The sequence below is a fragment of the Emydura macquarii genome, unplaced genomic scaffold, assembly GCF_026122565.2.
Source record: "Emydura macquarii macquarii isolate MOO-44397 ecotype Brisbane River unplaced genomic scaffold, CSIRO-AGI_Emac_v2 contig_320, whole genome shotgun sequence".
Lineage (NCBI taxonomy): Eukaryota > Metazoa > Chordata > Testudines > Chelidae > Emydura > Emydura macquarii.
In genome coordinates this window covers 8928384-9000472 of record NW_027130457.1, presented here as the reverse complement: position 1 = coordinate 9000472, position 72089 = coordinate 8928384, and positions in this window count along the sequence as shown.

The window sequence follows — 72089 nt, the reverse complement described above, 5'->3', positions numbered from 1 at the left end:
ATGGAAGAGAAGGCAGCATATATATGGCCCACTTTGCCTAGGTTCATCCCCACTGGGTGGAAGAGAGAGAAACTTTTTCCCAGCTTACACTACAGGGCTTCTGATTCTGGGCCCTTAAAGAAACAGTGGCCTCGATTATTCCCCATCAGCTAACTCCCTGGGACCACCTCCTCTCTTCTGATCCAGTTTCAGTCACTTCCTAGGCTCTCTTTTGTTCCAATTGTCTTGTAACAGGGTCTTCTCTTCCCCTCTGGACTTAAAGGGCCAGCATATCTAATTACAGGTAGACATGTCATGGCAAGAGAGTTAACATCAGTATTTCAAGTATATTTAAGGATTTATTTTCACTCATATAGTGATGGGGTTTTAGGTTGTTGTTTTTTTTTAACAACAAGATAACTAATGTGTGATAGTTATATCACTAAAAATCCTACGTGGGCACAAGGCACTTGTAGTGTTTACCACAAGATAGCTAGGCAAGGTCAGCACTATATCCCCACACATGGTTGATGTTGCCTAGTTTACCTTGTAGAAAATCTAAAGTGCCTTTATCCCTTTGTTTTCACAGGAGGCTAGCTAATGTGCATTAGTTATCCCATGGTAAAAACACACCTTCTTATTATATCATAAGAGCATGCCTCAAGTATTTGTAGCCTAAGTAGTCAAACTTTAAAATCAAGGACCCCTATTTTTACCCTTAAATAGTATGCTTTACTGTGGCCACATATATGCTGTTAAATACTAGTATTTCTCACTTGTTCTAGTGTTGTATAAGGTGAAATAAAAAATGCAGCACAGATATGCAGTCAAGGCAAAAATGTGAGCAATTGAACACAACAGAATCTTAAAGTAATTAGTGAAGCTGAAAGATAATCAGGATGACCCTCTCTGACATGGCAAGTACTTGCTTAGAAGGAGCCAGGACACATATAGGCTATAATAGGTGTCATCTTACATTTTATCACATTGTACATGATAAGGTTCTGTAATTTGAATACTATGTCCAGCAACATTTCCAAAGAAGGTATCTAAGCACTGTAATAAGTTAGAGTGTAATAACTAATATTTGCTAGGCATATCAGGAAAAGGGTACCAAGAAGGCTATTTGTCATTTGATAGGATATCCTATGGGCTGAAGAAGGAACAGTTTTGTGATGTCTTAAGTGGTCATTCACAGTCCTTCAGCAGTTTGTTGCCATCTCTGGTGAACTGGTATTTACTGAAGTAAAGGAGCAGCAATGAGAGTTATTGCATAAGAAATTACATTCTTTTATGCTAAATTTACTGCAGAATTTTAGAGTTTTAAGGGCTTTCTAAAAATGAGTTAGCCCCTGATCTACACTTACCTGGAGATTTGGCGGCAGTCGACGGGAGTTACGCAAACTACGCAGGGTAGCTTGCGTAACTCCGTTGACTGCTGTGCTTCCCTTCTGCACGCTGTCTTCACTGCACTGCGCCAACGGGAACTGTGTTCCTGTCAACGCAGCACTATGCTACTTGAGGGGGTGGTTTTACTCAGTCGACTTGCTGATCGAATGAGCGGGTCTACACTGACCACTCAGTCGATCCAGAAAGAGAGATCTGGTAGCGGTAACTTTGCCGCCATCAGCATAGACATACCCTTTACTGCTAAAATGAAGGTCCTTTCATTAGACTTCTCCGTATTAAATATGGTTAACAATTGTCTCTTACCCATTTAAGTTCTCTTATTCAAATTCTTCATCCCTAATTCTCCCCTGGAATTTAAGCAACGTTGTATCTGCCCACTCCAATTCACTAAAATTGCTCTCATTAGGTTCACAAACAACTGGATGCTGGTCAAGTCTAAGGATGTCCTCTTCATTCCCATCCTCCCTGATCTTTATGCAGCCTTCAACAAACTAAGTAATTATCCATCTCCTCTCTGGGCTTTCATGGTTTTCTACTCCATTTTATTTCCCTCTCACCATACAGGTCACTTCTTCTCTGTCCCCTAGATGGATCATCCCACTCTTACTCTCCTTTGGGATCCGTTCATATTTTCCCCCTCTTCCTCTATATCTTATTCCTGGGTAACTTTATTTCTTATCATGGCTTCAGTACTCTCATCACTGACATCTTCCAAATCAATCTCTTCCTCACTGATTTCTCCACTTCCATTCAATCTTACATCTGTAACTGTCTCTCTGACATCTCTTTCTGGACATCCTGCAACCAACTAAAACTACACATGGTAAAAAATCCACTCCATTAACTCCTCACCTCTTTTTACCTTCTCTATCACTATTCTTCTCTATCATATTGATCCTTTCTCTGACCATGTCCATATCCTGGCTGTACCTAAATCCTGGTGGTTCTTCCTCTGTAGTATCTCCAAAATCTGTCTCATCCTCTCCATCCAACTGGCAAAACTTTGGGCTATACCCTTATCATCTTTCACCTTGACTTCTACAGCCTACAGTTCTCTGGACTACCTAACCCCTGTAGAGTATATCAGATATCCTTGGCTTCAGTTGTGACCCCTTATACATGCACGTATCACACTCCTTCAATCTCTGCACTGATTCCTGATTTTTGTTTTGATCAAATTCAGACTCCTCACTATCATATCACCCCTACCTATGTTCAGACCAAATATTCTGAGTTAGGTGTGCAACTGTGTGCGGACATATACACATGCCCAACTTGTATGTGCAAATATCTGACGTGCAAAAACAAATCAGTAATTTGTGCATACATATAACAAGCTATATATCTAAGTGGGTGTGTGCACAGTTGGCACCTAATTACTTTTTCCCCACAAGAAGCTCACCACCTTTTCTCACGTAATCTTCCATGCCTGGAACTTCTTCCTTGACCTTGTATGAAATTTGACCTCAACTTCCCTTAAAATCACTCCTCAAAACTCACACCTGTGTGTTTGCTATATATCACTGATTCTGCCCTCTTTCCCAACATTGCCCCAAAATTATAATATATATTAATTAAAGCATAAAAAAGAACTATGATGATATGTAACTAAGCCTAAGCATATCTCATGATCTAGCCCTTCTAAGCTATAATTATTGCCATGCCTTGAGTTGTGTCTAATTTGGATTGAAACTTCCCAGGGACAGGGATGCCATTTAAAAAAAAAAAAATCTGTCAAGTGCCTTGCACATCTGTGGAGCTATATAAATAATAATGGAAAACCTTACCAGTTAGGACAACTTTGCCCACCCTATGGTTCTGATGCTTCTACCATTGAAGAAAGTGGAAGTTTTGCCATTGATTCAGTTGGAGAAGGATCAGGCCCTAAATCAGTTAAACACAACAGCAGGCATTGAAAGCTGCTAAGCAGTCTGGCAGATTACCTTTCCTTTGTAAAGAAGACGGGCAGCACTACATGCATTTTGGTGAAGGTTATTATTTGAAAGCTTGTGGTTAAGGCGGTAATTTAATTAGTGAGGTTGGGAAATGAGAAACTTTACACACTACATATTGATGCTTCTCCTCAGGAGATCCTAGTGCTCATTGTTTCTGGCATGCAAGGTAATGTGTCTGTACATTTAATCTGACACAAACAGCAGGGCTGAATAAGCAGCCCCAGAAAGCAATCAAACTGTGAAAGAGGGACAGCCAAACATCTTTAACAGAGCTCACAAAATAAAGCCAGTCTGTCTGTCAGGGAGTGTGAAGGCTTACAGTAGAGGCAGTCTGCGCTAGGCCCAGCCGCTCCCACAGTGGTCAGACATTGCAGTAGATGATGTGGACAAAATATTCACTCTTTGTCACCTGGCTAAGGCCACTGAGCATCAATGGATGTTCCCCCAATGAAAATTTCCCCTAAAGCTAGTGAGGGCCCAATCCTGTTGCTATGGAAAACAAAGGGAAAAAAACCTCCCAGACTGATGTTGTCTTACACATCCTACAGAAAAATGAGTTTAGCTAACTTCAGACTTACTGTTGTGTGAAAATTCTTCAACAGGAAAAAACCCATGTCCTAGCTAGTAACTGTTGCTTTCTAGGGGAGACTACAGGCCGAAGGAGTCAATTCTACAGCACTACAAGTGCCCAGAAATTATGGATGCTAAAACAAAATAAGACTCACTCAGCATGAAGTGCAAATACGGCTGAGGAATCTTTTTCAGGAAGCTTCAAAATAACACAATTAAAATAGCAGTAATTAAACTTTTGTTTTGAAAAGCAGATTTTTCCAGTCAGCAATGGCACTGTTATAATAATATTGGAGGAACTGCATTGTCATATACTGGATTACCAACAATTGCATCACTACCCCCGGAAAGTACTATGAAAGGGTTTTAGAGACAGTTTAGTTGAATGTGATATTTTTAAGCAAACAGGTGCTCTAGCTTTTGGATAGGCAAAAGCTGAAGTTATTGGTGAAGTAATGAATGTTTTGTTTTCAAAGAAAAAAGGCAACAACTTGCAATTTGAATACTCTTTACACCTGTTGTGGCATTGTGCCTGTAGTGATAGCCTTTGGCTCTCCTGATGCAGAATGATTTACTGGACAGATAAAATGCAGCTGTAACATCTGAACAGGATACAATTAGGTGTGGTTTAATCTTCACTGAAAACAAGGTCAGCACTGATTTCTGATTTACTAACTTGAGAGGGAGAGTAAAGAGCATTCTTTTGTACTTCTTGCTCAGAGTCAGGCAAAATAAGGGCCAATACGTGATTTGGCTCCTAGAACTATTCTGCCTTAATAAATGAGATACAAATACTAGAATTTTATTTTTTTCCCTCTGTGTACACCATGTGCACTGGTTATATCTGAAAACTAAGTTCCAAAAATTTCTTGACAGGAAGGTGTGATACTCTTCTCTTGGAACCCAGAACTGTAAGTTGCTGTGTTACCTCTCTGCCTTAGTAAAAGAGATTTTTGCTGGAGTTTAGACTATCACTATCACTATCACACCAGCCTACCTGCCTCATCAACAGACTCCTCGAGACTCATAACCTTGCTTTGTTATCTGCAATCAGTGAACCCCAGTTCCCAAGTTTCCCCGGGACATCTCTTTGTAGTGTCCAGTCCTTCCCACTGGGCACCCATAAAAATTATTAAATCACTGCCTTCAAACAGACAGAGCACACACCAATCTGTTAGTTTTGTGGAGCTCCCACACTTTAATATACAGCACTGACATGGTTTATAGTAAAACTAAAGAAGTTTATTAATAAAGAACAGAGATCTAAGTGATTCTAAACAAGAGTAATAGACAAATATGGTTATGAACAAAACAAAAATACTCTTTCTAGTGCTGAAAACTTAATTTTAAAGCTATATATTTCCCCTAAAACAGTTTTTCACTTACATCAAGCTATCAGCAACTCCAGCCATTCAGGCAGAGGGTGCCATTCCCTTCATCACCCAAGTGATGGATAACTAAGGGACTCTCTACCCTTCTTTTTATAGTCCAGTAAACCTTTGAGATGTATTCTTGTGAAGTGTATCTCCGGATAAAGTTATTCTCCTCTGATGTTTGTCTCTTCCTGCTGATTCCCATCCTCCCGTTGACTCATATGTAAAAGTAACTTTTATCATCTCTGGCAATGCCTTGCTCAATTTACATGGGCAAACAGGTATAACAACATTCCTTTGTCTAGTACAAACTTATTTATCAAGTCTGTCTCCAAAAACATGTTCTAGGAACACATTTCCAGCACACATACACACACACACACACACAACTTTGTACATACTTCACACAATGATATTTATGATCAGCATGTCACCAGTTTTTATGATTCCTTATCTGATACACTTTTATAGTGCAATAATGTTGTATACAATCAGTTGATTCAATTGCCTATTCTTTGGGGTTTAAACCACCTGTTCTTCCCATGAGGTGTCCTGAATCTGATTGTCACTAGTAGTCTGATCTAGCTGTGACTAACTTTATGTTTCCCTGTCCATACTGTAGGAAATACTGATGCATAAAGCTTAACAAACACATAGTACAAGAATGCTGCCAACTCTTAAAAGAAGACATGCTTAGGATCTAAGATTTATAAAATGATAGCTGACTGAATATGGGTTCAGAAGGATGAATATGAGGGTGGTTCAGAAGGAGTAATACAAGGGTAAACATCTACATTATCTACCAAATATTGCTATGGTAACTGATTAAGTGACAGTATAGTAACTGCAAACTTTCAGATTTGTTGTGACTAGGTTAATTTTCTGTTCTGCACTTGGTGTGTTCCTGCTTTTACATTAAATGTGAAGTTAACATATGCCTACCTCACTTTTTAACAAGAAACCTTTGCTGGTGATGTCCAGTGAGTTTTGCATATTGTTACTTACTACTATTATTATAGCCATAGTTCTGTTATTCTGCAACCCAAGCTACCATTGTTGGAGCCAGGGGTTGCCCAAGAATAGGCGGCAGTTCTGGCCAGACCCTGATTTTCCAGCTCTAGTCACTATAGTGGCAATTGGGAGGAGGTGGCATCACCTTCCTAGCATCTCTTGGCAACACATCAGAATTACCCCTAGGGGTCCAGAGACCTCACGCTTGAATGACGTGACATTCTCAACCCCTGACAGGACAGTATAGCAAAGGAGAGGCTGCATCCACAAACTGAACTCTGAGCTACCTTATTGCAGTGTGTAGTACTACTGTTAGCCTATAATGGTACCGTGTTTTTTCTACCTTGAAAACCTGAGTTTGTCTAGCAGAACCATGATGAATTCAGGTTAGGCAGAAACTTCTTTAAACCTTGTCTGCACTAAAGAAGTGAACAGTTTGTAACTGATCCATTGTATTGAATTGATTTATTCACACACGCTTAATCTTGTTAAGAGCATACAGGATTGCCCCTCATCCTCAGTAGCACCCTCCTAAATCATTTCAGCTGCAATATGTGTTGCATACCTATCCCACAGGTTCCAGCTCAGCTCCAAGCAATACATTCTGAAAGATGTTGCAAGGCTACCTGTGCACTGCAGGATATCAGGAGGATGACAGGTTGAACTATTTCAGCTAGTCCGCATCCACACTGACCGTAGAAAGATTGAGGCTGAAATGGTGTTTAGCTTTACTGAAGCATAATCTAAGTAAAAAAATATCTAGCCCACAGTGTAAACCATTTTGGAACATTACTTTGCATGAATAAGAGGAACAATTATTTGAGGAGGAACTGACATTACTTAACTTCAGTGCAGAAAGGGGCTTAGATTGCTCCAAACACAGTTAGAGCCTCAGTGTATAGAGCAGTGCTGGTCAAAATTCAGAATTTCCATTGTGCAGGAAAATCCAAGATTTCAAAATTGTGTTTAATCCCAAATTGGGATGAAAAATCAAGATCTCAGAACTTTTTGCAAACTGCAATATTCTGAAAATAGTTAGTTTTGATAAGGTAAAAATGTTCTGATGAAACAAAATACTTTGTTTCAATTTATAATATATAATAATATAATTTAACAACCAATGATTTCCCAATTAAATTGATATGTCCCCGCAAAATGTTTCTATTTTGTCAAATCAGCATTTTCCTTTTCTCCCTTTCTCTCAAGGACCCTCGTTTTAATTAGTCTGACTGAAATTTGGATTCTGTGAGAGAGCAGTAACTGTTTCATAATAGCTTGCCTTATTTTTATCGTAAAGTGTGACCCAGTGGGAGTGGGATAAGGCAGATGTATGATGCAGTTAAATATATCAGCAACTGTGTAAGAGGCTGCAGATTATTTCTGTGTGCTGCTTTCCTTCAACCCTGTTATGATTTTTGCATTAAACTAAACAATAGAAGTAAAAAGAGGCCTCTGCAAACCAAATTTGATTCTCATGAATGAATTATAAAAAAGCACAAACATAATAAAAGAATGTCATATTATATATCAGATAAGATTTTCAAGCCTGAGTGGCTAAAGTTTAAAGGTATCTAGAGGAGGTCGGCTCTCAACTTCCATTGAATTCCAGTGCAAACCGGACTCCTTACTTCAATCAGCACCTGCTCCATATTTCGGCACTTCGATAGATGGCCTGATTTCCAGAAAAGATGAGCACAATGCCCCACCCACAGAAGTCAAGGTTCCCAAGTTTCAAAGTCTAGCACAGTGTATTTTTGTCACACTATTGCAATTACATTTAGAACTGTAACAAGCAGTGCAAACAGTTCTGGAGTAAAATGAAATCACAGACATTAGTGCTGAGATTTTCAAAGCAGTCTAACGGATTTGGATGCAATGGAAATTAGGCATCCAAATCCCTTGGACAGTTTTGAAAGCCTCAGCCTTGACTTCTGTCTACTCAGGTACTTATAGAACTCCCTGATCCCAACAATATGAGCGATCTGTCACCAGTTTTTCTTCCAGATAAGCAAACTTCTCTTCTGTAAAACCAATTTGTACTTAGTAGAAATTAATTGTGTACATTACAGTTGAATTATAGGCATGGCTAAGGACACAGGCTAAGAACAAATTGAACAGCACTGGAGCAACTATACAGCCTGGCTTCACTCCATTCAAGATTTCAAATACATCAGAAGAGTCACAGTACATGCAAGAGTCACCAGACTTGCATTGTCATGGAACAGATGATGGATGATTTGTATGACCCTTCTTGGGAATATGTAGAATAGCCCATAGACCCTCTCTGGTGACAGTATCAACTCCCCCTCTCCTCTGTTCTGGAGTAGCAAAGGAGGAAGTGAAAGAGGAATTACTTCTATCTTGTTGGGGACGGCGCTAAGGAAGAATCCTTGGCTCAATCTTGCTGTAACTTCAGCCTATGAGTAATGAGGAGGAACAAGGCTGCCATTTCTCTAGTTGTTGAGGCCCACTGGAAGTGGAGTTATGGTCTTCTAGAGTCCCAATCACCATCCCAGCTCTCAGTGCCTACTATGACTGGAAGGGAATAACAAAATGGTCTGTCACTGTTCCTGAGTGGGAACGGGGGGGTGATTACCTGCCAGCTAGGTCCTCTCCTGTTTTAATAAAGAAAGACATCCTCACCCAGGGGGCTACTTTGTTTCTTCAATTTTTAAAGATACACTGCAAAAACAGACAAGAACGGGCGGAGCAAGCTCATCAATGGGGGTCACATTAAAAAAGGGTTTCAACGCATGTGGCGAACAACAGGCAGAGCACTAGGAAATAAGATTCCTCAAGAGAGAGTGATTTACCAAAGGAGCTCAGACAACAAAGGTTAAAGCCAAAGAAATACTAACAGAAATGTCTGAATGGAGAGCATCCTTTGACTCCAAGGGACACTGTGAGTTTAGCTGAATCTTTCCTGTAACTCTAACAAAACTTTATCTACGTTAAGAGGATAAGGAAGCAGCAAAGGTTAGTGAGGGAGTGTAAAAATCAGTGCCACTTCATATCAGAATCCCTCCTGGTTACATGGAATTATAAAACAGCAGCAGACACTAGGCCAAAATTCTGCTATAGATTATGTGCAAACAACTCCCATTGAATTCAATAGAAGCTGTGTCTGCAGAATTGATGGCAGATTTCAACCCACTGTTTCCTTTCCCAGGACTAAGTTGAGTTGCCTTCGGGAATGGATGAAGGGGTCCATGTCCTCCATATTATATACCATCTTCTGTTTCTCAGCTAACAATGAGACACTGCAAAATTCAGGAGAAAATCCTCAAATGGGAGCAATACTGCTATGTGCTCCTGGAAATAACATGAACAGGATTGCCAGTGAGTGACCTTTATTTCATTGAGATTCTGACATTGTAGAACAGTTTACCATGACTTTTATTCATTTCTAGGATATCATGAGAGATCTGTATTGGTTGCCCTAGGCGAAAGGGGAAAAGGGGAAAAAGACATTTGATCTTAGCACTGCCTTGCTAATCCTCACTAATGAGTAGATCCTTTGTGAATTATATGATGAATAATAAAATGAGATGAAATGTAGTGATGAAAAGCAATTTGATTAAATCCCAGGAAAGACTAGCTCATGAGAAATATCGGATTTGTTTTAAGTTTGATCTATTAGAATAACCATATAGAAATTTTAAATCACTGCAAAATTTAGGATTGGAAATGACTAAAGGGCCAGCTAATGAGGTCACACTCTGCTCCTCTTTCTGTTTGTCATCTAAAGTTTTTAAGCAACTATAGAAATTCTTTCAGAAAGACCCGAGGTTATTTATTAAAATTATAGTTAACTGGCATTACTATCTGCAAAATTAAATAAAAAGTTTGCTTTTCACACAATATATGGTGTAATAAAGTATATAGGACAACATTTTCTTACTTGAGTCCTAAATTAGGAATATAATTACTTATAGAGGCATGTTAATTTGCAAGTGTTTTTAATCCAGGGAACTTGGTTTATTTCATACTTCTAAATAATTATGCACAAGGCTGCCCACATATTTCTACTAGTCCTTTTCAGTTCTGATGTGAAATACCATTGCTTTATTAATCCTCTCTCTCTTGAGCAGAGCTAGGTAGTTTTTTCAAACGGGGATTGTGGTTCGGAAATATGAAACAAACACCTAAATAGAAGTGGATTGAAACAGCAGCAGAACACAGATAACCTGGACATATAAATACCACTAAACATATTTTGTGATTTAATCCAGGGTTTGAATTTACATTAGGTCTCTAGAGATATAAAGCTAGTGACTAGATCACTACACTCCCTAGTTCCCCACTCCCTACTCTTTCCTGCCTTCATTTTATTTCAGCCTATTTGAAAACTCTTCATTGTTACATTGTTACCTAGGGTTCTTTCAACCCAGAGCTCTTTGTAACCATACTCTGCTAGGTGATGTCAGGAAATAAATCAATGGAGACACAGTTGTCCGACCGATAGATGGCTGGCAAGAACCGTACAACACAAGAGTGCTCTCACTTAAAGCTGTACTGTACTTGGTCTCAAACACTTATCCATGTTCACAACAGGTTATTAAAATACCCCCAATCCTCAATAATTACTGAAGTTTGGGGAGGCTTTCGAGTGTAACAGCAGCAGCCTTCTGATTGGTCAGTCTTTCAGCTGCTCTTGAGGCCCCCAAACTGTGTCCAAGAAGAGATCCCACAGGAGTCCAAACCTCTCCCCGCCTATTTATCCTTGTTAGTAGACAGTGACACATCAGGAAAAAAAAACTTGTTGGCAGTTTCAAAAGCTAAACAAAAGGTCACCTCAGAGTACTAATTAGTCAGATGAGCTCCTGCAGAATCTGCATGCCTTGAGGCCCTGTCTCTCAGAGGGCATGCATAGATAAGCTGTTTGTCACAGATCCCAGCACGTTCCCCAGAGATTTCATGGGGGCATGGGTGTAGAGTCAGATAAAAGTTGAGAACCAGACTCTCTTCCCATCCTGGCTTAGTCATGCTAAGATTTCACAGGTCTGCAAAAAAGGCCTACCAAAATTGGCTGCTGTTAGTAACAAGTATGATAATCAACATTACACTCTAGGTACTGGTCCATCAAAATCTCCCTGTACAGTTCCCCTCCGTACAGATCACCTTTTATAGAAGGGGGCCTTTACATAACCACGATCACATTCATTCTTGATGCACCAGAGCTGTGATCCAACCAAAGCTCAAGGATTTCAGCAGAGACCAAGCCAATTATCTTCTTGCTGGAATCCTAAACTCAGCACACCAGACCAGACCACTCAGCAACTGATGAGCAGACATTTATGCCTAACTCCTTTTCGAGGAAGGGGTGACAAGTTTGACATGTTCCTTTCCAGGGTAGGAGTGAGATTGGCTGTAGCCACTGGCTCATCTGTCAGGGGACTGGTAGTTGCCAAGTTTTGTGCAATATACAGCATGTCATTAGCTGTAAAAAGAACCGCTATTATTTGGAGCCCCAAAATCACCACCATGGGTTTAAGGCCAAATTAAAGATTCCTGTGCCAGTGGGAGACCATCCCAACAATGTTTCCCACCACTCGTGTTTTAGATCCTGGGCAATTCTTGGAAATACCTGCTTAATTTTGTTAACATTATGATGAACAGTAACCATGACTGTGTGCCCTTCCTGTTTGTCAGTGCAGCTGGTTCTGCAAATCAGGGTGTACAAGCAACATAAGTAAAACAGTCAAATTAATTCCAAGGTGCACAGGTTTTACACCAGAGTACAAGTATGTGTCTCTTTGAACTGATTATATTTAAATTCAGGCACTTGAAATTCAAAATCACATCTCCTAATCATTATAACATGACAAAAACATTTATCCTCATGAAGATCATGATCTACTGTACACAAGTAATTAACAAGAATCATAGGAAACTAGCTTCTAAGACACACACAGTGATCACCGATATACAGTAGAACCTCAGAGTTAAGAACACCTCGGGAATTGAGAACCTTGATTTGAAACTTCACTATACAGAAGAAAAATGCTGCTTTTAACCATTTTAATTTAAATAAAACAAGCACAGAAACAGTTTCCTTATGTTGTCAAATCTTTTTTTTAAACTTTCCTTTTATTTTTTTAGCAGTTTACATTTAACACAGTACTGTACTGTATTTGCTTTTTGTTTGTTTGTTTCTGTGGGTGCCTGACTGCATACTTCTAGTTCCAAATGAGGTGTGTGGTTGACTGGTCAGTTTGTAACTCTGGTGTTTGTAACTCTGAGGTTCTACTGTACACAAGCATAGAGTTATGTGTTAATAGCATAGTGGAATTTTTCTTCAGTGGTTTTTAAACACATCCTGTACTTGCAAGAGATTTTTGTTGCATTCATATCCAATTCCACAATTTTTAAACAGGCTTTCAATTTACTGTTTTTCACCTCTGGTCAACTTCCCCCTCCCCCCCCCCACCCATAGTCTATGTTGGAGGCCCAGTGCAATTTGAGTTGCTTGGCCATGGTTTTGAGGTCTAGCATAGTTTAAATTGCTTGCTTGACCATTCTAGCCTCCACAGCCTGATCTCTTCCAGTTGGCAGAGACACATAGGAATACTGACAAATAGGAATACCTTGCAGATATCTCAGTTTCTGCATATCATGGCACATAATAAGATAAAATACATAACATGTATGCTTGCAGCTGTACACAGATAACAGTGAGGGGAACAACAAGATATCTTTGAACATCTGGGGGTACATTTTTTTCACTGCCAAGGGGCATATTTTCTCACCATCCCTCCTATCACCAGATGTTGTTTTGACGACTCTAATTATCATGGTGAGAATGGAAGGTAGTCAAGGGTGAAAACTTGATGTAGGTAATAGAATATGTAATAGTTAGTAGAGAGGTAATTAGGTGAAAGCTGTGTATAGAAAGGTATAAAAAGTTACCACTTAGATAAAGGGATGCACTTATTCCACTGGAGGTGCTGCCAGTCAGACCAAAGGAGCCACTGACTCCCTGGTTGAGCCCCTGAAGAAAGCCATTCCTGTATACAGTCTTATGAGTGACTGCTTAGATCTCCAGGTTTAGTGAGTATGATATACTGTAGTTAGTTTTAGGCTTTGTATTTAACTAGTATATTTATAGGAAACCTTGAACATTAAACCTTATTGAACTGCAAATCGGGCATACTGTGTCAAACTGGTATCCACACTGATCACTAAGCATCCAGTATCAACAGTCTACATGTATCAACCCATTGTATTTATCTCAATTGCTAGCACTTTTCCCTGATGCTGTTAAGAATTTCTGACCTCTTTCCAATTGCTCCCTATAGATCCCTTCTTACTCATCTCTTGCCAGATTTGTCGACCTCATGTAGATTTATCCAGTTTTTCCAGACTTCATATAATGACTGGACAACTGCTCCCAGTGGGGCCCTAGTGCCAAAATGTTTGCCAGGCTCAGGTCTAATAGGACCTTTTTGAGAGAATGTATGTGGGGGGAGTGGTTATTTACCAATTGCTTCTTTACATAGGTTTGAATCACATATGCACTGACCAAACTGGTTACAGGTGGTTTCAAAATTCACACTTTTATACTTTTTACTCCATGGGGTTCCTGGAGGAGCCATTTCCCCATCATATTGGGCTGCATATTAATAACTATTTTACCAAGACACAATTTTAACCAAGCTATTGTCCAAACATTTTTTATCCCTATTATACATTTCTTGAGAACCCAGGACCTCCAAAATGCTGGCTGAAGGGACCCTATTTCCCTCCTGGTGTCACTCTCTGTAACCTTGCCTCCCCTAGACCTTCTTGTCCAGTGTTTGGGGGAAATGGGATTGTTTCCTCCTAAAATAAACAGGCTTTTCCCCCAGTGCTGTCCACTGGGGATGTCAGTCCACAAATAAACACATTTGGGCTTACTACAATTAATTAACAGCCTGTCAGTTCCCACCCAGTGACAACCATATCCACCTGAGTAGCATTTAATTCTCTCCATTAATTAATTCATTTCCCCATTATCCTACTGTGCACTCATGAGGATGGTGTGGCTGCCGTCGAAGTGGTATGGATTTCATAGTTGCCAGCATAGAACATATGCAACCCAAACCATGATTCATTGTCAGTTTTCACTTATTTCCATGCTAATATTTATTTTATCCAAATCCAAGCTTTTCAATTTTACTGAAGTGGTCATATCTATCTAAGGGACCTAAAAGAGTGATTTGTTCTCCTGGGATGTTAGGATCAGTAGTAATGTCAATGGTATTGTTCACTTTATATTTCACTGTCATTCATAGATAGTCTCACCGCGCTGCAGACACTATGGGTTCCTGATTCACATCACCAAAGAAGCAAGTCTGCAAACCAAATGCCAGCAACACCAGCACACAGGAGTGCATTGTCTTCAAGATCTTCCAGCATTCACATGGTTAACAATCTAAAACACAAAGCTGAACAAACTTTCCCCCTCCCTATGTGAGAGGTATCACTAAAACATTTAAGCAAACTATCAACTTTTACCCAGACCCAGCCATGCCTGAGTCTCTTTGCCCTCCCCTTTTTCCCCCGGGAGGGGACTCTTAAACTTTTAATTGTGCTTTAAGCACCCATGTGGAGCTCAGAAAATTAGTCAGCCCTGGTTTGCTAAGGCTTTCTGATGATGGACACATGACTGTTGTTGATCTTGCCAGCGACTACATGTTTTACTGCAGAGTGGGCAGTTTTCAGTAACACAAGGGACAATTCCACCAGGTATTCCCAATGCTGCATAGCACATGCTAGTGTCAAATTCTTTTCACAGGGAGTAAATCCCTTCTCTACTTCACTTAAAGTTTTGGAGTGATAAACTACAAGGCAGACTCAGCACAACTTTCATCCCCCCCACCCTTTCTGTAATTGCCAGCTGCAGCACAAACACTGTTTCACCCCGTTCCCTCCTTCAACAATTCATGCAGCAGGGCTGCCAGTTCTGAAGATTCATCTGAAAACTCCGCACCATTCTCTGTTGGTCAAGGGAATGCCCCTTGTGTCCCAAAATCACTCCAAAATAATTTACTTGTTGAGAGCACAGCTGGGCTTTCTTTGGACTCATCTTAAACCCAGTTCCTGAATCTTTTGTAACACTTAGTCCAATAACTCCAGATTGTTTTCCCTGGTCTAAGTGCAAACCAGCATGTCAACCACATAAGAAATTACATTGCCTCTTTCAGGCATCCCATTCCACATCTTGACTACGTGGACATGACACGTAATAGGGGCATTGTTCCAGACACTGGCAAAATACAACTGCTTCCCTTGAAAGATAAAAGCAAATTTATAATAGCAAAGAAAGCATTGGCCAAATTCAAACCTGAAAGCCACTGGACCCCACCTGCAGTGGAGACCATCAACTCCTGATACTTCACCACAACTGGGCCATCAGTGGGGTCACCCAAAAATCCACCACAAGCCTCCTTGGCTCAAAGAGCATCAATTGTTTCCTTGAGGCTAGTTTCTGCTTCCTTTGGATATTGATACTGTTTCTGGGGTGGGGGATCATGGCCTGTAACTGGGATTTCTCCATCCATTTTATCACATTCTATTTTATTTTTAGCCCACACCTTCCTGTGTCTCTGCAATTGCTAGGACTTCTAGAGTCCAAGCGGGCCATTCCAGTTCTTCAGATGCCTTAAGGGCTGCTATTCGATAGCTTGCTGAAATTTCCACAGGTTCCCAGGGTGTGTCAGTAGGCATTTCCCATAGGATCCTGTTAGCAAAATCAACCAGCACCCTTAATTCTTTCTAGACATCAATTCCCAGGACTCCTTCTCGTCCCAAATCCATTAAACAAAATTGCCCTTTATTTCTTCTCTTTCCTACCTGTATGATGTTTCTGTAAATACAGTTATAGTGCTCATTGATTCTTTTCTGCCTAGTGCAGTACCCCCCTTTTTAGTACAATACACAACGTTAACAACAAGAAAAACACCACAAAACATAAAACACAAAACAAAATCTTTCTTGCAACAGTAGATTCATGGTGTTGCTCTTCAGCTGGCGCCAGCTTTTCCAAAAGTTCTGAAAAACAAAAAGAACATTTTTCTACCCCCTAAGAAGTGACGGGCCCAGCAGATTATTACTTAAAATGCCCCCTCCTTTCACAAATCTCCTTGCTGATTTGCAGGCAAAACAGAGGAATTACCCCCGTATTTTCCTGTGTTTTTGTTCTATACGAGGCCAGGTTTGTAATATTCTCTACCTTTTAATGGTTAACCTGTCCATCTCCATATCAGGTATAACTTTTTTCCTCTAACCTTCCTTTCCTGGAGGGTTGAACTCTGAGTCTTTTGGTTTCATGCAGTTTGTTTGCTAACCAGAATATGTCCATTATCTGCAGCTCCTTTGTTCTGCTTTGTCACCAAAAAAAAAAAAAAAAAAAAAAAGGATCTAGAATATCTCCCCATTCTCCTGGTTCTGGCTGCCTCTGCTACAGTCACGACTTTGATCTTTAAAATATATTGAACTTTATAAACCATGAAACTACCCAAAGGGTTCAATGCTAACAAAACCAATTCATATTAAACCTACGAAACAAGATTTTACAAATCAGGAGTGTTGATTTAGGTCCTCATAACCTTACATAATCACACAATATATTTACACATACAAATTCTCTTTTTCTTAATATCCCTTGCATTGCTCTAATTATTTTTACACAGCTGTACATGAATTACATTCTCTTTTATATATTTGGAGGCAGTTAAATTCCAATGGAAACCCCTTATGTTCCATTAGTGATTTTAACTAAATCATCCATATTCAAATGATTTCAGTCAGATTGTCTCTCTGCCTGAAGCAATTATTTATAATTGATTATGTCAGACCATTCCTTTGGGAAAAGTTCCCATTTTCCTTCAGAATAGCTGCAAAGAAACCAAAAATTCTCTTCCTATAATACTTTTCACAACTTTCAACTGTTTAATTCCCTCCAACTTCTGTAGTGTTAATTTCTCACTCTGTTTCCTTAAATCACTTACTTATCTCCCAGTGACACCTTCATCTGCTGAAAGATCACCATTCCAAGTATTGTCCCAGTGATCTGAATCCACAGTACCTGCACTTATTATTATTGCCACTATGCCTCTCTGGGCTCCCAGCATGTTTTTTTCAATCTCATCTGTTGCCTGTAGTCTGCTTGTCTGGACCTGATCCTGCTGCTTTCCTTGCAGAACTGTTCCTTCCCATGGACGGAAGTCTGGTTCCACTACCTATTTAGCAAGGAGGGTGGGCTCTTCAACTAGCCCCCACCTCTCCTGGTGCATTTTCTTCATTCCCTTTCTCTCTGGTTTCTCCGGCACGGTCATTCTGTCAAATAAGTCATGATCGTTTTTGACAGAAGGCACAGATATTCTGCTATTATGTACTGTGTTAGGCTCCATCATTTCAGTCCAAATGACCTTAGGTTGCTTGCATCCAATCAACAATTTAGGGCTCTCAGCCCCCGATCCTCTCTTCTGGGAACTCAGGAAGTAAGGGACCCAACTTTACCCCTTCAGGGTCTCTGGCCTAACACCCGTTCCCAGTGAACTCATTTAACATTGTTGATAATCAATTTGAGATGAAAAGTAATCATTCAGACCTCTTTTACAGCTATTATTTCAGGCTACCAGAAGACTCAGTAAGACTACACCTTCTGAAATGTTATATCTTCTCTTTCATAATGGTTTAAAGTTAATTTGGTGCAAAATGAAAGCTTACATTCTTCAGAACTCTTGGTACTGCTATGGAAGTGCTTGTACAATGTATTGGTTCAAGCCTACCTTTCTTTATCTCCCTCTGACCCTTACTTTTATCCACTTATCCTTCTAAGACAAGTGTGAAGGGGAAAAAAACCCCTTGCAACTATTACTTACATCATTTAATTTGAATAAATAGTGGAGACAAAATTCTGTTAAAATGTTGAAGTTAAAATTTTGCAAAATAATCAATTTTTTTTAAATTGGACATTTCACCCTCTTCTTGCATTTGGTGAAGCCCCTAAAGAGATTTGTTGCAATCTGGGATGATATGGACAGTTTTGTCCTAATAGTTGAAAACTATAAAGGACAATAATACTATAAGTGATGATACTGCACATGATGATGTGCTTGACCATGTTATATAAAGTTACTGCACAACAGAATAAGTGGGGTTGTGTTCACAAGATTGGTTGACATTTATTACTAAACAGATGGGTATAATTTTCCTTTAAACTTATGAACAGTTGTAAACCTACTGAACTGTTTAATATACTACATTCTGAAAGGGTTGTTGAAGTGAGTGGGAGTGGCCTCCCTCTGAAACTGACAGGGAGAAACAGGCTGGGCCTGTGGGGACGGAGCCAGAAACTGCCTGTCCACCCGCCTGGAAACGAGGGGGCGGGACAGGAAGTATAAAAGAGAGGCCCAGGAGCTCAGTCTGCTGCCAGCTCCTGGAGGGGAAGGACATCCATCCCTGCCCTCCAGACCTCCTGAAGCCTGGTACCTGCTGCCTCGCCTGGGGCCTCTGAACTGTTTGCCGCCTGTTGGAACTTGGGCTATCGCCTTTAGGCTGCCTTGCCTGAGCCCGGATACTGTTCCCCTGCCCTGGGCTGGACCAACCCCTGCCGGAGCAGGGTAGGGAGTGGGTGGGGCCTCCCTCTGAAACTGACCGGGAGGAAAGGCCACCCATCCTACTCCCTACCTTGCTCCGGCAGGGGTGGCCCAGCTCGGGGCAGGGCAACAGTCTCCGGGATCGGGCCAGGCAGCCCAAAGGCGACAGTTCAGAGGCCCCAGGTGGGGCAGCACACAGTTCAGAGGCCCCAGGCGGGGTGATCTGGGAAGTGGGAGGGGGGCGCAGACCCACCCGATTCCACTGCATCCCAGCCCAGGTCCCTAGCCTTGGCAGATGGATATGCCACGGAGTCAGCGGGGTTCCAACCATAACACACTGACTAACTGTCCGGTTCCCCAGTCCTCCCCCGGGCTACTTCCTTCCCCCTTTCTCTTGGGTACCTGGTGTGCCACCATCCAGTCAACCTCATCAGGGTAGGTGCTCAGGGGCAGGTTGCAGAACCCCTCAATATCATCGGGGGACGGTAGGTCGGGCAGCTCGTTGGGGAGGTCGGCAGGGGGCAGTTCCTCCAGGTCCGGTCCTGCCAGGGCCCGCGCCTCGTCATCGTCCTCTGGCAACTCCAAGAGCAACTCCTCCAAGTGTGGCCCTGGTATATCCACCTCCTCCTCGTCTGTGTCCAGCAGCTCCTCCAGGTCCTGGCCCCTCTGGATCACTGGGTCTGGCGGGGTGGTCAGATCCGGGGGTACCTCTGGGCCCCAGGCCGTGTGCTTCTTGTTTGCCGGTGCCCGGACCCAGGTCCCGGTCTGCTTACCCGGGTATCAGGCTGCAGGCAGCTCTGGAGGGCAGGGAGGGACATCTTTCCCCTCTGGGAGCTGGCTGCCAACTGAGCTCCTGGGCCTCTCTTTTATACTCCCTGTCTTGCCCCCTCACTTCAGGGTGGGCGGAGAGGCAGTCTCTAGCTTCGCCCCCACAGGCCCAGCCTGTTTCTCCCTGTCAGTTTTGAAGGGAGGCCACACCCACTCACTACAGTTGTTTATATAGTATGTTCCATAGAGGCTTTGAAACTATTGTGCACAATAATGAATTCAGGCCATGGAATAAAAGCCTTGAGTTATTAGGCTCTGCAAACATAATCATATATCATCAGACTTTAAAAATAATCACTGTAGGAGCATCTTTGCTCTTGTTAATGGAACTGAAACAATACTTCCTAGCTCGAAATTATTGGGATTGTGTTAATTTAATTAATTGTTGTATTTTTGCCTCTCTCTGCTGTTCATAACGTGGGTCTTGCTTTAAAAATGGCTTTTAGAGGAAATATTTATCTGGCTAAGCAAATAAATAAAAGCATCTAAATCTACAACAAATCCAGTTAATGATGATTTTCACCGCAAGAGAAAGTGGATGGAAAGGCCTGTTGTAAAAGGCTGTAACTTCCAGCCTTTGGGAAAGACTCTGTGTTGTTATTATAGCGTTCCCTCTCCCTGAATTACCAGCAATTACTGATAATTTGGCAGGAGTTGTTTTCCAGTGAAGTTGAAGGCCACTGACTTTATTCATCAGAATCAGGCTTAAGAGCACAAATATTATTGACTTGAGGCAGAGAATTTTTAATGAACATTTAGATCCCCTGCTTGAAATACGGATATGGCAATACATTGTTTGGTGCTGCCTGAGTTATGTATTAACAGGGTTAACAGACATTGGCCTAAAAGGACCTTTAATTAGTATCCTGATTCAGGGATTGACATTCTGGTGATAACATTTTAAAAATCAGATTCCAAGATCCAAGTATGATTTTTGTCATTCAGATAATTCAGACTGTCCTGTCCACAGTTGTAGCTTATCATAATATACTTGTAAATAAATAATAATTTATTTGAGTTATAAAATGTTCTTATTGCATTCTCCAAGTGCACACATAACAATCAAAACCATAGACATGATATAAGAAAAAGTAACAATTAACACATTATTATTACAGTACACTAAAGAAACATTGGATTCACCATTGTTTTGGTTGTTACACAGAGAGGAATACAATCACATCTGTTTGAAAAAGTTGGCTTTGCAGAGAAGGAAGTGTGTGGAGGTTTTACGTGTGAGGCAAAGGTGTTGTATAGGACGATGGGATTGTGTGAGGATGGGTAAGTCAACAAGAGAGAAGAAGTAGTGCTGCTTGACCAAGACAATGGCAGAAGACCTTGCTGACTTTATATCAAATGAAGGACAATAAAATCCTCACTGTACTAAACAAAAAAACAAACAGAGAGACAGAAAGTGTGTCAGAACATTCCTTTGGGAAAAGCTTTTGTAAATAGATGGGCCTTTCAATATGCTCTGAAGGACAACAACTTCTCACTTTGAACAACCAAGGGGAATGAGTTCCAGGGCTGAGGGCCCTTCTCTGACAATACCCTACCATCAGTCCCAAGACATTTCAATATGGGTTTCTGCTAGCTCAAATTCCTTCTCTGTCTCAGCATCAGATACAGTATCAGGGAGGGGTATTGACTGCTAGGTGAAGTTTGAGAGCAAACTTTAGGTTTGTCTAGATCTCAGTAGATCGCATTGCAGGGATTAAAGAGGAGGTCAACAAGTGTATATCCATGCCAATATACTTGACCAAGAGAAAAGTACACAGTTTCCAAATGCCTCTCAAAGAGCAGCCTAGAATACATCAGTATTTCTAGCATGTACATATTTCATTTTGATAAATCTTAGGGGCACAATTATTCCCTAGTACCCATGCCATGCAGTAGAGCATACATACATACAGTGTGTCAATATTACTTGAAAAATATCTACCTGAATATCAAGAAAGGCAGATCTTGTGCAAGTAGATTCTAGGTGCAGTGCAACATGCTCTAGTCCACAGTGTGTGCATTGAAGAAATGCACTATAATAAATGGAGACATGACACATTCAAATAGAGACATGACAGTATTCAGGGCAATGCTGCATAAAACTCACAGCTGTATGTGTGCTGCAGACCCAGAGCAGCTGTAAATATCAAGTCAACTCAGAGCAGCTCTAAAATGCACTCCAGAGTTGAAGAACCTGGAATATGCACTGTTAACTGTGCTGCAGTTCACATATGGCCACCATAAATGACATTAGTTCTTCTTTCATATAGTTCAGACTGTCATAATAGTCTCTAAGGGTATGTCTATACTGACGGTGGCAAAGTTGCTGCTGCCAGATCAATCTTTCTGGATCGATTGAGCGGTCAGTGTAGACCCGCTCCATCGATCAGGAAGTTGACTGAGTAAAACCACCCCCTCAAGACACCGCGCAGAAGGGAAGCACAGCAGTCGACGAGAGTTACGTAAGCTACTCTGTGTAGCTTGCATAACACCCATCAACTGCTGCCAAATCGCCAGGTCAGTGTAGATCAGGGCTAAGTGTAAACTAATAAGTGACGCTAACAATAATGGTGATTAAAGTTACATCTACGGTCTTCTATTTGTTCCCTAGCTATCTTCTCTATGGAGCTCATGTTGGACAATGCTACTCACTGACATGCATGTGCAAGAAGTGTATTATTGGAGATTCTAGCGCCCTTACCTATATACAAACCTCCTGCTCAACGGGTTTAAGATGTATCATTCTTCTGCATGCAAAGTAAAGTCTCTCTTTTCAGCTTATTCCCCTTATTTCACTTGGGTGCATGATTTAACATGCACTGGGGGAATATTCATTATAGCACCAGTTTACAACAGGATTGAATTTGTCTCTAAACAATTTTTTCAAACTTACTAGAGTATTGTGACGAGTTCCCCCAGGGTGCCACCTGGGACTGGGATACCAGTGCACCCCCTTAATTCTCCAAACTGGGTTGTCTCCTACACTACTTTGCTAGTGACAAGCAGCAACCCCCCCAAGTGCTGTTATCACTCAGATCAACAGTAGGTGGAGCCCTACACCTAGCTGGATTGCATGAATGCTCTCAGAGCTACTCATGAATCTCACAGAGAAAGGCCCCAACCAGTCTGCCCCAGTTCCCTGCCCTGCACCCTGAAGTTGCCCTGTCCTGCCCTTGTCAGAAGTCTGGCCAGTAAATTTATCACCCCGTTCATCCCTCCCTCAGCATGGAGAAGACATACAAGCTTTTGTTAACTGAGTGGGGGATTTTTTCTAACGTTTCACAGAAACACAGTTAAGAATATAAAACAGGGTTGTTAACTACAGAAAGGGGTAGGCATAAGAAATCAGATATAGGTAGCAAGAGAAATAAAGATAAACATGCAAACTAAATCTTAAATCTTTAACACAAGGCAGTATCTAGCTTAGGAAGTTTTCTCCTCCCACTTGGATGTTCCAGTTCTCAATATTCATGCATCCCTCAGGCCTGGGTCCAGTCTCTTAGTGTTCAAGGGTTCATGTTGCTTTCAGCGTAAATGGGGGTGGAAAAAGGACCAGGCATGCAGCCTCTGTTCCTTCTTTTACATTTTCTTTACCATGTGGCCAGCAGACACTAGTCCAGGTATGTTCAGGTGGGCCCTGCTGAGCCACAAGGTTGCTCAATCCCTCCTGTGCGAGTGAATCATAGAGTTGAGCAATCTCTATTGTAGTCTTATGCAACTCTCATTGTATTGTGAATCCTTTGTTTACAACTGCTTTGTTGGCTGATGGCTGCCAAGCCCCTCCTGGGCGGGAGTACCTCCTCTGCCGTTACAAGCAAGTTTATAACATATTGTAATAATAGCAAAATCTTATAACTTGATACATACCAATGGTATGAATATTTTGACAGCACAATGATTTTTAGCAGATTATGACCTTTCATCAGATATCTTACATGACATGTTTAATATCAATTAGTACAATCATACAGCAATGATGAATATGAGATTTACAGTGTGCTACTTTGATGGTACAATGTGTCATGTATAGAATTCAGATGATTGGAATTGTTTAACTACCTCTCTCTAGTAGAAATTAGTTTCACACAAACGCTTGCAAAGTATCTTCCTACTTAAAATACATGAGAGAAAATTTGACATTTTGAAATCCTTTTTAATGTCATTTTTTCCTCATGCCCTTCTCTCCTCATCCCATTGCATTATTCCATATTTATCATCAGATATATTCTTTGGTCACTTTAATCCTTGCAAAGTCTTGATAAGCCTTTCACCTTAGACTCATGTTCTTCAGGTAAAGTATCACTACTGATGTTCTGTCTGTGCAACACTCTCATCCAGAAATCCAATTTCTTCCTTCTAGCTTTGATACAGTAGGACTCAGTGCAGCACTCAGATGCCCAAATGTTAGCAAGAAAACAGCAACTTAAATGAAGTAAATCCTTGCTTGTATAATTCCCCTGAAAGGAAGTAATCACAGCTTTGATGTTTCTGTTAACCTGCTCAACAGGATGTGACAGAAGTTCAATTAAAATAAAATATTGCTGCTTTGGGAAGTTCTGTGTGAGTTTGGAGACTTAATAGTCCCCAAAGTTCTTGACGAAAGGCAAATACAAGTGCGTAGATATCAACATTTCAAAAAGCCCTCGAGGAAAAGCAATAGAAGTCTACCCTTGTACTGCTGCTATTGTTCTTCAATGAACTTCTGAGAATTCTTTTATGTTAAGCAGAACGAATACATTATTATTAACATGTTCATATATTATGTGTTTTTATTTGGATCCATCAACTACTTTATATTGTAGCTGTGACAATCACTCTCCTAGAATTCCTGCAGAAATCTGGCAGAAAGGAAACTTCATTAAAACTGTTTGAGTTGATTTAAAAATAAAAAACAACCCGTAAAATAAACCCACAATGAACCAATCAAAAATAAACCCTTAAACATTGAATTTGATTGTTTATTTACTAAGATTCATGGCATCATGTTGTCTGTGAGCATTTAAAGAACCACTTGCTATGCATGAGAATGAATGCTAATGAAATAAATACAGGATTCACAAAGCAGCAAACTATTCATTATTTGCAGTTATTTTTGTGTTTAAAATATTTCACTCAGCCAATCAGGAAGCAGAAAAAAATATCCCTTAGGTGATCAACCAAAAACCAGAAATAACAAATAGCCAATATTGAAGTCAATATTTTGCAAGCTGCCCAGAATCTGAAAATTATTTGTCCATACTATTCAAATATAAACAAACATATTCATAACAAATATATTATGAAAAAATCAGAAATGGCTTTGAGTGAGTTGCTAATCAAGCAGTGAGCCAGGGTCCCAATGCTGCTGTGCACAGTCAATAGCACAAGGGACTAAATTTGTAAGGATAATTATTTGTAACAAACAGTTTGATATGCTCTATAAACTATTCACCTACTGACTGCTTTTCTGGAAAAAAATCCTGGAATTCTGCATCTCGAGAAGATGTTCTGCTTGATAAATAATTTTGAGTCCACTAATATATAACTGGTTTGCACCAAATTAAGTTACTAAGGCACCAACAAAATTTGTATCATGACTTTTGTCAAATAGTCTTGTAACTTTCACCAAGTAAAAGCTCTTTGAAAAGACAGCTGTATTACTATACTCTCCAAAAGATATTCGGTTAGGTGGCCTTCTTAGGTATCCTGAATGTAGCTTGGACATCGTACCATTGTTAAGAGCAAGTCAGAGAATTTGTTAGCTGACCTATTATGGACTTTCCAAGTTTTCTTGCACCACTTTGGCTGACATATGCTCCTTTACTCTCACGTTGATGTCCTATAGCAACCCATGTTCTTAACACTTCACTATACATATTTCACCATGTGACTGATATAATTCAGTATGAAAAAACCTGACTTGTTTTTTAGCAACATAATAAAGAAAGCAGAGGGTGGTTACATACTTTAATATGGTAAGAGAACTATTGCTTTTGCACTCCTACTCCATTTTGTACCTTTTGTCCAAGCTCCACTTTCAGTTTGGCTACAGTCTGGTTTATCCTGGTGAAAGCCTATCAATGCAAGTCACTTTTTGCACTAGTGCAACATATCTACACAAGGAGTTTGCACTAATGCAGCAATATCACTGCAAAAAAGAAACACAACACACAGCACACAGGGCCTTGGTTAAATAGACAGCAATATTACAGTGGCCAGATTTTATCCAGGATATTGTAACTTGCCTTAGCCCTTCTCTTGCCTCCTGCTGCTCTTTTGAGGCTACCAGTGAAGTCCTCCAAATGCTGCTTTGTGTCCCCTTCTGAATGTGCACATCTGGAATATGTACTTGGTACAGGGATGAAGGAAAATGCATTGTACTCACTTTACTTTCTAATTCCTTTGGGTAAGGTGGTGCCCTAGTGGTATGTTAGAATCTGTTCTTTGGCTGAAAATGGATAGAAATCATTATGTAATTATTAATTAATTATTTTTTAAAAATTAATTATCCTTATTTATTTATAATTACCATTACCATTACCATTACCATTACTTTTTAAATGTGAGCAGTGTCCTATTGTGCAAGGAAGGAATAATCTGATCTATTAGCTGCTGCTGCTGATATTTAACTTTTATTATTATATAAATTAATGAAGATGAGGTGGCATAGAATGTACAAGGACTGAACTCCTGAGCACATTTTCATGTTCTTAGCCTGTGCCAGGATTCATGCTACCCCATTTTCATTGTGATTTTTAGCCATGGTAGCTAGATTAACTCCTACATGAGTTGCAGTCAGACCTTCAATTAGTGTAGACACTCCCAGAGAGAGTGAGAGATACATGGGACCTCTTTCCCTTTTCCTCTTCAGTTCCTCTGCAAAAGTTTTTTTCCTTAGCATTTAAGCAAAGCTTCTTTCTCTCTCCTTTAAGGAGCTCTTTGAAAGTAATTTCCAGATACAAAGATAGTCCCACCCCGATATTTCCAATGTTTGCCTCTTGGTTTTGTTTAAAGTAGTGAAGATTTTTCTCGCGGATCTATTCACCAATGAGTAGAAGAATCCGTTCAAGTCAATACACAAAAATAGATAATTCTTCTTGGCATATTAGAGTGTCAATTATGAAAGAAGACTTTTTAAAAAGCATTTAACTATTTCAAAGTTATAAACTCATCCATTTGAGACTAGTGAACTGTGTTGAAAATGTTTTCAGCTTCTGAGCTTTGTAATGCATATTCTTTTAAACTTTTTCCTTGACTCCTTATTGAATATATTACATTTTAATTGAGGACAATACATCCCCAGCTCTAAGTTATGGTTGTTTTCTGGGCGTGTTTACTCATGACAGATTGCTTCTGCAAACTGCTGCATCTGTCAATAAAGTGGGAGTTGGAGTGTTTCTCAAGATATTCTTGATGTGCTGTTTATTGCAAATTGCCAGCAAAAACCATCAGGACTATCCATCTGACTCAGGGATTTGAGAGGATGCATCAGGTGTTAAAAGTAAAAAATAAATAAATGTCTATTTCTCAAATCCATTGCAACTCATTCTACTGATGTGGAAATCTCTTTTCTGCATATTGCCATGGGTCTTGGATCCATGCGGTGGCCTTTTGCCTTAACTAATCTTAAATTTCTCATTACTGAACTTCTCATTGTATTTACTATCATATTTTAAATGTTTATCCTCCTAGTATTTTGTACAATAGCATGACTTTTTACCTCCAGCCAGTAGAATAGATAGAACATACATGATTGATACACTTTAATGTTTGATTACATATATGCTGTTCCATCTTATATATTTTAACTGGGATACATTTCCTTCTTCCTTATTATGCTGTGTGCCATCCACAGGCATGTCTTCTAAAATTTTTGTATTATTCCATTTTCTGCTAATGCTGGTGCCATCTCTGAAGTTATCATTAGTCCTTATCCTATTTCTAAGATTTCTTGGCAGTAAACTTTTCATATGCATACTGTATGCTGAAAAGCGTTTAGTTGATTGGTGATCATGTCAACCTGAATTACTCCAGTAGGTATTTAATTTATGCTTATATCTGTTTAATGAGGCCTTTTGAATGCTCCCATTAAACTGACTTCAAGCTTCTTCTTGAGCTATTTCATTTTTTCGCTGTAGTTTTCCACTTTTGCTTGTTAGAATACTTTACCCTGGAATTCCAATCCGTTGTTAAAATTTTCTAGATGGCTTGCCAAGACCTCTTGATAAGTCTATGGTTGTATTACCCTAATGTTGTTGTTGGTTATTGCTCAATTGTTTTTATGTCCCTCTGTTGACATGGGCTATTTTTTAAAGCTAGTATATTCTTTCTTGGCTTTTTATGCATCTCTAAATAGATCATTTGTTTAAGTTTATCAAAGACAGTGTAGCTTCCCAATAACTTGCAAAGAAACATCATTCATCACACATAATAGCAGCCTTTCAGCCACTCAAAAACAAAATATTTAGTCAACAACAACAAAAAAAAAAGGTGAATCCAAACTGAGTGATTGTAAATGTAGAGTTTTGTACAAGGATAACATTAATCTATCCATAAACCAATTCTTATTATATACATTCCATAGCACAAGTCTTTACCTACAAATGGTTTTATCATGAAGGTTAAATAGATATTTCAATAAATGCAATAAAAGCCTATGTACTGTACAGTCACACCACATATAATTTACATGCATATGTATTTTAAGGAGAATGGAATTTATTTTTAAATAGTGTTGTTTATATTGAAGGTCTCCCAAAGTGCTAACAAGAATGAGCTGATGAGGTAGCATTGTGCCTCTGTAGACACAGACATCAACTATTATACACTGAACAATACCTGAAAGCATTTTAAAATGTTTTACTGCGAGACAGAAAGGACATATAAGAACAAAACAACCTCCTAGTCTTTTCGAAGAGTGTCATGGGATCTTTGAGTTTCACTCCATATCAACAAATGCAAGGATCACACATGGATGATGCAACAATCAAGTATTCAAGGTTTAAAGCAAGGTTTATGCCTTGTGAAGTGCAGTTCCTTGTACATTCCAATGACCTTTGGATCCATGCGCCATGCACGAATGATCCTTGCACTTTGCTCATACGGTATTCTGGATAGCCATCAAAAGAAGTCAGAAAAGACTAGATGTGTCATCTGATGGATTGTACCCAATCTAATATTGTTGTATAGTGCCAGTATTTGGCACATGCCCATGTTTTGGAGTGGAACTTAAATGTACCAGATGTACTTTTATAACCAGAGTCCTGTATATACACATGCACTCTTTCTCTCATTTTCTCTCACATACACACAGAAGATGTGTCTAGACTGCAATTAGACACCCACGGCTGACCTGTGCCAGCTGACTCACACTCGCCGGGCTTGGGCTGATGTACTCTTTAATCATGATGTAGATATTCAGGCTTGGGCTGGAGCCTGGACTCTAGGACCATCCCGCCTCACAGGGTCCTAGAGCCCAAACATTTACACCACAATTAAACAGCTCCTTAGCCCGAGCCCCGTGTGTCTAATTGCAGTGTGGACATACCCACAGAGTACTCTCTGTGCATGGATTCAAATTTCATAAATGAAACAAAATACAAATCAAAATCTCATTAGTTGGTTTTAGCCTTTTGTTGTATCAGTGACCCATGATTGAGAGTTTACAGATGTTACACAAATGTTCATTAAAAATAAGGATAGTTAAATCTCACCGATCCTGAGAAATGCTACACATTCCAATTTTACTGATAATTTAACTGAGACTCATATGTTAAATGACTTACATTACTCAAGGCCACACATCAAAGTCAATGGACAGAACCAAGGTCGTCTTCTGGCTCCCTGTTCCCTTCTTTAATCACTGGATGTGTTTATTAGAATTTGCATTAGATTTGTACTTTCTATTCCAACTTTCATTATGCCTGGAATTTGTGTTCAATGTTTATCTGTTTACTATGATTAATATGTATTTTCTCTTGTGCCAACTTCTTTATTCTGACCATTACTGTCAGCACCCCAGCTCACTTTGGGTTTTGTACTAATAGATCAGACATCATCATTTAGGGTCATGCATTTAAAGCAATAACTATCTAAGCAAATACAGGCATTGAACACAGTCATATATGGAATGGACTAAAGCCACTAGAGATATTAATGATGGTGTAAATGAAGTGTCAGGCCTAAAACTGGTAAAAAGATAAAATTTGCAGTTATTTGGCATTCTGGGTGAAAGGGGAATTAGCCAGAAATGCGACCAATACAAGACTGTAAAGTAAAATGAATGAGGAGGGCTGCTTTTTCTGAGACTTCCCCCAGTTAGTTGCTTTTCCTGCTTACATACCAAGGGGATGAAATTGTAGAAGGAGGAAAGAGTAAGATATACTTGTTTGTCTTCCCAACTGGAAGACATAAATGCAGATTACATTTTTCTACCTCTGACTGTGGTCATCATTAAAGAGTCAGCATTTGGTAATAAGTTCCACATACTGGTATTAAAAATTACAATAGATTTGTCTTCTCCACTTAGCGTTAATTGGCTGAATCTGTGTAACTGTGTGGTAACAGTTGACAAATATCAAGTTTTTAATGGCTTTACTGTGCACCATTTAAGCCTGCGGTATAATTTACACCATTGTTTGAGTCCCTACTGAATTGGGCCTAGAGACTTCCATATGAACTACATTGCTTACATAAGATCTAAATTTGCCTCAATGCATCTCTATTAAAAATGAAACATTTTCCATGATACACTCCTAAAAGGAATAAACTTAAATAATCTTTCCAATGAAAATTTAGCTATTAAATAAATCACCAGTGCTATTAGTTGATTAGGGCCCGGAGTTTTACACACACATCTTGCATGTCAATTTGAAAATATATAGTGGCATCTCTAGCTACTATTAGATAAAGATGTCACACAATAAAAATCTATATATTTTTAAATCAATTCATAAGAAAGGATGACTGTATTAAATGGCCACCTAAAAACTGCAGTGGGACATGATTTGCTCTTATGGAACTTGTGCAAGGAGGAAAAATAATCAAATAGCAGAATCTTGTATAATTTATACTGTATCAATTGAAACTATAAATGCTTATATTAAAAATGAAACAGAGTCAAAGAGAGTTCAGAGATTCATATTGCTCTACTATGCCTCTTCAGGCCACTTTAACATATGAAGCATAAGGTGTCTAAATTGGATGACTTTGGATGAAGTTTTTTTGTGTGTGCTCATTTTCATAGAGTAGGATTGCAGTATCAATGTATTCTAACTTCCTTTGTGTTATTTACTATTTGGAGGAAAGAGCAATCTGTAAAGCTCACATATTCTGTTAGCAGGCTGACAAATATACTGTATGGAAATTAATGTGCTTAGCATGTTAATGGACAATTACATTCTTGTTTACTAAAATGAAATCTGCAAAGTTAGCATTCACTTTTACAGTATTGCCCCAGCACATGGAACAGGAAGTACCCATACACTCTTAATTGGGTTTCAGTTGTAATTTGAGTAAGAAGTGTTCACAAAACAAGTTTCGGTCATCGATTCAGATTCTTCTGTCCCTTTCAAACAGACTCACAGCTCTCAGCTATCTTATGGAAATACATCAGAATGTATTAACTAAACATTTTAACTAATATGATATTAAATGCAAAATAGCAACTGATGTGGAGAAGAGAAATCATATTTAAAAACATGTTAACTAGCTGTGGTTAACATGTTTTCTATCAGGATCCATTTTCCCTGTTTGAACAAGATTATAGATATTCAGTTGGGATCTTCTGAAGCTTTTTAACTTCCATGGGGGGTATGTCTACACTTCAAGCTGGGTCGTATGTTTATCAGCTTGACACACTTGTGTTAGCATTCACTGAGCTGGCATGCTAAAAATAGACTGCAGCCACAGCAGTGTAAGCCATGGGATGGGCTGGCAGCCCCAAGTATGTGCCTAGGGTTTCAGATGGGTATGTAGTCACGGAACCTTGCTTCTCCTACAGCTGGCTCTGCCACAGCTACATTCTATATTTAGCACTCTAATACAGTGAGAGCATGTCTGCTCAAGCTGGGATTCACACTCACAGCTCCATGTGTAGATGTACACTTAGTCCTTTCTTAGGCTAGGTCTGTAGTTGAAACACTGTACAACAAAATCTGGTTCTATTCTTGGCTCTGCTACAGACATCCCTTAAGTTTGGCAAGTAATTTAAACTCTTTGGCCTTCAGTTCATCCATCTGTAAAAGGGATTTATGTTTGGCTGAAAAGTCTTTTCAGCTTCATGAGCACACTATATATAATACAATTACTTTAAAGTGATGGACATAGTTGGGCATCCACATATTCTACAATTCACTGGAAGCAGATTTAACAGTACAATCCACCCTTTTTGCAAAACCATGCTTCAAAATCTACACTTTCTTTCAAAAAAAAAATATTTTGCCTTTACCCAAATATGAACCAACTGCAGCCTGATGCAGTAATTTCTGCCTGAGTCCATAAACTGACATCCTGAATCAACTACATTAAACTACCCTGTTTATTAAACTGGGTGTTAACCTAGGACAACTTCTTTCCACTGTAACAATGGAACTGTCAACCAGATGCATGTGACTTGCTTGTATGGGTGAAAGAGCTTTCTCAGCAACTGGCCAGTAACTAGAACGTTTGCTCCTGGTACAGATAAGACATACCACAAGTCTGTGTTTAGTTCCAGTGTAAAACCACTTCTTTGAACTAGGCTCCCTGTAATAAAGCCAAAAGCAAGGTGCTGATTTGTGTGTGAAAAGACAGGTACAGAGGTTCTTTGGCATGTTTACTTTTATAATTTGTAAGGAACTCACATGCCATGGCAAGGAGACAGCATAATGCCTAGAGATAAACAAATGAGAGAGAATAGGTGGTTGAGGTAATATATTTTTATTGGACCAACTTCTGTTGGCAGAAGAGACAAAGCTTTTGAGCTTCACAGAGCTATTCTTCAGATCTGGAAAAGGTAACCAAAGTGTCACAGCTAAATACAAGGCACACAGGTAGCCTAGCTTGGTATCCTTGTTTCTTACTTTATGATGCAGACAGGTACGTTGTGTGATTACAAACCATTTCCTCTGAGAGTTAAGATTCTGTTCAAGCTAAGAACAATGTAAATTATTCATTGTTTTACATAAGCTAAGTCTTCTGCTGTCAGGATGTGCTTACTATATAAAAAAAATAGTTTTCTGCTTCTGATCTCCGGAAATCCCATAAAAATGTTGTGGCCCCTCAAATGTGGAACTATTTTTACAGAGGAAAGCAAAATCCTCAAAAGTTCAGGACCTTTCTACTATTTTCCAGATAGATTTATTCAGTCTTTTATTATCATATGAAAATGCAATGAAGACTGAGCCTTTAAACAAATGGGAAACACATACCACACTAGGCCTGAATGCCAGCATTGATTTTGAAATAAAAAGGTTACAATCAGAAGGCAGCCCTCAAAACATAATTGTGATTCTGCTAGAGTGTTTTGGGTGTTAATGATGGATAATTTAATAGACTAGACCTACAGTTAATATTAATTCTCAGCTGCTTTTAAGTTAAGCTCTTGGTCCTGGCAAATGTATATCATTAACATCAACATTTACATTAAAACATTACATTTCTGTAAAAAATTCCAACATTTTGAAGTTAGTTTTCATTCTGAATTGGAACTTTGCTGCAGAATGAAAAAAAATCATCAAGTTTTGATCTGGAATCATTACAACATTTTGTTTGATAAAGCAAAAATATTTTGTTTCAATAATGTTGAAACAATATAATAAAATATTAAAAATATTTAATATGATATAAAAGTCTAAACAAAATATTTTACTTTATCAAAATGAAATGTTTCAGCAGTGTTAAAATGAGAAATGTTAAGCTATTCCTATTTACTTTTTCTTGTCAAAATGGACACATTCCTGGGAAATGCTTCAATTTGGAAGAAACTGCATTTTTACAGGAAAACTCTTCAACCTCAAATTTTTCAACCAGCTCTAACTAATACGTTTTCATAGATAAAGAATAAACATTTATTTTCAGTTTCAAGGTATTATTTAATATTAAAGAAAACAAAGACAGAAAAGATCAAATATAAAGTCTTTGTGAGAGGTTGGTGTACAAGACTTACTTTGAAACAACAGCCATCTTGAACTATCTCAACAGGGGCCGGGAGACAGAAAGTGTAGTACAAAGAGAACAGCCTTAAAATTACACAGCTACCCAAAAATATCAGTCTCTGGCTAGCATAGTTCACACTACTATATATGCTAATGGCCAAAGTTGTATTTATTTGTAATTCAAAGAGTTTGTGTATGCATGGCAATGTTTCTATGGAGGTCCAAATTTTGCCCTCAGCTATGTGGTGACAACTAAGATAACTATGCATGTGACCAGTGGCCAAGCTTTTGCCCAGTGTATTTGTGATGTTCTAGGGATCACTCACACAAGTAAGGGTTTTTTTTCTAGGGTGGCCACTGATACACCCACAGAATACAGGACATCCCTGCCCACACCAGCATGGCCCTATCCCACCTGTGTCAGCCAGCCTGCATGGGCCTGCCGCTGCCTGTGTGGGCACCCCTCACCGTCTGCCAGTGCTAGCCTACCTGCGTGGGCCTCCCTCTGCCTATGTCACTCCCCATGGAGGCACCGTGGCATCCTTCTGCAGCCACAGTCTCTTCCTACTCTCTCATTTTCACTGAACAAAGTCATACCTGGCACTAAGTCCTTACCAGGCCGGGACAGTGCTCCACAAAACAAGGACTTTAAAACAGGCAAATGGCCTCCCCAGTTCTGTCACCTGCCCTGTAACCTGGGGTGCCTTAATGCTGTGCTGTTATGGCTCAGAGCCCTGAGACCAGTAGCCTGCTCACAAAGCACAGGGTCTCACCTTTGCTTCCACTCAGCCTATTTATTCCTTGCAGGGAGACACCAATAACCCTTCCAGTCCCTACTCTCCACAAATCGTCTATCCTGAGTTCTTAACTAACAAATACTCAGACTTTTCCCCTTTGGTTCATCACCCCAGGAGGAATGAAGCCTGTTCTCAAGCATCAGTTCACTTTGGCGCACACACTCCACACAGTTTGCACAACCGAGACCTGCTTGGAGTAAAAATAAACACAATGTTTATTTAATAGAAAAACCACAAATTCAAAGATGAAATAATAAGGAAAACCAAACACATGCCAGTTACACAGAAATCAAACATAAAGCCGCAAATTCAGGCTTTACAATTCTAAATTAGGTAAATTCCCCTTTCTAATACCAACTACCTCTATTGCCTTCAACAGTTTCCCAGCATGCCCTCTGTCACAGAGGGGATCCAGCATTCACAGACAGCTCCCTGCCTTTGAAACTGTCACTCAGTTCTGCATAAAAATCTTATGACAAAAGCCTTCTTTTAAAAGGCTTTTTACATTTTTTTCTTTCCTGGCATTGAGAGTCATGATTATTCAGAGTGGGGTAAATTCCGGGTTGTCACAATGTCCTTCCATTGACTATAATGATCCACCATTGCCTTTTCCTGTCTGGACAATAGATGGATACTTGAAGTTTGTTTTATATAAACAACTGATTTGGGAAGTGCCCCTACCTGTCTGATTGTTTCACCATCTTGTTGTGAGGTGATGCTGAAGTTGCACCACAGTTACAATTACAATCTTCTACATCTAGATACACTTACATATATCCTGTATGCATACCTCCTAATGATCATCAAGTTCAGAACATTACAAGCTTTCATAAAAGACCTTACTTAACATATTTTAATACACAATAACACTGTATACAACCAGATGAATTAACTGCTTATTCTTTGGGGTTCAGACTTCCAGTTCTCCCTTTGGGGTGTCTGGACCCTGATTGTCACAGTATTTATCAATCAAAACTAGAGGATTGATTGTTGACAGTCAGTAACCCTATGGATTTTAAAGCTGTGAATCTTTCCAAAATTACTTATAAAGCCTTGTTAATAAGTAACATGCAGGACACATAACTAACTATTTACATTTATGGTCATCACTGACATACAAGCCTTAGATTTTTTTCACACAAACTTCTGGGGTTTTTTAATTAGAAGTAGGTGACAGTTTTTTCAGTTGAATACTAAATTAGTAAAAAATGCAACTTTGGGATGACTGAAACTATTCACTAATTAGGATCAAATTTGATGCATTATGGCCAAATAGCAAATGAGTAAAAATATGTTTGAAAAAGACTAAATGAGCCATCTTGAAATATCATTTCAAATTGACCTTTTGCTTAGAAATAACCACTTCATTTCTAAAGGTCATTTTGAAACAATGTTTTAAATGTTTCATTTGACTCAAATTAGCGTGTATGTGAGAGAGAGAGAAAGAAAGAGAGAGGGAGAGTGCAAGAAAAAAACAAAAGAATTCTGGTTTAGTCTGAAATAAAAATGTCCTCATTGTGAAAACAAGAACATTACCTGCTGGACTTTTTTAGTACTTACAAAACTGAACTTTTAAATATTTGTTTTGATTCACTGGCTTCATTTAAAAGTGGACAAATCTTTTTTTTAAATGTCAGACTCTGTTCTTAAATGTTTTATAGACGTCAACCTGGTATTTATTTTTCCTACTCAAAGTTCAAAAATTTAATTTTGCAAAAGTGTTTCATAAAGTGAGCTATAAATCAGCAAACTGAAGTAAAAAATCCTAATTTACACCAGGATGTACTGAAAGACCATAAGTAGAAAACCAATGAGTTATATGTCAGCATCACAAAGAGGAAACAAAAATCAATAGAGTATTAGGACTGCTAATGATGTTGCAGGATAATTTATTTATATGAACTGAAACTGGTAGAGGACCTGGGCAGAAAGTTTTCCACACAAAGCAAATAATATCATTTTGATGAATTAGACTGAAATGCTCCCATTATGTCAGTACAAAGCTTATAAAACCCTTAAATACTATTTTCAGGATTTATGTGGAGCCTGGGTTTTCTGTTGACTCTCCACTCATCCATTCCATCCTTTGTGGGTATGAAAATATTTTGACTCTATACAATAAAATGTTTGCATGGCATAGAATGACAATTCCTTTCCAGGTGAAAACTACCTTAAATTGTGGCTGTGCTCTGAGGTGATTTGATAAATATTTTATTGATTCTCTCAATGACTGTCTATGTAACATGCTTACTTTACAGATAAAAATATAGGGGACTTTTCATCCTTAACTGCCAACCCTGCAAAGTCAGCATTGGCTGTAAGGATCAATCTGGCTCATTTTATACATCACCACCAGGGGGAAAAGAGGTTTGGAAGGTCAAATGAGATTCACATTGACACCTGTGCAACACATGCAGCCCAGACAAGGCCATGATTGGCATCTTTGCTTCATTAGAATCCGTGAGGTTGCACAAACATAGCTGATGGGGACTTAGCAACAATTCTGCTGTTGATGCAGGAGCAGCAGTAGAATCCATCTCCCTCCCTTTTAGCACCATTGTGCTTGCACTGCAGTGTTAACAGATGTAAAGGGCTTGAGGCAACAGCTAGGACTCTGAATACACAACGCTATGTCTCTGTAACCTGTGGCAGCAAGCCTCCCAGCCTGGGTTGACCGATTCAGGCTACAGGGGCTCAGGCTTGCACTCTAAAAATAGCTGTGTTGACAGCACTTTGAAGTTGCGACTCAGGCTGGAGCTCATACTCTGAATCTTAGGAAGGGGGTTGGGCTTCAGAGCTTGAGCAACAGCTTGAGCTGCAACTTCAAAGGCACTGGTAGGCTCACAGCAACAGGCTGCATAGACCTATGCAAAAGAAACATATTTGCTATTTTTACAGCATCAGTCTTCAGGATGGAACTATGAAGGTTGGGACTTTGTAGGATTAATCCTATTAAAAAGAGAGAAAGAAATGTTCAGGGGGAAGAGTGGTGATTGACTTTTTATATGTCCTCTTCTAGGACTGTACCATGTTTGCCCACATGACCCTTCTACCCTCATATGTCAAAGCCCTGTGTGACCTTGGGCAAGACATGTAGTCTTTCTGAGCCTCAGTTTCACCATCTGTGAAATGAGATTAATATGACTTACCTCACAGGGGTATTGTGAGCCTAAAACTTTTGCTGTCATAGAAAGTGCAGAGAACTGTGAATAGAAGGTGGTATATGGGACATCAGTGGGACTTGCGTCAAGTCCCAAAAGTATGATGTGTTATTATTATTCTCAAAGCACACCCCACAGCTGTTTACTTGAATAATTCCAGTATTAGAAATATTCTTCCCCCTGCATCTCTTTTTGTGGGAACTTGTGAAGTTTGTATGTGTAGATAATATTTCTAGTTCTTCTGAGTAGAACTGAGTAGTTCTTCTGTTTCCTTTGAGCTTTTGTTTGATGAAGCTTACAGAAATTATGTAATATCCAAACTATGAATTCCCCTTACTGAGTAAAGTACATCTTTATTTGTATCCCTTTTTAAAGGGCACAACATTTTCATTTGTTGTCATAGCTCATGAGATGAGGAGTTGAGGAACAATTAAGAAAAATTATATATATTCTCCAAAGGCAGATGACATATTAGCTACACTGTGGAAATGTTGGAGATAGAATTCTTTACTTGTTTGAAATCCACACATCTTTTTGAACTTCTAACAGGAGATTGTCAATATTTGATCCCCATCCTCTTCATAACAGCCCTGAGCATATCTGAAGATTGTTATCAAATCTTCCCCCGGTTGTCTTTCCTCAAGACTAAACATGCCCAGTTTTGTTTTTTTTAAACTTTTCCTCACAAGTCATGTTTTCTAAACCTTCAGTCATTTTTGGTGCACTCCTCTGGACTTCAATTTGTTCACACCTTTCCTGAAGTTTGGCAACCAAAACTGGACACAATACTCCACCTGAGGCTTCACCGATGCCAAGCAAAGCAGAATAATTACTTCCCATGTCTTACATACGACACTATTGTTAATACATCCTAGATCTATATTAATCTTTTTTTCAATTGCATCACATTGTTAGCTCATTACATTTGTGATCCACTATAACCCTCAATTCTTTTCTGCAGTACTTTTTTCCTAACCAGTTATTCCCCATTGTGTATTTGTGCATTTGATTTTTCCTTCCTAAGTGTGGTACTTTGTGTTTGACTTTACTGAATTTCATCTTGCTGATTTCAGACCAATTCTCCAATTTATCAAGGTCATTTTGAATTCTAATCCTGTCCTCTAAAGTGCTTGCAACCTCTTCCAGCTTGGTATCATCTGCAAATTTTATAAGAATATTCTCCACTCCATTAGCCAAGTTACTAATGAAAATATTGAATAGTACTGGATTTAGGACAGATATCTATATAATGCCATTAGAAGCATCCTTCCAGTTTGAAAATGAACCATTGATAACTACTGCTTGAGAACGATTTTTCAATCAGTTGTACAGCTACTTTATAGTAATTTAATCTAGACTACTTTTCCCTAGTTTGCTTATAAGAATGTCATGTGGGACTTTGTCAAAAGTCTTACTAAAATCAAGATATGTCATATCTACTGCTTCCCCCTAAGCCCCAGGTCAGTAACCATGTTAAAGAAAGACATACGAAAGTATGAATAATATTGAAAAGATAGATAGATTGGGTACTGCTATTCACCCTCTTTCATAACTCAAGAACAAGGGGAATTCAAAGAAATTGAAAGGAAGCAAAATTTAAAACTGTTCAAAGTAAATACTTTTTCACATAATGTACAATGGAACACATTCCCACAATATTTCACTGAAGGCAAGAGCATAAATCAAAACTCAAAAATACATTGTAATTGGCATGGAGAACAAGAATACTATTCTGTTGTGTCCTTTTGGGTGAGAGCTGTTTTTGTGGCTTTGTTCTTAGGCCATTCAAAGGTCTCACTAGAATTTTGCCTATTTCTTAATTTTCTTTCTTCAGTGTCATGATCTTATTATATGGGCTACACATTTACTATATAACAATTTAGCCACATATTTATTATGGCTCTTCATGAGGCCCATGCAGCCAAATTACCATGAACAGCTCCGAAAATGTCCTGTTTGTGTCTGTTTTATGATTAGTTTTCCCAGAGGTTAATTCTTGACTAGAGAAAATAGTTGTACTGAAACATTAAAGCACTCCTGTCTAGCAGTTACTTCATACTTTAATGTGACCAGGAACTTGAATGTCATTCTGAATTCTCTTCTGTGTATGCACTTTTGATTATTACTCTTATTTCCCCGAGGACTCTTAATGCAAACTCTCAAGTCTTTTGTCTCTTTACTAGCTGCAAACATAATCTTCCTTGCCTTTTTTCTTCAATTTACAATGCTTCTAAAAACAATTTCTTGGAGTCTACATAACCATCTTAAAATTTGTTATTCCTCTGGGAGCTTTTCTTATGAGAGCTTTCTCAGCACACCAGTTTATACAATATCATATAAAGTCAGAGTTTGTTTGTTCTCAATATTTCTCACACCATCCTTCGAGAACTGGCAAGGGAATTTTAAAATTTAACATTAAAGGAAATGTACAATTACAGATGCCTCTCACCTCTAATAAAATGATGATGTAGTCAGCCTTGTGTTTATGGGTGAACTTGATATTGCTAACTTTGCCTTTTCATTCAGCTGGTTTCATTCATTGGTTCCATCTGTTTATGGGGAGGACTTAATGCTTCTTTTTACTGCCCTGCAAGTGAGTTTCAATCCCATTTTACAAAAGAGCCATCTCTAATGACACAAAGGTTAATATTTTTCATTTTATTCATTGTTCATATTCATTGAAATGCTTGGCCTTTCTGCTTAGTTGGTGCCAAATGATGGCAAAAATGGGGCCAAGGGTTAAGGTGGATTCTATGATCTGGACATCTGTCCATGAGAAATGGGATTGAAGCCACCAAATCATTTCGCATCCAGCACTTTGCAGCTAGCCGACCAACAATTTTGGTCACTACTGATCTGAGAGAGATTTAAAACTCTGGCCTATAAGTGAGAGCTTTATACGTTCAGTCTACTGGGCCAAAGTGCTGCTTATGTTTGAGCTCCCAACACTCTTTTCCAATAATTGATGGCAGTCTCAAAGTGTAGGAGATAGTTGAAGTCAGCTCATTTTAATTGGATACTACTAATGGCACGTTTTTATAATGAACAGAATGAACCAGACCCTTGGTCCTGCTTCATTGGTGCTTTACTGGCTCCCTGGGATTCCAGCTTAGCCCCCAGTATAAGGAGGGGGTCTGGCCAGGGGACATAAGGATCCAGGTGCAACTCGGAGTATCTCTGAGGCAACTCTTGGAAAGGGATGAACAAGACTCCCAACCAGTCCCAGGCCTCAAAGCTATCATAAAGCCATATTTCTCCTATTTCCAGTCCTTCACTAAGCCCAGCTCTGTCTGGAGGATCCTGCTGCATTGTCTCATATTGGTCTGAGCTTGGCTATGCCATGATATCTTTAGTGGTAATACGGAAGTTACAAAGAGAGTAATAGATCTAGGGCTGCAACAAAGTTCAGTGGTGACTTAGCAAAGCACAGAAGATTACTGCAGTTATAATAAAGTTAGCAAGAACACTTTGGAACTGTGAACTAAGTCTTACTTGTTCTCCTGCTGCTGAGGATTCACATGGAAACTGGGATCCATCCACATTTTGATGACTGGCATCCTTAAGTACATATTTTGTATAGCTTTTTGTACAATAGGCTTCTTTAAACAAGCAGACAAGCTTCTGACACTGCTGAATTACTGAGCATCACACAAATTAAAATTGGTAAAGTGATGGCAGGGGCTTGTCAGAGCTCATATGTTAGAATCTTTAGGTAGATAATCCTTAGACCAGGACAATACTAGAAGAATTTCAAGACAAACACAAAAAGTAAGGAAGATTTTGTAGAGGTTTTAGCAGGACTGTAAATAGTTTGATAAGACTAAGAAATTATTTAATCCAATTCATAATTAGGATGTCATAATTACAACTATGGATCAGCATGTGTTGTCTACATAGGGAGCTAATCGCTATAAGAAATCTGGGAAACTGTGAGATACTCAGAGAAAAACATTTGTGCACTGACTCTACAAACACACAAAGCAACTTTGTTAATGGGACCTGAATCTCCTGTTACCCATCCCATTACTAAGTGACCGTATTTATACAAGAAACAAAGAATGTTACAAGTTCAAGAACAGGATGATGGCTATTGATAAGTGGCTTCCATGAAGACCATTCTTCAGAATAGAATCAAGAGCAAACCACAAAGCTTCCAGGCATGTCCGGGGCTTTCTCCCCTCTGGAATCAGCTGTCTTGCTAACCTCTACTGGACTGCAGAGTTGCTACTGTTTAGCATCCACAGGAACAGCTTTTGTAGCCAAAAAAGGATAATCAGTGAGATGGAGTTTCTGGTCTCTTGTCGGTCTGTTTTTCAGATTCCTAGGCAATTTCTTTTGTATTGCTATTGAATTTTTCCCTAGGGTGTATTTACATTCCTGTTGCTCTCTGGCTTGCCCTACTGTGCTGCAGGGCAACCGATACTTATCTGACATTAGATGTATATAGCCCCATCACACAAAGGCATTAAATTGACTTTGTATTGAACATATTGTTCAGAATGGCAGGACTCAAGCCCCCCACAAAGATCTTTTTTATTCTCTTCTTGCATTTTATAGGCATGAATTACACTCCTATGGTCAATAAGCCTTGTCATCATCAGAAGAATAAGAAGTCATTAAAGAAGACTTTAGCGAACCTGATAGAAAGCACTTGATAAGAAAGCTTGTGGCCACTTATTACTGGCAATAAACCACAGGAAGATTAACTAATAGTATGCATTCAGACAATCTGATTGAGATTCAAGCGAGAAACTCAAAAGACTGTATAACATCTAATTATTAAAATTGTAATGCACATAGTTTCCTCTCATTTTAGGGACTTATATCTGAAGCATATTTTTAAATTAATATTAATTATATCATGGCAAATAGCATTGTGTAGAGGAAACTGCTTAGGACGTAAGGATCTTCGGGCTAATCCAATGAAATCAATGTTATGATTTTGCTGTTGACTACAAAGTTTTGCAAAAGTCTTATCTTGCATAAATGGATATTTAAAAAAATTATGACAGAAAAGCTTAAAGTCTGAACACTCTTTGCAAAATGAGAGAAAAAAATGATTGTTTCTCACAGGCTTCTGCCTCTATCACAGTTATAAGAATTCATATAGATAGCCCTGCACTGCTGTTCCTTTCACCTTGGTATGGAGAAGCTCAAATCAATTGCTTTCTTACAATAGAACCACCCACATAAATCACTAGAAGATTTAAGAAAAATATCATCCCAATCTGGCATTTACCCAATCCCCTCTTTGCTCTCCTACCAATATGAGGTCTCTCACTCCAGATTTTCTCAAGCTGTAATAATTTAGAAAATATTCTGTTACCAACTATGTCAGAATCTCTCACTCTCACACACTTTACTTATACTTCCTGTGACCAAACAACTCAGATTGACAAGTTTGCCTGATTTAGATTCCCAACTACCCTCCAGTATTAATTAAGATAGTTGGCCCAAACTGAGATTTAGGCAAATACAACTCCCAGGAAAGTGTCATATTCAGTTATCAACTGTGGGATAACTTACATATCAGGAATAAACTGGATACAAAAGAAATAATAAAGTAATGTAACTTGCACTAATTTGGACTCAATGGGTGTACAACATGAGTACCAGTTAAATGTTGAAGGGGTGGCGTAGAAAAAGCAGCTAAGAAGAAAATTCAAGATAGAGACAAGCCCAGCTTGCTGTCCCATTAGTTATTTCTCCTTCTGCATACACCCACACTACTTTATACCCTCTTTCACTCAATGTGTAACTTACAGCATCTTATATGCCACCAAGTGTTCCCATAACATCCATCCCAAAGAAGGGCTTTTGCATGACTCAGTAGCTGCAACTGTGTCAAACTTTTAGCTTTTAAATGAAAAGCAAACATCTAAAATCAGATGCCTGGAATATGCATGTGAAAGGGATAATACCCAGGAACCTGAAGGTAATGTAGTGTAGAACAGGTTTAGCACAAGACTTTGCTATCAATAAAGGCAAAAGTTTGGGGGTTTGAGAAGGAGCTTCCCTTTCATCCAATGAACTTGACGGTTTTGAGAAATGCTTTGGTTTTGATATGCTCTGTGGCTGTACTATCTGTTGCTTCAAGAGCACTGTAAATTGTATGAATACATGTAAGCAGCGTTTACAATCATTGTGTTTTTCCTCTATGTATTTAAGCATTATGGGTAAACATACATCATAACTTATCAAACACATTGACAATGAAGATTCCTTTCTGCCCATCACTTATGTTACACTGGTCTGTTTGAATATATTTTGTTTCTACAAAACAGAATTGTTTAATTCTCTTCTGAGCTTTCTACTGAGATAAACCCAATAAGGCAGTCTCTTCATCTGGATTATGAATTTAACATCTATTATAGTAACCAGCTCATGTGTCCTCATCAGGAATTTTTTAACACTGGTACAAACTGGGATGAATGGCAGAAAAAGGACTACTGTGAAATATGGGATGATAGGTTACACATTATATTTCAATTATGGAATAAATTAGTCTCCCAATATAAATTATCATCTGATTAGCAATATTACTTCACATTTATATGACAATTTGCATTTTCAAAATACTGTACAAACATTATCTAATTGACCTTACAACTAGAGCTGGGCAAAGTTTCTCTGATGACCAGTTTATTTGATGAAAAATGCAGTTTTGGCTAACCAGAAACCCTTTGTGAATTTGACAAAAATTTGCCACAGTTTTGGCAAAAAGGATTATTTTTGCGGGGAGGAGGATGAAGTCACAAGGGGATTGAGGCACCATTCACAAAATGGCAGGAGGAGGAGGAGCCTTTTAACCCTGAGGTTAGGACACTCATCTTGAAGTGGGAGAGCTGGATTCAGTCCCCTGCATCTGTCTGATGTGGAACAGGGGTTTGAATTTAGATCTCCTGCACAAGAAGCGTATGCCCTAGCCACTGAGGTATCCCAGAGCAACACACTCTCATTTTCTTCTGCTGAAGTTTTCCCACTTCACATACATAACTAAATAGTCATTGGAGCAGGCATTTGAACTTGAATCTCCCATCTTTCAGGTGAGTGCCCTAACTACCAGGCTACAGAGTCATTCATTTTTGCTGACTTTTTGTTTGCTGAAATGTTCTACTTTCAGTTTGACACAATCAAATTATTGCTTCAGTTTGTAAGCAGGGTCTGAATGAGCTCTCCCTGGATATCTAGTGATGAGATGGGGGTCGGGGTAAGGCTTCAGGACCAGATCATATTTTTATGAACAAACCTACTCTGCCTAGGTATTCAGCAGACAGATCTGTGTTGGTCACAAATCACTTTAATGTTGAATGCAAGGGTAATGAAATATTGTTATCCCTGTTGTATGAGTAAAGGACAGCAGAAGTGTGCTTAGCCTGCCCAGATTGAGGGGGTCACCCTAGAGTTACCATATTTCTAGTTCCCAAAATGAGGACCCTGCTGGAGTTGAAGGGGGCAGGAGGAATGGGGGTGGGGTACAGTTAGAGGTGATAGAGGTGGTATTTAGGGGATGCTGGAGGGGTGTGTGTTTACTGGAAGGGGTACTTGGCAGGTGCTGGAGGGATGTGTGTACTGGGGGGTGTATTTGGGGGGCTCTAGAGCAGGGACCTGAGGTGGGGGTACTCACTGGAGGTTGGCACTAGTGTTGGCAGGGCAGCTGGCTCAAGCTCAGGATGCAGCACCAGCTGTCAGTCAATGCTTTCCTGACGGACCCCCTCTGCAGGGCTGAAAACTAGGACCTAGGAGGATGGGATCCAGCAGCTGTGGCTGCAGGAAATGAATGAATCAGCTGTGGATTCAGGGAGGGTCCGATCGGGGCTCTTTCTGAGCTGCAACGACTGCTCTTCAAAAATCCTGGACATTTCCTGCTATTTGAAAAATCCACCTGGACAGAAGGCAGAAGATCAAAAAAGAGGCAATGTCCTGGAAAACCTGGACGTGTGCTAACCCAAGGTCACTCTCAACTGATCTGCATTCACTAAGCAAGGTTTCCAAATCCCAGTGAAAAGGAGAGTGAGGGTGGGAACAGGCATTCCTCCTTGGGGAGGGTGTGCTCTGTCTAAAAGTCTCAGGCCTTGTCTACACTGGCACTTAGAATGGCAAAAGCTTTGTTGCTCTCAGGGGTGTGAAAAAAACATAAGCATAAGGCTTGTGTGGGCAGCACTATATCAGCGGGAGTTGACAACATAGCTACCACCATTCATTTAGGTAGTCTTTTTATGTCAGCAGGAGAGAGCTCTCCCTACATAACACTCTTACAGCTGCACCGATACAGCTGTGCCACTGTAAGTTTTAAGTACAGATTAGCCCTTAGACACCATTTGAGTCTACCCCCGCCACTGTTTAAAGACAGAGCTGGTTAGACTGAATTGAGTGTCTGTGTTTTGTTAAGCAATCATTAGACTGAAATCACTGATACCCAGGTCTAACTGCTGCGCCTTAGACCTGCTGTGTTGCAGTATTGCAGTGAAGGAGACTGCCTGGCCTACACTAGCAGTGAGGTTCCCCTCTACCCACTAAAATCACTGGGAGCTGGGTTAAGTGATGGAACCTCAGAATGTGGCATCACAAAGAGCAGCAGAGAGCAGCAGCAGCGCCAGAGTGAACAGCAACCATAGCCAGTGGTGCCAGTGTGAAAGGCTGCCACAGCGGGCAGCAACAGCACAGTGAGCAACAACTGCAGCAGGCAGTGATGGCAGAATGAGCAGCGGCAACTGAAAGTCAGTTGCAAAGGCGGCAGCAGTTGAGGCATTGCTCAGTTCTTCCCCCCATAAGGGGCGGGAGTGAAACACACATAAACACACCTCTGGACTCTTGGTCTTTGCTGACCAGTGACAGACCACTGTGAGTGGGGCATAAGTGCTGGAACTATGAGTGCAGGAGGTGCATTGAAGTGGTTTTCATTATATACAGGGTTTACAGTTTGGTTCAGTGGCTTCCAGCACCCCTAGAGTGGGGTGCAGTGGAGGCAAAGGGGAGTGATGTACTTGTGACATTCCCCTGAAATGGTTAATTGCTGTGTCACCCCAATCCCTCACTCTTGGAGCACATCTTATCCTGCTTAGCTGTGAGAACCCCCAACTCCTGGGCAGATCATGCACAGCCTATATCATGTAAGTTGCTCCCAACTCAGTGAGTGAGTGCCTCTAGCCAGCCACTCATGAGATTATGCAATGGTATGATCCCAGCCATATCCCCAGTCCCAGATGCAACCCTAGGAACTGCAGTTTTAAAACGTTCAGTGCTGCCCACTGAACACTGCAAGCTCATATGTTCATCAATTTATCAAAGAAATTCATAGGCACCAGCCTTGTCTCTTCAAATGGAGCATCTAATGCACCTTAAAACAAATGCACTGCTCTAGATAAAACAAACAAACATATTTACTTAGTACAGAAAGATTTTAAGTGATTTTAAGTCAGAGGGAAGCAGGTCAAATTTGATCCTTTGCAACCAGGCTCTCCCGACCCCCACCCCTGGATTAATACTTCATTTGCTTGGTGGTGTTTGCAGGTGGAGGTAGAAGACAGAGAATTGCAAAATGTCTCTCCTTTTTAAAATGTTTCTTCTCCCCTCTCGGGCTTCCCGCCTCCCCCTTTTCAGGGTCAGGTGACAAATAATGTCCTTGTATGGTTCACGGCATGCCTCGAGTCACTGTGGTCCTTTGTGGATTCGCTCATTGACATCTGGGCCAGTCCTTTGTTCCTGGAATGCTGATCTGGGTTGTTCTATACAAGTCCTAATGAGGTGTGAATTACTTTTCAGCTCTACTTCTCTGTAGAATTTTGCCTGGGTCTGTCTCAAACCATGAGACACATATTTGGGAATATTACATAGCAAAGCCTCATGACCATACACATCACCTTGAAACAAACATATTACTATAAGAATAATGTTCAGTATGCCATGAGCATTCCAAAAACATCTTACATGACATACTTTGCATTAAACAATGCACAATTACACTATAAGGGTGAAAACAACGAGAGTTCTGTGGCACTTTAAAGACTAACAAATTTAATATTTGCAGACATAAGCTTTCGAGAGACTTCAGCTCTCTTCTTCAGATTCAATAATACAGAAAATAGGTAATACAGAGGCATCTTATAGATATCCAGGAGCATTGAGAACAATGGGGGAGGTGGAGTCCGGTACTTAAGACCTAATAACGACCATTGAGTAGGAGGTGAGAATGGGTGAGCAAAGTAATTTACCTTCGATAGTGAGACAGCCACTCCAAGTCTCTGTTTAAACCCAGAGTGTGAATATGAATGATACACAATTACACCATAAGGGTGTAAATGGGGGTGCAGTGTGTCACAGTACTAAAGGAACATTCATTGCCTCATTTTCCCACTCTGTGGAAGACTAGCAAAAGGACACTACCCAATGCACTGTGGGGTTGAAGCATAATTTTGAATGTGGTTGTGGTGTTTTCCTAAACTAATGCTTGGTTCCCTTTCCATTTTAATAAAACTTCTTATTTGTTATGCACAGACTCAGTGCTTGCGAGTAGGGAATTATTGCTTCTTAGAGTCACCCAGGGGTGGTGTTAAATTTTCCCAGATTACTGACTGGGGGCTGAAGCCAGTTCTGTTTGGTATGGTTAAGGGCAATCCCTAGACATTGAACTCAGCCCTTTCTGCTAACTTCACCTGGCAGAAGGGTTACAGATTATTTGGAACTGCCAGCAAACCAAAAAATCAGTCCCCGCAACTCTTCTTGACATAACCCCTGTCAGTGAGGTGTGCAAACATTATTTCCCCTATTTTACATATGCCAATAGAGACAGAGAGGTAAGTAATTTCCCATTTGTTATAGATTCTCCTTGTAAACACAAGATCTAGAACTAGGGGTTACTGGCAACCTATCTTATGTTCATTCCACTCGACTATGCACAGTTTCCCTGAAATAATTTTTTTAAAATATATTTTTACTGCATGAATTAGCATGTATAACTTCTATAGACTTACCATACCACAATTCCCTTTCTGTCTTCTCCTGCTCTGCTGCTTCACAAAATAGAAAGTTAAACAATTTTGTTCAGGCTTTGATGCAGAACTGATATGAGTCATTGGCAGAGGTGCCCTTCCCTGAATAGGTTTACATTTCTGTCTGCATTATTCTGTTGAAGAAAAACAATGGCTGGGACTTGGTAGTTGTTCTAGGGCAAGAAACCTAATAACTTATAAGTATTTAAACTGGATTCAGCCTAGGTCCTGGATTGGGAGCACCTGATCTCATCAAGAAAGAAAAAAATCCTTCTCAACTGTAATACTAAGGATTTAGTAAAGAGTAATTCCTTCCCAAAGGGCTTGGTTGCAGATACACAGTGTTATTAACTAGATCCTAGAAAGAATTTTCCTCTGGACATTGCATTTTTTCTAATGGGGAATATCCAGCTACTTGAAGATTACACTAAGCTGGTAACTGTGTCTCTTTTCACAGCTAAGAAATTCATCCTTATTAGGTGAACTTCTGATTCAGTACCTAGGGTGTCTCTATGGATATCAGCTTTGTTAAATATTCTAACCATGAATAGAGAGTTTGCTTTTATGGATAATATATTAAAGTTTGGGGTTTTTTTAAACTGGACCCATTTATCAACTTTTTGCCTGTTTCAAATGCTACTCTAATAAAAATAGACCAGTGATTTTCATTTGGGACATATATAATACTATCTGCACATAAACGTGTTTGTTTCAGGGAGAGCTATCTGTAAAACTTGATGTTTATATGTGATTTGTAAATTTTTATTTATGGGCATAGTTAAACCTGTTATATTAGGCACCACTCTAGGTTTATGCAAGTACTTTCTTTTTTAGTATATTCATTGTACTTATAGTGTATACTAAAAAAGTAAATAAAAATTAAAAAGTAGCAAAAAGTATTTTGTTTAACCCTTTCACTATTGTGGGTTTTTTAATGTGTTGTTTCATTGGTATGATGATACATTGAGTGTCCAGTCTTTGCAGCAGAATAGACTCAAGACTTCAAGACATTCAGCAGAAATCTAATTGCTGTTTAATGTTCCAGGACAGGCTGATCTTCATTTTGCAAAATATTTACTATCTATAGTGATTATAGAAAGCTGACCTAGTATTTATAGTAGTGAATATATGGAAGAGCCACACAACATATACCAGAACTAAGGCATACATACCAGGGCTCAGTCTTGACAGGTGCTGAATGTCCTTGACTCCTATTAACATAAATAGAAGTTGAAAGCACTCAGCATCACTAGGAATTGTCCAAGACCTTTCAGGATAATGGCCAAAAGTGTCTATCTAAACATTTCCAGAAAAATAAATATGGACATCTTCCAGTCAATGAATCAATTGTACTGTCATAGCTTAACAGTTCATTGGTCTATAAAGGCCAACTCTGCCTCTTCCACTTAATCTTCCCTTCTCTATCTACCACTAGGGTTGTGCATGTAAACCAAAGTAGGACTATTCAAACACTGCTACAAAACACTGCTTCAAGAATCAAACTTATATCAGCTCCTATAGCATTTGTAAACCTGACTTCAACTTCAGACTCATTTCCCATGGCTCGCATAAGTCCTCTGGGCAGCAAGCCTAGGCTGGACTACCTAGAACCTGGGTAGTTCCCCTTGGTGTGTCACTTTCTTGGGCTGCTGGGTCAGCCTGCTCCTTCCCCAGCACATGCAGTTTCCAGTGCATTCTAATGCCTCCCTGTTTCTGAAGCTGCATGTGGAAACAGCCAAAAGTGAAATGGCACCCTTGCTGGCTGCTGCTCCTGACCACTGTTCCTTCCTTCATGGCAGATACACATGTGCTGCTTGCCTGATTGGGCTGATCTCACTTTGAAATACCAGGCACACATCCCAGTATATTATTATCACAATGAAATACCACTGCTTATCTGATTATTATTTTTGATACTATCTACATGGAATGAATTAAGAGACTAGTGTCTGGCTGATTGAAGCTTGAGATCTGATCAATGGCTTGAGAGAAAAGTTGTGAATCATTGAGAGGAGGCTATTTTCCCACTTATTTGAATAATTATTCAGGAAAGAACTCAGGTATGGTGAACAGCTGTAGAACAGACCATAAACATCTTGGTTTACAATTAGACAACAAGAACTCCTATGACGCAGGCACAGGAATATTGAAGTGACCCAATTGCCCAGCCCCATCATAAATCTTTGAGCAGATTTTGTACCAAAGTCTAATTCTTTTTATTTTTAAAAGTAAACTGTTTCTTTTCTTCTATGAATCTTATTTGTTTAACCCCAGTCTTTGAGAAGAAAAAACCATTTGGATTTTCAGATGATACGTCTTTCTGTGATGTGTCAGTTTATGTTGCATCCATCATCTTTGTATCATGTCACCTCATATAGTGTGTTATGATGTGTGACTGATACAGTCTGACATGACATGTCAAAATGATTTTGTCAGTGCAGAAATTTAGGCAGAAATTAGGCCTTGTAAAAGATGAGGCCAAAACAATTCAAGATGGTCATTTTAAAAGCATATAGAACTCTGTTTGCAGGAAGTGAGAAGGTAGAATTCTGTTTACAAAATCCTAATTATTTGACACTAATCATTACAGGTTATAATTACAGGTTTAAAAATGACAATGTAATAGACATATTTATTGTAATATCAAAATGGAGACTGCTCTTAAAATTCATCAATAAAAGAAAAGAAAAAAAATTAAAAAAAAAAAAAAAAAACTTCCTCATTTCATCAGGTGCAATGGTATGGAAGTCTCAAGGTGGGAAGTTACTTTTCTTCATGAATAATCTATGAAACTCAGCTGTAGAAAAATATTCCATATGAATCCATCTGATAAGTTTGCTCCTGAGCTCGGAACTTCATTAATAATCTGAAAACGTACAAAAGCGCTGTCTTATTACCAGCAGGATGGGAGTTAACTTCTTGTTCTGGTCTCAAACAGGCATTCATTGTGGAGTAATGAAACAGGGCTAAGTGGGGACTGGATGTTCAGATGTTCAGAAGGAGACAATTCTATAAAAACAAATACTGAGTACAAATATTTAGTAACTATAATGAGTGAAGGCAGAACTGATCACCCACACTTTATAAGGCTAAGGGTATGTCTACACTGATGGCAGCAAATTCACTGTCATCAGATTGATTTATCCAGATCAACTGAGTGGAAGTAAAGACCCACTCATTCGATCCAGAAGTCAATTTAATAAAACCACCTCCAGAAAAAGAGTAATGCTGCATCGATGGGAATGCATTTCCTGTCAGCATAGTGTAGTGGAGGCGGCGCACAGAACAGACTTTAGGAAGTCAACATAAGATATGCAAGATACGCAAGATATGTATCTTGCGTATGTCCCATCGACTGCCATCAAATTTCCTGGTAAGTGTAGACTAGGCCTAAGTAGTTCAATAGGATTTTCTCTTAGTTTTCAGTTTATATAAAATATATATTACTTGTAACTACTGCATTAAAAAATCTTGGTGAAAACTTGCTAACTCAAAGATATTTTGTTGTTTCTGAGCCAGCTGATATGCTCCAACAATATTACAAGAAGTTTTTTTTCAAACCTTAATCTTCAAAAAATTACCAAATGCAATTAAATTGACCCATGTGAAACACTTTTACAAAAAAAATATTCTTTCCAAACCTATACAGTTGCAGGAAGTCAGTAATGCAAAAGAACTTTGGAAAACCACAATTCACACACCAAAAAATTGTGAGTGGTCTCACCCCTCTTCTCAAAGATTTTGGTTCGATTTTGCAAGAATAGGAGTCTAAAATTAGTTTCCTAAGTTTATATCTAGGCACCTAAAAAATTAGTATGAATTCAAAAAGTGCTAGGCACCCAAAGGTCAGAGAGCTCCTGGATGCTTAGCGCTTTTGAGAACCACTCAGTTGAGGTGCTTAAACACTAATTTCAGAGCTCAATTTTAGGTACCTATATTTGGAAATTGAGGCCTTAAAGCAGAATCCTCTCAAGAGATTTTATTATCAAACATTATTGCTTACATAATTTTGTATAATAAGTTGTGAAGTATTTTAAGTAACCAAAACAAAAGTGAAGTTCACAATATATGGTGTAATTTGTGATCTATTATCCCTTGTCTGTTGGCCTACCTCCTTGCAAATTCACAAAAAATAGCTAACTTGAATGGCATTCCCAGTCACTGATGTGAATTTTCAAGAGTCTACCATACTTAAAAGGCATCTAAAGATGAATGTCAGTGGGATTTGGGTGCCTAACTCTCACAGGTTTCTTTGAGAATCCCCATTTTGCTGAATAAGTATCTATCAATATTTAACAAATGATAAATTACATATCCATGATTACTTAGACTGTATAACGCCAACAACTTTCCTCAGCTCAACATATTTAAGAAAAATGGACTTTATACTCAGAATACCTTGTTGCTTCAGAATCAATTTTAAATAAGCTTACCTCTATTTATTTTTATGCTGGTGAAAATTGGATGCTGAAAGTAGTACATCATTCAGAAGCGCTATTGTAGAAAATTTTAATAGCTATTGTGCTTATAAGTATACCCCGTAAAACATACTTCATAAAAAGCCCAGATTGCTGGCCCTGGGACCTCTGCACTGTGCAATGGTCCTGTGAGGCTCCACAGTGGCTTATGGACAGATGCCTAAAGCACCACAGCAGCTCAGGTTTCTTGTGTGTGGCCAATTCAGACTGTCTCAGGTACTGTGTCAATGGGTTTGTAGAGATGGTGAACATATGCCCAGTGCCTACTAGACACAATATGGAGGACAGAGTCTCCCTGGCTGTCACTCAGCTGATGAAAGTGAATGGGCCAGGAGAGTCCAAACATGGAAAAAACTGTCAGCAGATAGTGCAATCATAACCTGTGGCCATGGTTTTAAAAGATGAGGCAAAGAAGATGATGGAATAGAATGGAAATAAATGCCTTGGAAACTGAATAAGTATGTGTTTGTTGATCAAATATAATTAGAGATGGGTTTTTTACAGGATGTGTAAATGGGATGGAGCACATATTTTGTTTTATTTTAAAAATATATATATATATCTCACAGAGACAAAGTGCATCTTACTATAGGAAAGGAAAATAGATTAGCACAGCTGACCTTTGCTGTTGGGAGTGTTTAATAAAATAACTGAGCAGCAGCAGTTGGGCTTACACGATCAAAACTAGTGACTTTCAATATATATCTCGATATTTCTCTTCTCTTGTCCAATAAATATTTCCAATATTTCTCCTGGTGTCAAAAAAGTTCTTCATGGAAACATTTTCAAAGCACCTTAGAACCTTCACAACCGAAAGGCAGAAACAAACTTCTCCTCTCACCTTACCAGATGTAGAGCATAGGATTGTATATAATTGTGATCAGTGTAGGCATATGAAGCCAGTCAAAATACTCGTGTACAATGCTTAAATGCTCAGCTGTCTCTTTGTGACTAATTTAGAAAACGTTGCTCAGCTGAGCTTGTGTAAGTATTTCACTTCTCTGCTATTAAACAATGTGCAGCAGTGTAATCTTGCCATAGTTCTTTCACTGTGAAGTCATTGTAAGAAAGGAATTTGTTGTAAAATTATAGAATTTTTATTTAACCAGGTCCTATTTCTGGCAACCATATTGATGTTGAGTAGTATCCCCTTTGAAATCATCATCAGTAAGGGCAGCAGAGTGCAGACATTAATTGTCTGGATTTCTCTCCATTGCCAGGTGTCTGATTACAGATGACAGAGGTAAACACCAGTTTAATTACCAAGTATATTGCAACTAAAGCTGGTTAGTGAATATTGTTATGATTAGAATCTACAAATTTGTTTAATTGTATTCATGGCCCCTTTCATATGCTTATAGATTAACCCATTTAGGAAGCGAGGTTTTTATTTGCAAGAATATCTGTCGTAAGTCAAAACATTTGAAAAGTGAGTCTAACCCAATATTGGCAAGAGACATCATGCCAAAAGGGTCATGGGCACTTTGAAAAGTTTGTCTCCTCCACAACCAGCTCTGAGATCTCTTTCACACAGGTTCCTGTGTGTGGAACACACTCCCTGAACTGACCTGTAGACTGTTTCCCTTTCCTTCAAATCCCTCCTCAATAAGCACTATTTTTGTGATTCCTACAAAAAGGCCAACTAGCAATGGAAACTTTAAAGGAATAGTTGTTTCTGTATTTTACATTTATATAACAATATTTTGATTGTATTCTTATCCCCACCCTTTGCATATTAATTTTCTTTCTTCTGAACAGGAGATGTCTTTCTGTGTGTTTGGATATGGCTGAGCATATTATGGCTTCTACTGTAATACTAATAATCAGTATCTCCAGACCAGTAAACCTTGAGGTTGACATTATTAGTCTGCATTGGTTTCAAATTACTGATAGTTCAAATTCGTTGATCAATTTAGGATTATCCGAATAGATCCTAATTGGGTACAAACATCCGTATTTTTACATAATTTCTGAAAATAGCTACTTCCATAGACATAAAGAGGTAGTAAAACTTATACATTTAGGAGCAGAAAACCTGATTCTCCATGCTATGAACCTTGTGTAGTCATTAGCTCCTATATAAAGTGAATGCAGAATGGATGTAACCCAATCAGAATGATAGATCCACCAAAGTCCTCCATTTGACACAGAAATAAGGGGGAAGGGAGCAAAGTTAGCTTGGGACCTACTCTGCATCTCATTGTATTCTCAGTCCAGCTCTTGGCATAAATTACAAAAGCCTCTGCTCTAATTTATGATCGGATGAATCACCCTCATAGATTATCCAGCCAGCAAAGAACAGCAGGCGTGCAGCTGTCTTCCGACTATGTCTCCCTTCTTGCAGTTATGCCCCTTACACAGAAAATAATGCGGAGGATGAGATAGATCTGTTTTGCAGACTCCAGACCACCCATGGAAACCACTTACACTAGAAGGCATTCCATGGGGCCAGTTCCACCAGCTTAATAACTTCTTTTTGTTGCCCGAGCAGCCAGAATAGAAAAGTAATTTGGGTCTGTTGTGTTTTATATGAACTTTTGCATAGGAGTAAATGACCATACAACATGCAAGCATCTGGTCTAGGGTCTTTCATTGGGTAAAATGGCCTTCATCATGAAATAGTACTCCTCCTATATTCCCAAGTTTTCGTTCTAGGGCAAACAGTTTAATTTTCTGCCCAGATCAGCACCTGTGTAAGAAGGGAAAGTAGCTTATTACTACTGTGAGAAACACAGGGGAGTTGCTACAAGGGAATAATTATAGTTGCATAGCATGAACACTTGTAAAAAATCTATCTATTAATTTCAACCTGTATATACAGCTTCAAGAAACTTTCACTTAAGACATTTTCAGATTATAAAAACAAACATTTGAGATGACTGTATGTTGTGTGTCCACAAAAAACTTCAGCTTTCAGGATAATTATTTGGAGGTCATGTTATGTACAACGAATTTCTGATAGGATCACATGTATTTTGAAAGGAAAAATCAAATCACATATTGCAATCAACATTAGAAATCATTACAATTATGTTGCACCTTCAAGTATAGACTTCCTCTATTATTCTAGGACAAAGCAATGTTACATAATTATTCCAATTGCTAAAACAAAAAACTATCTTTAGGGATTATTGACAATTTATTCTGGAATAAGAGTAGCCACACTAGGAGTTTTATTGGTGTAACTATAGTGATATCATTTTTCTGGTACATTTCCCCATGTAGACCAGCCCTTAGAGGCAACCCAATCACTAGGCAATGCTCCCCAGCCTACTCACATGTTATTTGTCCATTTAGAATCCAAAATAAATCTAAGGATTAAAATAGGTCTATGCATTAAATCGTCACTTAGAATGTTGTAGAGGGGGGGGAAAAGACTTGTTCAGATAATATTACTAATGATCAGACAATGAAAATACTAGATAGTTAATAGCTTAACATATCATAAAAGTGGGTCTTTCACAGCTCACATTGGCTTTCCAAATCCTGATGTTTTGCTCTTACAACAAAGATGGCAGTTCAAAGAGGAAATGGTGGAACATCTGTCTTCTTCTTCTTGCATGTGGTATAGAGCTCCATTCGAGCATTCATTCAGCAACTGTATGTGGCAAACCTCAGCCATTCTAGTGCATTTTTGGTCAAGAGATTGAGAGAAAGAATCCTCCTTCAAGGTGGTGAATGGGGCATTCTTCCACAAGATGGTCCACTGTTTGTATTTCTCTGCACTCACAGGCTGCAATAGCACAAAGGTTCCAGCTGTGCATGCACTAATTAAAATGTTCGACACTAGTTCTTAGGCGGGTTAAGTGGGTTCACTCCTTTCATGGCAGGCTGCAGCCTATAGGTGAGGTGGCGATGGGAGGCAGTTGTTGTTGCTGCCTGCCAGGGCATTGTTCCTTCCTCCACTGGCTCATGATCCACTCACTCTAGCTTTGGCCATTATCAGCCTGTATAAAGACCAGAGCCGCACTTATGAAAGGCCTGCGACTCCTGAGACATTGCCAGCAGAGGCTGGAGGATCCTTTCATAAAGGGGATGGAGTAATCTGTTAGCAGATTTGAATGCTGCTGGCCTGGGTGCAGCCAGCTGTCTCAGGTGGTGGGATGGAACACCAGACAGAATGGGCAATTCATAAGATGGCGTGTAGTGTAGGCATCCGCTGATAATGTGAAAAGCAGCATTGAGATGTGTGTCCAGCTTAGTGTATGTGTACTCCTGCTCCAAGCAGACACATAGTATTCTGTTGGAGCGTACAGAAGTGCCAACGCAGCAGAGCGCAGGGTTGTGAAATCCGCACCCCAGTCATAACTGTACAGCCTCCAGAGCAGGCTGCCACTTTTGCTATCACTCCATTGATATGATGGCAGAAAGAAAAGTTTTTGTTCAGCTTTACCCCTAAATAAGTTGGGGTGCTTGAGAATGGCAGGTATGATTGGTAGAGTCAGATGATGAGTTCTTTGTTTGACTTCCTGTTGTTCAAGTGGAAGGCTGAACTGATTGGTTTTTTTTAATGTTAAGGCGAAGCCACCACTGATGATAACAAATATGCATTGCTTGGTTGTCCCATATCCTCAAAGGATTTGCTGGAGTAGAGAATGACCATATCATCGGCATCTGCGAGTTTCATGCCTGAGGTGTGTGGAAGGTCAGCAGTATAGAGGTTGAAGAGTGCAGGGGCCAAGAATGACTCTTGTGGGACACCATTTTTGAGAAGCCTTGTCCGCCTGGACTGTCCATTGACTGTGATGTGGAAGCAATGGTTGGTGATGATTTCTTGTATTGTTTGCGTCATATGATGGTCTTAGAGGCAATTATATAGCTTGAGGAGAAGGCCACTGAGCCAGACAGTGTCGTAGTTTGAGGAGAGGTTGATGAACATGGCACCACATATTTGGTTGGACTCAAAAGCTGCTTCAATATAGTCAGTAGCTGCAATGACCTGATCTTCTGTATGTTCCGACAGGTTAATGATCCCCGAGAGTTAATAATGAGTCAGCTAGTAATTAACCGGATTTTATTATAAAGCAACAGAGATAATATAGAATTTTACCTATTTATACACATTTAAACAAACAATTAACTACAATACACAGCTAATACGATGGAATGTTGAACAGACAGTTAACTGCAAGACACAGATGAAGGAATGTTACAGAGCACGGGCTGATAATTAACTCACCACCCAGACAAGAGGGGGGGGCACAGCATAATAAACACAAGAACTCGAACGGCAAAAATATGATTCGCGCTCGGGGGGGACACGGGAGTGGGAGAGTCCGGACCAGGTGATCAGGCTGGTAGATCGGGAAGGCTCTCAGCCAGGGGCTCGGATGAGACCCCTTTATTGGGCTTCGTGCCAGCACCAGATTGGCCGGGGGATACTAGCAATAGGTTTTGTTTACTGGTTGCTGTTAAGTTTCATTTCCCATGGTCAGTTAAGTTTCATTTCCCATATATGACGTGGGAGCTGAAGGGACAGCCGATCACATAGGCTTACCCTAATAAGATCAGGTCGTGGGTTGACTGTTAGCACCGAATGGGGGAGGGGGGCGGCGAGGGGTGGTCATGGCAGAATTGGTGCAGTGACACTGTACTCCCGTTCTTCCTAAAGTCAGCTTGTTCTTTAGCTAAGGCCTGCTCAATCTGGGGCTCAATACTGTTTAATATTAAGCTTTTCATAAGTTTAAATGGAACTGACAGGAGGGAAATGGGATGGTAGTTCCTTGGATCATTGTTTGGTTTATGTGGTTTCAGAATGGCAGAATGGTTTCGGTTTCGAGATTCCTATTCAAACATATGTCCATTATTATGAAAGTTATTATAGTGTGAATAGATAATGGCACAACCCAGAAGTCATTCCGTTGCTATTTTAAGATTTCACTCTTCTGAGGTTTGTTAGAGAAAATCATGTCTGTCAGCGGGACAGCCCATGTCTCAGGGGACTTTGACTCCTTCTTAATAAGCAGTATATTCTTTTCTATTGAAGTTTAGTTTGAGATCAGCGGTTCAGGACCTTTCCTTTCTCTGCTAATTAAGACTCCTCTCCCTAACCAAAATGTGGCTACACATACCATTAAACAGTAGCTTTCCATGATGCATGCACCTCGTCCAAAGAGAATCTAGGCCAATATTTTTAAAGTAGCATGAGCAAAGTTAGGCACCTAAATTCATATTTAGGAACTTAAAATCAAAGACCTGATTTTTCAAAGGTACAGAGCATCCCCAGATCCCATTGACTCAAATACCTATATGTTCTCAACATATAATGAAATCAGGTGATTTATTAAAGTGCTTAAATAAAAAAAATTAGGTGATGAACATTGGGTTAGAAAATGTTAGCTTTAGGTTTTCACCAAAACCAAAAGGTGAATATTCAGGAAAGTATCAAAGCAATATTTTAGGAAGAGTCATTGTAGTGATTGAAAAAAAGGCATTTTTTCTCAAGCATTGAACTTCTGATTCCATTTTTTAAAGTATGATTGATGATGGCTACTGACAGAGAAGATAATTTTATTATCACCTTGTAGTCTTTCTCTGTTCTATTTGAGATGTCATCATGTAAGTATTAGCATTCAGAATATATATTTTAATAGCGCTGGAGATCTACTGCCTAAAACAGTGAAAAGGTAGAACAAAGACTGTTTTCTTCATTGAATCTACTAACGATAAAATTGACTATTCACATGAAATAGAGGCACATAATGAGAGGAACTAGAAGACAAGGGATATATTAACTCTAATCCTGGGAGAAGGGAGAGACTTCAGGCAGACAGTCATTACAATAATGATTTAAAAAACACACATTATTTTGCGCTATGGAAGAAGTAAGCTTATTCTCAAATATCATGCAGCAGGGTTTTTTTCTTGCTGTTGTTTAAAAACCCAGCAGAAAATCTGTTTCAGTGTTTTATACTTGGAAAAATATGCAGTCGCAAGACACAGTGATGTAAAATATTCTATGCCTTGAAATTGATATATGCAATATCCAGTGCTATTTCTCAGTGCTTTCCTTAGATGAGGTAGTACATAAACCTCAATTCTTCAAGGGTAAAAGGGAAAGATCACAATTCAGGAAGCCATTACAAACGAATAACGAGGTCCTAAATGCACTTGATGTGGTAGGGGTTAATGATCAGGTGCTGCCTGCCCCACCCAGTCAGCTACATATCGTAAGTGAAAGAAACTATGCCATTTTGCTGCCATGTACCACGTGAGAGAATTACACAGTGACAGTGCAAGTCCATGAGACTGATTAATGTGTATATGTGGGGAAGGGAAAATAAAGCTCATGTGCAAGACTCAGGTGTATTTCCAGACCAGCGGAAAGGCCCTTGTGCCTTTCGGTGCATTCTGGTGTATTTGGAAGAAAAAATCCAAATAAGCATACAACCCAAAATAAAGAAACCCTGCTCTTTTGGAATCTTATTGATTGTATGGTAAACATCAAAGGGTCAGAGGAGCTCCAGAAAGGAGAATGAACTGAAGTCTAATAGGGGCAGGTAAAGACTCTTGATGCCCTCCTTTGAATTGTAAGTGTATCTCCTAATCTCATAAACTGTGATTCCAACTGACTGATGAATCTTCTTTACATAAATTTTAAAAAAAAGACAAATGAGTCTTTGTGTTTTTTTCCACTTCTGAAATGAGTACGTGGTACTGCTTACCAATACCGAAGAGTCTTGTATTGCAAATATAAGCATAATAGGCAAAAGACCGTTTATTTTAATTGGGTCAGCAATGTATGCATTTTTACATGTTAAAACACAGTTATAAAAGTGTACATGTGCAGTTAGTAATGGATTCAGACAAAGTCTGAAGGCAAATTGTAATTGACATAAACAACTTTGGGCACATCCTCCTTTTATCTATATTTACAAATAAAATTTGTTTATGGTCTTTATTCATCAAACTGTATTCATCAAAATTCATCATGCTGTAGTGTTCCCAACATGGAAAAATTAATAGGCTTTATACTAAAAGTAGATCTAGCGACTTTAGGGGCTTTTTAGTTTCAAAGGGAAATGTAGTTAAATGTAGAAACTGCAGTGGCTGGCTGAGTAGAACTGGAATGAAAACAGCATAAGGGCAAGGGTGAAATTACCATCAGAGCAATGATAATTCCTTAGTTTGATGGAGTTTTGCAAAGCAAGATTTAATGGAATCCAGCTGAGTTATAACAATAATGCAATGAATTGTTATAGTGCCCTTTACAATGGGCCCTGGGTGCTTTACAATTCAACACAATTAAGAGCAGCTTCAAACAGCTTTTTTGGTGGTTTTTAAAAGAGAAGATACAGCCTTCTGAATGTAAAAATCAACTTCCTTTCAAACAGACACAGAGTGGCAACACTAATGACCCAAATTCCAGACATGTCTGAATTATACCCAAGGCAAGCCAGTGAATATACAGACTTCTGACCTTTAAAAAAAAATGGCTAGCTAAACATGGGACAGGCAAATCAGAAAACAATTTAGGCACAGTATCTTTAAGCACTTAAAGATAATAAGCAACACTTCAAGGTCGATGCAATATCTCACTAGGAGTCAATGAAGACATTTTAAAACCAGGTTAATGTAATCCAATACACCCAGACCTCAGTAATAACTGGAATTGCAGCACTGTCAGCCACAGTTTCCAAACAGAGCAGGATGGAAGAAGAATAAATAATGAGTACAGCGATCAATACTAGAAGTGATGAAAACATTAAATAACCTCTCCACGTAGTTGGGGATCAAGTATGAATCTCCCATGAAAACTCACCTTCCTCAAAGTCTGAGATCATCGCCTCCACCCAGTGAGGAGTTATAATTATGAAGTTAATCTGGAGAGCAGGTTTAGTAAATCCCAGTCCTTTCTCTGACCCTCTGCTGAGACTCTGCCTGTGCCTATCTTCCCCCAAAGTTATAGCATGGGGGTTGGGGAATACAGGGTTGTAGAAAGGGTGGCTTCTTAAAATCAGCCAAGGAAGGGAAAAAATTGTTAGTTTCCTAAGCACCCTACTTCCTTCCCTGCCAGTTCTTCCCAGCAGCAGCTTCCAAAGCTTTCACTTACCAGCCTCTTGTTCTGTGCTACTTGCTCCGTCTTTCCTGCACCCCAAACATGTCTCTGGTTCAGAAGGGTGAAAGGCTGGGTAGATGTGGGGTATTGATGACTGAGAATTGCAAGCCATCACTTTAAGTATGAGTGTGTGGTGTGTATGTGTGGTGGTGGTGATTGGAGGGGTGGTTCCTTGTCCTGCTTTCAGGCTAAAGGGCTCGGTAGCAAAGCACACAAATTGCAATTAGTTAGTCTGGGGAGAGCCAGTGTAATGCAAGGTAGGGTAAATTGTGCTTGTCTGCCTTAGAATGCAGTCTATTTTCTCTCTGGGTGTTTTTGAGTCCTTTTGCGTTAGCATTTTGAATTCTAAGAAAAAAAGCAGTGTTAAGATCCGACCTTCCAGCAAACATATTTATGGGTTTTTTTATCAACGTAACAGTAGCTAGCAGCTGGCAAAAGACAGAAAGCTAGACACTAAAAGCTCTCAAAGCTACCAGTGCTTCTGGAAAGAGAATAAGGCACTTGTGAGATTAAAAGCTCCTTCTCCTGCTTTTTCAGCAGATTCGAAGCAGCAGCCACTGAGAAGGAGCCAGCCGTTAGTGCCTCCATCTTCCCTTGCTTCTCTTGCCAGTGCTGCTCCATGGATTTTCCTCCCTTACAGATCATTGTGCCTCCCTGCCACCTCCATTCCCTTTCGCCACAGGCAGAGAAAATCAGCAGGGGTTGGGAGTGGGACCCAGCCTGGGACTTCATTGTGTGCCACTTAGTCCTTGTCTGCGCTAATGGAAGCGTGTAGTGTATGTCTCAGTACATAACACAGTGAAAAGCTTCAGCCACAAGGTGATGTGTTACACATGTCATTGAAAGACTCTGGCAGTGTGGATCTGCCAGAGACTTTTCAGCTACTGCAGTCTTTCCCTGCGGTGGGGAAAGGATCCAGCAGTTCTCTGTGGCAGAGAAAGGCTCCAACAGTGGGGAGGCATTGGGACAGTACTGTTAAAAATAGCAGTTTAACTCAGGGAAGCACTGCTTACGTGTGTAAAGAGCCACGTAGGATATACACCGTAAGATTCTGGCATGTTTTTACTCTTCTTGCCTACGTCAGGCCTCACTGTCTATACTGCTATTTATACCTGTGCTGGGGTGGGGGTTCAGTGTCTGTACACTACACGCCTCTGTAAGTGTAGACGTAGCTCGGATATGCTGCTTGTGACGTTATCAGAATACTAATCTCCCAAATCCTACCAGGAAATGTGGTAGAAAGATTTGGATTTATTACATTGAATCTTCAAATAATCAATTTTAAAATGAAAAACAAATTCCAAACTTTCTTCACTTTTTTCCTGGAGAGTGTGTTCCTTGTGACGGCAACAGACTAGAAGCATGAGTCTCAGTTTGATAACATTATAGAATTATCTTTTCAAACAGCTGATATGATAATAAATGTAAATTCCCTCCTGGTATCACAGAAGTTAAAGATGGAAAAGGAAGATCAGGCCTGCTACTCTCACCCTGGCCAGAGTAGGACTATTTCCTGTAGTACATTTGCTCATGCTCTGGCCACTCTTTAAATGTACCAAGTGAGGCTGCTTCCACCGCTTCCTTGACAAGATTATTCTACAAACTAATGGAGCTCATAGGAATATTTTTTTTATTTTTAGACTAAAATTCCCTTTCTTAATTTCATCACATTTACTCCTTCTTAATTTCATTACTAACCCCTTCTACCAACCTAAATATTTTCTCTCCTGCCTTGTAGTTTAGATCCTTGAAATAGTTTCTGCACTTATGTCTCTCCTTCATCACTTACCTTTTTAAAAAAAAAAAATCTTCTCTTATAATAAATCAGTCTTTCCAGTCCCTAAGCATTTTTATTGCACTTCTTCCCAGTTTGTCAATCTTTCTGATGAGGTACTTAGAACTGAATACAGCATTCCATGCACAGTCACAATGGGGACCATCACTGGGCACAATGCAATCCAAAGCTATCTTGGCCTTTCTTTTACAGCTACTCCATATGCAGACTCATGTTCTATACTTCTTTATACATTACTGGTTTCTAATCTATTTAGTAAGGCAGAGAGAGAGAGAGAATGATGGGGTGGCTGAGCAAGAACGATGGATGGGAGAGCACATAAAGAATGGAAGGAGAGAGAAAGAGGAAGAAAAAGCGAAGGAGAAGCAAGAGAAAGTACAAAGAAAAAGAAAAGGAAATAAAGGTGAAGTTGCCTATGACCCAAGTCAAGTTTCTCAGTCAACTTGCTCAGGAATCAGAAGTTAGATATTAGGTGCCAATTGTAGAAGTCAGTTGTATTAAGCAATGGTTTCTAAAGTCCTGGGATAAAACTGGACTAATTCAAAGGTGAATCAAGCCCATAGTATTTAAGGAGTGGTCCTGGATTTGTTCCCTAACTTTCTGTGTTCCAGAAGGTCCTGCAGTCTGGGAGTGGATCTTATGTGCAGCTGAGGAAGGCAGTCTGATTACTGAATAAAGCCATTTGAGGACATTGCTGTGAACAGAATTTTGATTACATTAAGAATTCCCTTTACAAAACTGCTGTAAAGAGAAACAAATGCCAATTTATGGGAAACTGGGTGTTTAATCCAGAAAATGAAGATTGGCAGCAATGCACTGAAAGACTGCATTGTTGTTTTATTGCAAAATATTACATATTACATAAAGGGTCAAACAAATTAATCTTCCTCTCATTGTCTTTGGTAATAAAAACCTCTCTCTCAAAAGTGTACTGGAAAGGGGGAGAAAAGACCTTTATTGCTCCTTTATGAGGCATAAGACAGTTTCTAATTCCTTTTTTCCCAAAAATCAAACAGATATACAAACTTCCCATTTTTTTCTGTTTAGTTTTATAGCTTAGTAATGCAAAAGGAAAGTCACTTCTTTGTAGTTAATTCAAAGCTTTATGCACAATTTGAGTTCCACGTAAAATAATAAGTAGAACTGAAAAGGCACATAGGTCCTTGTGTAGACCTACTGCAAAGGGTTGAATTTCAGCCATAATGAGCAACATCCAGTCTTCATTTTCTTAGTTTGCTTGAGGATTAGAGCAGGAATAGCTACAGCACAATAGGTGGAGACCTGAGTGAAATGACACTGTCTGTGACTCTAACTGAAGGAGAGGGAATTTTTCAGAGATTTTTTTCTCCTTTACTATTCAGATTTGTCTCTAAACAGCTTTTAAGAAAAAACAAATAATTTATACTGGCGGAGTAACCATCCCCTCTCCCCTAAACTGAGGACTAGGAAGGTGCTGCTCAGGTTTCATTATCGTGTAGCAACAATGTCCCACTTGTTCTCCAGTCCTTCAACACAAACAAACAACATGATATTATTAATAAAAAATTACGAAAAAAAAAGTTAATTTTGGAGGGGAAACAAAGATGAGGACATCTTTATACAACATAAGGAAACAAAGGGGGACAAACTTCATTTTCTTTTAGCTTTCCAGGTCATCTTTAAGGAGTTTCTTGCAACCTCAGAAACTATGTGAGACTTCAGAAGATTTGAAAAATAGAAGTGGTCTTAGAAGACCACTATAAACTGTAGCTAAGCATTTTGTACAATGATTCAAATTCCGTAGAAGTGACAACATATACAACAATATATATAAGAGAACTCAAGAGTGAATGCATAATGTGTTCTTGGACGTGCTCTAAAATATATTCTACAGGATAGATTGAATTAGATGATTACTGAGGTAACAAACCAAAGACTTTTGCTGTCAGAGGTGGATTTTATTTGGCAAAAGGCAGCAGAATTAGCAGCAAGAAACTGTGATTCAAATAGTCAGTTAAAAAAAAAAGATACAAATCAAGTCAGAGGCATCTTAGGTTTCCGCAAAGCATTCCTGGTGAAAAGAGGTTTGTTTCGCAATTATTTGTACATTTAGGCTGGCATAAAGCCACTTAGCCAAAAAATGCTAAAGGCAACAGGACTTGGAATAACAGTCTCAAGATGTTGAGCCATCTACAAATATTTGAAAACATGGAAGCAGAGAAGTTTTTGCCTTGATTGGAGTTGGACAGGAAATGATACACACTAGACCTTCCAACTTGAATGTCAGAAGTTAGGCGCCTAAATTTCTGTTGGTGCATAACCAGTCATTATGAGCAGCTTAATGCTAATTTAGGTACCTAAACAGGAATTTATATATTTCAGTTCCATAGGTCTTGGTTTTGTTCCGATGCGGAATGAAAACAATTTTAGAAACCTCAATATTTTATTGAAACATATTTATTGTTTTCCAGCCAACTCTACAATTGACTTCAGCAGAGCAGTTCTAAATTTATGCTGGTGTAAGAGGAGAATTAGGCCATGTGATTTTATAACATGGAGTTTAATATGGCAATGCTTGGTTGTATCCCATAATATTTGATGTTGCAGATGATTCTGGGGTTTTGTCATTTACTGTTGCTGCTGTTATCTGCATTTCAAATAAATCAGCATCATTAGATTTCAATTCCAGGCTGAAAAAAGACATTTATGGTAGTTACTGGGAGCTACACATTTTGTTGCATTGACAACTCCCATTTACAAAAGGCACCTTTTCCTGTTTTCACGCTTCGGCTCTTCCAATGTAGTTTTCCCTGTCAAAAGCACTCTGAGTGACATAGATACCGGTGTTTGATTAAAAGAGAGCAGTTCAACAAGTACTCTGTTTTCTTTCTTGCTTAGAGAACACTATCTTATTCAGACTCTTCAAACAACTAAAAGAAAATAGGAGTGCATTGCTCTCCTGAAATTACAGAAGTTTTTAGTCTGTGCTTAAGTGTTTTAATCTCACTAGATAGAAGCCTCCAAACTGCGGTCACTGGGTTTATGCATATTTCTTCATTCACCACTTCACCATTTTTAATTTTCCATACACAGAGTCTTTGTACAGATATGCTGACTGATTCTGACCGCAGTAACCTGTAATCTCCTAAAACAAGTATGATATTACTCACACTATGATCCCTAACAGACTGAATGCACTTGATTTTGTGGATGTAGATTCAGAATGTCCTGGCCATTGTGTGGTGGCAAAGGTGGCATATGAAGTGGTGAAAGAAGCCTTCAAATACCACCATTGCACATCCCATGCAAGGGCTATAGACTGAATTCTTTATGAACCACCAGGGGTACATATTGTCACAAATGGAGAGAAACTGCAGAGGTGAACTGGCCAAAGGCATTTAGGGCATGGGGAAGTAGGCAGCACTATCCCTGAGCACAATGCAGCTTGTATAACTAGCTATCATCCAAGAACCTATCTCTCCTAAGCATCAGGACTGTCACTCAGCTCTGACTTAACTAGATGAGATGGAGATACAAGATTTCAGTTTCATCCACACAATGGAGATTCCATAACCCATTCTACCATAGCCTAAACACAGTGAAAAAGAGATGAATGAAATACAATCTTGTAGAATCCCCCGTGAGAGAACTCTTGCTCAAAATAACTCTTCAGAGTCAGCTATCCAAGTGATTTCATATCCACCTATTATGGTCTGCAAGTGTAATTGACACCTCATCATCAACAATAGAAAAGGTAGCAGACAGCAAGGACACCTGATTTTCATCCATAGCCAAGAGATCATTTTCCGAGAAAAAACAATGCAATCTCTTTCGGTCGTCCTCAAGCCTAACATCAAAATCACTAGGAATAAGATCATATGACAATTAGATATTAGTATGATTGCCTCACCCTATCTCAATGATACTCTCCCCACAAAGTGGAAGCATTGGACAATAACTGGAGGGTTTGTCAATATCAACCATTGTCTTCTGGAGAAAAGTCTTAATGACTACTTATTAATAAATAGGAATCTTGCCCTTGCCAAAGAAGGAGTTGATGATCAACTCTAATAAAACCTGAAGCACCTTCCCTGCTGACTTACAGCTACTAAGAGACAGTAGATATAAATTGTGTGTTGCAGTTCACAAAGCTATCATGCTCTTCAGAGCCACAGACAGTGACATCATCTGGAACTCAAGGAGCAGAAATAATCTGCTGTCATTCACCCACCCTGGATTCAGTTCTGCTACCATGGTGCGGAAGAGCTGACTCATTTCAGGCATGCCCCCTTATGGCTGGGCTTTCCTCCTCCAATGCCCCCTGCTGACAGCCATTCCAGTCCTGCCATGGTCTACCTTCTCTCACAACCTGGCCCTCCAGCCAAGTCATGGTTTATTTCCAACTCTTCAGGTTTTCACCTCCCCTCCTCCCCCCCGACTCTGGTCCCTGTGGTCCTTACACCTTTTCATCCCAGGGCTTTCAAAAGTCCTTACCCCCTTATATCAGGTGATGGCTGTTGTGTCATTCAGAAAAGTGAAGCTGAATGTAAGTTAAGTTGAATAAATGAAACATTATTCAACTCTATGTACTGCTCTCATGTTGCTGAATTGCTTCCGGTCTAACTTCCCTGCATTTCTCTGTTCCACTGATGTCCCCTCAATAACAATCCCTTCAGGGAACTTGGGCCCTCTGACTTAGTACCACTGATCATGATACATCTTCCCTATTCTATAAACATTTTAATATAAATATTAAAAACAAATGGGCAATGCCCAGCCCCCTACTCTGTGTCCCTTTGGCCAGAGGTAGCTAGCACATAGCCAAGCTGGAGTCTCATCTTTACCAGAGACTAAGCTAGCTACATCATCTTTGAGATAGTTTGGATTTATCAACAGGTGATCTCACTGGGTGTGACTGATTTCTGTCTCAGATTCTGGGAAACTGTCTCTCTGTGGAATCTCCTCCCTCCCTGGCCTCCGGTTGGTTGTCTGTCTCTTAATACTCACCCTGAATGCTGTGTCTGCTGGCTCATAAATGCCTCCTATTCCTTTGGATTACTTCTCCTGCTTGAGTGATCACCTCATATGACCTGGGTGCCACTGCATCCCTCACAACTCCTTTGGTTCACTCCTTCAGACCTCTCGCTACTGGCTGGATTGCAGAGGATCACCTGTCTCCAGAGCTGGTTAGTTCTTGGCTGACCTGTTGTAATAGTGCCTGTGTGACATTCCCTTCTGCAATATGGACTGTTATATTGCTATGTCACCCCAATCCCCCACTCCTGGAGCACGTCTCACTCTGCTTTTCTGTGTGAACCCCCACTCCTGGGCAGCTCACACACAGCCACCAGCAAGCAAGTTACCCCTCTGACTCAGTGAGTGGGTGTCTCTTGCCAGCCACTCATGATATTATGCAATGGGGTGACCTCCAGCCAACATCCCCAGTCCCAGATGCAACCCTAGATACTGCCATTTTATAATGTTCAGTGCTGCCCACTGAACACTGCAAGCTCATAATCAGAAATAAATTGATATGCACCAGCTCTATCATTCCAGATGGAGACTCTAACACATCTCAAACCAAATGCACTGCTTTAGATAAAACAAACAAACACATTTATTAAGTACAGAAAGATTTTAAGTGATTATAAATCAGAGAAAAGCAGGTCAGATTTGATCAAAAATAAATAAAAGGCAAAACGCATTCTAAACTAAGGTTAATATTCTCAGAAACCTTACAGTCTTAGATGATTCTCACCACAGACTGGATTGTCTGCCTCCAACCAGTCCCTCCCCCTGTGGTCAACACTTCAGTTGCTTGATGTTGTTTGTAGATGGGAGTGGAAGTGAGAGATCACAGCCAAAATGCTTTTCAACATGTCCCTTCCCCCCTCTCTGGGGCCTCACCTCCTCCCCTGCAGGGTCAGAAGACAAACTGTATCTGTGCATGGTTTTCTCCACATCCTGAGACACTGTGATTCTTTGTGGATTCGCTTGTTGAAGTCTGGGCTGGTTCTTTGTTCTTGGAATGCTGAGCTGGGTTGTTCTGTACAAGTCTTAGGGAGGTGTGAATGGCTTTCCAGCTCTGTTGAGTTTTGTTTAGATCTGCCTCAGGCCCTGAAACACATATTTGGGAAGATTACATAGCGAAGCCTCATAACCATACACATGACATTGTAATAAACATATTACTATAACAATAATGTTCAGTGTGTCATGAGCATTCCAAAAACATCTTACATGACATACTTTGCATTAAACAATACACAGTTACACTCTAAGGATTAACATAAATGATACACAATCACACCTGGGTGTGCAGAGTGTCACAGAGTTTTTCTCTGATTGTTGGCCATCTCCTCTTGGTGCTATCCCCATCCTTCTGGCGGCAGCAGGTCTCCACATTGGTAAATAGGGTTTTGGTACTTTGTCCCAAAAATGCTAACCAGGGGTCTGAACCAGAAGAAACACCCTACATAATGGTGTCTTAGCTGTTTCCATAACTGATTCCACCTTACCATTACTCTGTGACTATGCTGGGGAGGTAGTGTGTTGCTCAAACTCCAATTGCATACAAATTCCTTGAAGTCTTTGAAAGCAAATTGGGGTCCATTATCAGTGAATACAGCATCCAGAATGCCTTATCTTACAAACTGGACCTTAGTTTGACAGTCACTGACTTGTTTCTTGTATCAGGCAGGGCATTGACCTCCCAAAAATTTGAATAATAGTGCACTGTAATCAAGTTCTGCTTTTCCTTGAAGGTAAATAAGTCTGCTCATGCCTTTTCTCATGGTCGAGTGGGCATCTTATGTGGTAACAGAGTCTCTCTGCTGGCAGTAATCACATGAGCAGCAGGCATCACACCCTTCCATCAATGAGTATTCATTCTTGGCTAGTGAACACACTCTTGAGCCTGTGTAAGACAACTGTCAATGCAAAGGTGTGAAGCATATATTTTTTGTGTGACATACTTACATAATGAGAGAGAGACAACTGTTCTCTGTCCTCAGAATATAAATCCATCCTGCACATTCAGTATCTCTTTTTCATCTGAAAATATGGTTCTGCTTCCACGACTATGGGTTTTTGTTTTAGATTCACAAATTCCAAAGCCAGAAAGGACAACTGTAATAATCTAGTTTGACTTCTTGCATGACACAGGCCAGAGAACTTCCCCAAAATTAATCCTAGAGCATAGCTTTTAGAAAAACATCCAATCTTGATTTAAAAATTCTTCTAGCCACACTGCTAGTGTCAATCTCTTGACAGACTCTAGTTGGACGTCCTGTTCTGAGCCTTTTTGATTTCTATTAACTTCACTGTTGAAAGTGGGAGATAATAGATTCAATGTCCTAATCCCTTCCATTGTCCATGGGATTCCCTCTTTTGCATCTTGCACTGAAGCTATACAATTTGGATGCTGCAGCTGATCAGACCCATTGCTTGTATGGCTGTATTCCCCAGGAGGGATTTGTGGTGCTTACCATACACGACCACAACTTCAGTTGGTATCATCTGATATACTTTGGGTTAGTTATTATGAGGGTCACATTTTCCTAAGGGCTGTATTATGCTCTTAACGTACATTATTAGATTATACATGCTCCCTGTAATGTGTATGTGTGACTGAATACACCACTGTATTCACACCCTACACACTATTGCAATAATCTTTGTACAAAATATGTCTTGGAAGGTATCATTTGAAAACTAATATCTCTTTGGTCATTAATATTGTGGTGAAACGTATGTAGCAGCATTGTGTGTATTATGAAATCCTGCTGTGTAACGTTAAACGGACCTATTCAAACTCACATAACCCCAGTTAGGCACAACTGGTCAAACAGATCTTAAACAAAAGGACATGTGGCTGCCTTTATAATAATTTAAGCAGTAAACAGAGTTATCACGCAAAAAGGGAACAAACAAGAAAATCTGCATGTGAACATATACAGGTGAAAGATCCCAGCAGGAAGGAAATTTCTACACCAGACTAGCTGTCT